Source organism: Malus domestica, chromosome 11, assembly GCF_042453785.1.
Source record: "Malus domestica chromosome 11, GDT2T_hap1".
NCBI classification, from domain to species: domain Eukaryota; kingdom Viridiplantae; phylum Streptophyta; class Magnoliopsida; order Rosales; family Rosaceae; genus Malus; species Malus domestica.
The window spans coordinates 17,180,254-17,252,342 of record NC_091671.1 but is presented as its reverse complement, the minus strand read 5'-3'; the positions used below and the strand labels follow the sequence as shown (position 1 = coordinate 17,252,342).

Genomic DNA, 72,089 nt, shown 5'->3' with positions numbered 1-72,089 from the left:
AAGTCAACCGTACGCTCAAGGCAACATTAACACATTTTACTCATCGGCCGAGCTCGACCAACTAGTTGGCACTCCCCGCATTAGCTGAAGTACGTAGTTAGCTCATTAGTTACTCGGCTTGGGCGCCGCGTAGGCTTAGTAGTTTTTAGGGTCAACATTTTGGCACGCCCAATGGGACCAAGTGCTAAAACTACGAATTTCATGACCATCGAGACACAATCGGTTAAAAAGAAAACAATCATGGGAAAGTCGATGACCAATCTGCCAGTTCAGAGTCCTGGACAAAAAGTGTCACACGTGTGAGATCCCCTCGTTGCTGTGACCTCTGAGGCTACAAGTGTGATACACTGAGAAAAGGAAGTTTGTCTCGGCACCTAGCCCTGAAACACAGAAGTACCCAACCGAACCACATGCGTTTTCATTGAAGGAATAGTAAAGGATTGCGACGAAGACGGTGGTGAAGGCTCTAACCTTCCAACTAGGTCGTTTCTTTGAAGATGACTTGACGAGAAATCTCAGCAGGTTGAACAGACAGTTATTCAAAAAACAAACAGTTTGCTTGAGGTAATACGAAGTAATGGTGAGACACACACCCAATTGCTCGAATTATTACTTAGCAGAGTCTTCGCAGGGGGACCTGCTGATCAATCTCTACAATTTCCACTCAAAAGTAATCCGCTACAGGCCATAGTAGGTCAGATGGATTCGACCAGAGAGTGGAAGTAGCATCCGTCAATATGATCGAGGTCCAAAGGATGATTGATTTGGCCATGAAAAAGGGACCGAAATTTTCGAAATTCATCCATCCATATCCAGCTTATATGGAAAAATTTGAATATCCTAAAGGCTTCAAGATCCCAGATTTTAGCCTTTTTGCTGGAGAATCGTCCTTGTCCTCGTTAGAACATGCGGCCCGGTTCACTGCACAATGCGGAGATGTAAATAGTGATTTCCATAAACTACGATTGTTCAACTTTTCATTGACAGGATCAGCTTTCGCATGGTATATCAACCTCCCACCTAATTCCATCTAAAGTTGGGAGGAGCTGGTCGAGAAATTTCACAAGTAATTCTATCAGCCGGGGATGGAAATGTTAGTTTTTTCATTGGCCAGGATGGCTCAAGCATCTAATGAGTCACCAATGGACTATCTTAGAAGGTTTAAATCAGCCAGGAATTGGTGCCGAGTACCTCTACCCGAAGTCGAATTTGTTCGACTTGCTCTGAATGGGCTAGACATGGAGTACAAAAAGAAATTCATGGGGCAAACTTCTGAGATATGTACGAATTAGCCCAACATGTCGAGCAATATGATTATTTGCTCCGAGAGGAAAAGATCTCGAAGTCCCCATCTCGAGGAACGATATACAAAAATCCCACGGTCAGCTACGCATCGGTATAAGGTGAAGATTCCCAATACGTCAGTGTGGACGCAACCGAGATAGTAATAGATAAACCATATATCTGTAAGGCATTGACTCAAATTAATTCCAAGGATGCGAAAACTAGCTCAACTACTGAAGAGACAGCGAAAACATCAAAAGTTGACACTTTTGATATCACCAAGGCTGATGCAATTTTTGACCAGTTGTTGTTAGCAAAGATTATCAAACTTCAGCCAGGACATAACATTCCCAAGGTCGACTAGGCGAAAACATCAAACGTATTGCATGTACCATAACTCGACTAGGCATACCACGAACAACTACGTCGTGTTCCGTGATGATATTCAAAGCTGGATTGATAAAGGCAAGCTAAAGTTTCCCGAAAAACAAATGGCGGTCGACGTTCATCCATTCCCTTCGACAACAGTTGGCATGGTAAATGCTCATTTGCCCAAGAGCAAAGGGAAAGGGAAAGTCGAGTTTGTCCCAGTACAACACGTCCCAAAGCAAAACTTTTAGCCACAACTCAAAATTGATCTATTTTCCAATACACCGCCCATCGAGTTTTCGGGACCGACAGTAGTCGAATCTATGTCAGACTCCAGTGCAGAAGAAACTGACGGGTCGATGGTTTTGTGCAGCAATTGTAAGGCATACGTCGTATTAACTAAACCGAATGAGAGACCAACATCACGGTAATCATCTAAGGCCGCAGCGACACCTCCAAAAGAACTTTGCGGAAGCCAGCGCCAAAAAGTGTTCGATAGGCTCGGCCTTCAGGAATGGACAGACGACCCTATCTCGGCCAAACGATGCCTTGATTTCGAATCACCATTTTTTAACGAGGATTATTACTCGCATAATTCCAGCAGTTCAGGTTCATCGATGAATAAAAAAACCTTCAAGCCGCCTGAGCCACGCGATCAATGTTGGTACAGTTACAACTCTCCCACTGGCATGTATACTGCATTATCCAAGTCTCAAAAATGTCGACGCCAGCGGATAGATTGCATGGCTCAACGACAGGCAGCCTAGACCGTTTTGATAGCTAAATGGCAACCGAAAGAAGCGATAAGAAGCGGAGATGATAAAAAAATACCAACAATCATGGCTGAATCGCAAGGGCGAATGGGAACCGGTCGACTTCGAAACCACCATTGAAGAGTGCGAAAACGCATCAAACTCCTCATTCACCCTGGGGAGATGAAAGTTTGTTTCGAGCAATTTAAGAAAGATGCCAAACATAAACTTCCCCCGTTACCCCCACAAGAGCCATTAATAAGAGTTCAACGGAATCTACACCCTCCATTCCTCGATGAATCTTTAGAGTACATGAGAGAGTTTCATAAGAAATATTCTGCCAATGATTTATACGGCCTACCCAAGGCGTGTCAAGAAGCTCTCGACCTGGCACTAACTAACTTGTCTTGATGTTGAATAGATTATCCAAAAAATTATTGATCTAGCAATGAAGGCCAGGTTCTAGCACATACGAGAAGCTAGGGTCCTCGGCTTCGAGGTCGATCCGTACACAGACATTGATATGGAGGAGCTTCCTTTTTCTCTTGACGACCTTTAATACTTACGATATCACTTCGAAGTCTTCTCGACCGTATCTCTCTTCGGTCTTACTATCGATAAAAGGATTGGGTGGCACGTCTGGATGCCTATCTAGACACAAGGGACGCCCAGATCACCTATGAATAACAAATTCGTAAAGCACTGTAGGGGAAAAGTCAAACACCAGAAATGAATGGGCTCGAAGACGACAGTTAGAAAGAATCAAGGTCGGGTTACATGTCATAAGAAAAAGTACCTGTTGAAGTACACGATGATCAAGCCAATAATGGTCGAACGCACGATGCTGCAGTCCTCAATAACCCTGAAGATGATGACCAAGATTCGATAAGCCCTTCAGTCCTTAAGAACATGGAAATCAGCATGGTTCATGTTCTACTTGCTGAATTCCAGTCAATTGCACACCAGCCAAATTTCTTAGATGGTGATGTGGTCGCCAAGGAAGCAACACAAGTCGATTTCATGTCCACCGCCAAAGATGGGCAAGCAAATAATGACGACAAACTTAAAGCAACTCTAGCCATATTGTTCCCCCGCTCATCCTCGATTAATCTTCAACATTTAAAATCGTTGTATGTTACGACTCACATTGAAGGTTATCCAATCTCTAAAATTTTCGTCGATTGTGGGGTGACGGTCAATATCATGCATGTATCCGTTATGAAAGCATTGCGACAGTCCAATGATGAGCTCATCCCATCAAGAATAACGAGCAACTTCATCGGTACAAATCCCAAACCAAAGGAGTGCTTCCTTTAGAGGTAAACATCGCAGGTTGCAATCACATGACCGTATTTTTTATCGTCGACTCCAAGACTGAGTATAATGCATTGCTTGGTCGGGATTGGATTCATCAAATGAATTGTATTCCCTCTTCTTTATATCAAGTTCTCTTCTTTTAGGACGAAAAATCAATTGTTGTTCATCCAACAGACAGTCAGTCGTTCGAAGCCAATATGATTCAAGTGCAGTATTATGATGGCCATGTCGGTTATATTACCCTACAGGGTTTGAATGAGCAAGGGCGACCGACTCAAATTTTGGTTCAAAAAGCGACCGAAGTAGGCACTGAGACTGTCCATTAGGATTCGGTGAAACTTGGGATGGCCGATTTGATCGCTGACATTGATGCCTGAAGAAAGACAGGACCAACGTCGAGCTGTAGTTTCATCTACCATGGAACGACTGCTGGCCCATTGGTACGCTATTTCCAAACACCCAAATTCGGGCGTCAACTTAGTCAAATTTTTGTCCGAATTAGACAACGGCCCCATGCTATCGCTAAACAAAGTTCAGGCTGCACCGGCCGAGCTCGAGGATAATCAACCTCAAGTTAAAGATCCTTTAGAGGAAATAAATGTTGGAATGGTCGAAGAACCACGACCTTTGTTCATTAATGCTTTGTTACCCCAACATGTAAAAATTGAGCTTTGTAATTTGCTTACCGAATTTAAGGATTATTTTGCTTGGAGTTACCATGAGATGCCTGGTCTAGATCGTACACTAGTTGAACAAGAATTGCGCATCAAACCTGGGTGTAAACCATTCCGCCAACCACCTCGACGATTCTCGACCGAAGTACAACTCGGCAAAAAAGACGAACTCGTTTGACTTTTAAAAGCTGGGTTCATTCGAACAACTCGATATGTCGAATGGTTGGTGAATATCATCCCTGTTTTAAAGAAAAATGGTGCCTTGTGCATCTGTATTGATTCTCAAATTTTGAACTTGGCAACGCCTAAAAACGAGTATCAAATGCCAATTTCAGATTTGTTAATTGACGCAGTAGCACACCATGAGATCTTATCCTTTATGGATGGACATGCTGGTTATAACCAAATTTTCATGACTAAAGCTGATGTCCATAAAACTGCTTTTCGTTGCCCCAGGGCACTCGGCATATACGAATGGGTCGTCATGCCATTTGGCCTCAAGAATGTCGGTGCTACATACCAACGAGCCATGAACACTATTTTCCATGATTTGATTGGTACCATTGTCTATATCGACGATGTTGTAATCAAATCAAAACATCGGCAGACACATTTGGATAACCTCTGTCAGGCGTTCCTGCGTATGTGCTGGCACAATCTTAAGATGAATCTAGCTAAATGTGTATTGGCGTATCAGCCGGTAATTTTCTAGGATTCCTCGTACATCATCGTGGTATTGAGGTGGACGACAACAAGGCTCGCGCAATCATCAATGCTCCATCCCCAATGACTAAGAAACAACTATAATCATTGCTCGACAAGATTAACTTTCTCCGTCGGTTTATTGCTAATTCAGTCGGGAAAATGAAAGCCTTCTCCACCCTCTTGAAACTTAAGGACTCCGACACCTTCAAATGGCATGCAGAACACCAAGAGGCATTTACGCAGATCAAGGTCTCCTTAACAACTCCACCCGTCTTCGTCCCACCACGACATAGCAGACCTCTTAAGCTATATATCTTGGTGGCCGAAGAATCCATCAGATGCTTTCTTGCACAAGACAATGACGCTGGGCGAGAACATGCCATTTTTTACCTTAGCTGAAATCTCAACCCACCAGAGATTAATTATTCCGCTATCGAGAAGCTTTGTCTCGCCCTATTTTTTGATGCGTCAAAACTCAAACATTACATGCTTCCATCAGTCACTCAGGTCATCGCCCATACCGATGTTATTTGTTACATGCTCACTCGACCGATCGTAAAGGGCCGAATCGGCAAGTGGACAATGGCCCTCTCTGAGTTTTGCTTGTAATATGTGCCCCATAAAGCTGTCTAAGGTCAAGCGTTGGCCGATTTCTTGGCCCAACACCCTTCCCCGTACAAGTTCGGGGGCAATGACGTTGAAATTAGCATGGTAGCAACATGTGATAATTACTGGACAATGTACCTTAATGGTTCTAGTACTTCAGTCTTGGCTGATGTTAGGATTGTTATTCAATCCCCCACTCATAACCACTGGCATTTTTCTCTCAAGCTCGATTTCGATTGTACGAACAATCAGGCCGAATACGAAACCCTTGTCAACGGCCTCGGCGTACTACAGGACTTGCGGGCGACTCGTATCCTTGTTTTTGGTGACTCCGAACTTGTCATTAATCAACTCAATGGGACTTTCCGTTGCATGAGTTGTACTTTGGCCCCCTACCACATGGTTGCCAGCTATTTGGCCAAGTCTTTTGACAGCGTTACTTTCAAATACATTTCACGAGTTCACAACACTGATGCCGATGAATTAGCTCAAATAGCTTCCGGAGCATAACTCCTGGGGGGCAAATTTGGCCGAGAAATACCTGTGTCACAACAAGCACACTCAGCCTTGATTAATCAACAAGTTCTTCGACGCAATAGCGTAATCCGTACAAGGGTCATGTCTTTACCTTTGTTATTAGAACAGAAGGATACCATTGAGGTTTGTGTTATCCGTACAAGGGTCAGTTCTTCGATATATTGATAACCCCAGTGAAAAACACGACTGACGGACAAGGGTCCATGCCACAAACTACGTATTATACCAAAACGAATTATACCGAAAGGGTGAGGACGGTTTATTACTGTTATGCCTTGGACCGCAAGAGGCTGCCCAAGTGATTGCAGAAGTTAATGAAGGGATTTACGGGGCTCATCAGTCCGGCCGAAAGATATGATGGTTGCTTCATCGACATGGCTATTTCTGGCCAAGTATACTGAAGGATTGCATTGAGTTCGCACGAGGATGTGTACAATGACAAATTCGTGGTCCTATATAGAGAGTCTCGGCCGAGTCATTACATTCGATCACTAAACCATGGCCGTTCAGAGGATGGGCCATGGATGTAATCGGTAAAATTACGCCGTCTTCCGGGTTCTCAAAACATGCATGGATACTTGTTGCGACAAACTACTTCACCAAATGGGTCGAAGTGAAGTCATATGCTGAATTAACGTCTAAAGAAGTTTGTAATTTTGTAGAAGAAAACATCATGACTAGATTGGGCGTACCGGAAACAATCATAACAGATAATGGTACGATATTCACGTCCAACAGGTTTAAAGAGTATACAGGGAATTTGAAAATTCGACTTGAGCAGTCTATGCCATATTACCCGCAGGCAAATGGGTAGGCCGAAGCAAGTAATAAAGTTTTGATTGGTATTCTTGAAAAATGGTGAGGGAAAGGCCTGGTATGTAGCATCTAAAGCTAAACGAAGCGTTATAGGCCTATCAAACTTATTTTCGATCAGCCACTGGAACGACTCCATACGAGTTGACTTATGGACACAACTCAATGTTGCCGGTCGAGCTAAGTATAAACTTGTTGCGAGTAATCGAACAAAGTAGTTTGTTCGGTGCCGAGTACAATCGGGCCATAAGACAAAAGTTAGAAGATTTAGAAGAAGCTCGGCTTGATGCTTATAACCTATTAGTGGCACTAAAGAAGATTGTTGAACGAGCTTATAATCAACGAGTCAGACAAAAAACGTTTGGCGAAGGGGAGTTGGTTTGGTAAATCGTACTACCCGTAAGAATTAAAGACCCCAAGTTCGACAAGTGGTCGCGAAATTGGGAAGGGCCATTCGTTATTCATAAAGTTCTCGACAAAGGGGCATACCGTCTTAGGGATCGAACTGGTGTAATCCACAAGTTGCCAATCAATGGGAAGTTTTTAAAGAAGTACTATCCAGTCATATAGGAAATGCGAGAATAAAAGTTCATTTCATTCAATTTGCAAAAAGATGTACAAATAAAGTGGGTCGATCAGTTTACAAATGAATAGTTCTAAGGTGATGAAGGAAGGAGAGATTTAAGAACGACCTTTAACTCCAACCACCTTACCTAGCCCATGGTGACCTCAGCTTGTCGATTCCTTTTATCTATCTTCAGTTGTTCAACTTGCTTTACACTAGCCGTGTATTCGATTAAGCAAGATTTGCCACTTAACTCAAAATCCTTTGCAAGCTCGGAAGCAACTGCTGACCTTCGATTTTGGAGTTCGGCAATTTGACGGTTAAGGTCGGCTAACATTTCTTTCTTCACCTTCAAACCTTCGATCTTTGGACGAAGAGCTTCTCAAATGGCCGTTGAGTCATCTTCGGCCCGAAGAGCTTTCTTGAAAATACCAAAGTATTCTCGAGTTCGTTCCAGGGTAAAAGACACTCGAGTAATAGCTTCGGTGCTCAATTGACCATCAGCTGCTAGATCGTTCAGACATGCACCCATAGAATCAAGTCCCTGGAGTTTGAGAGCCTATGAAGTCGATAAAGACAAGAGCTCATGCAGCCTAACAAGAGCATTTGAATCGACCGTCGGTACTGAGGACCAGGTTGTAGCTGCCGAAGGGCCTGCCATTCCCGAAGTATTAAAGAAAAAACATCGAACTCGACTTCCCATGAAGGCTGCACTTGAAAATAATTTAGGCAAAAGGAAAACGTAAAAGAATATTGCAGAGAGAATTTGTTTTTTAGACCTGCCTAGAGGAGACTTCGGCCATGTCTCCTCGTTCATTGCTCGAACCTAGAGAGCTTAATGGCCGAGCCCAGTGTTTTAGTCTGCTTCTCAATTCACATGATCAATTTATCTACATTCGATGGCCACTGAGGTGGCAGGAAATATAGATAACGCCTTTCGCCACATAAAATTTTTGGTGAAATAAATAATTGGGCACCTGACATGTAATATTTTTTTTGGTTCAGACTCGTTATAGAAAGGTTAACAAAAGAAAGTGATCAAGTCATACAAAAGCCGAGGTCCCTTCTTGAGAGGGAATGCTGAGGTCTTGATCCTGCGAGTGAATTGGAGTTTCTACCGTCGCTTCAAGCTCAACTTAAGGCCTTTTTCCACGATCGGCTACAGGAGGATCGACCTGGTCAGTCACCTCAACCATAAGGGAAAGCTCAATGGAAGGAGGTTTGGTTAGTCGAAGGCGACTCACTAACGGAATCTCGTCGTTCTCGTCATCCTGAAATAAAATGCTGTTAATATTTTTGAATTTAATGAGAAAAGGGAGTTACCAATAACATAATCATACCTCTTGCAAAATGATCGCTGATTGTTTTGGATTTTTGGGGAGACTTTTCCAGACCGAAGGGGTTACCTCCTCCAAGACGGGCGCAACAGTCGACCCTGAAGCTGCAGGCTTTTCAACCAGCGGTGCAGCAACTCGTTCGACCACGACCTCAGGGACATTAAGGATGGGTTGAATTTGAGGTGCTGGGCTAGCGGGAGTTGACCGCTCCGTCAAGGCCTGGACAATGGGAGCAGGAGGAGAGGCACTAGGAGTGGTCGCTCCCATAGTCTAGTTGGAGATAACATGAATTTCTCGTTCTCCTTTCTTTGCCAATTTTTTTATGCGTTTTGTGGGATGAGGAGCTTCACCTGCCGTCTAGTTTTCCTGGTGAGGTCGTTTGCTCGGCAGGGTTTGAGAGGTAGCTTTAGTTTTCTTAGAGGAAGGGGGCAATTTTCTCCTGGCCACAGTAGCAGTGATCACGTCTGCTTGTTTCAGTACTCGACCACCTGAGAAAGCAAAGTCAAGTTAGTAAAATAGAGTTAAGTGTTTGAAGAATAAAGGTAGAGATAACAATATACCTTGGGTCGTCTCTTTGGTTTGAAAGGTGAGGGTTTTTTGGGGTTAGTCGCCAAAAACATTTTTGATTATGTCTTCGACCAAAGCGTGAAAAAAGTCATGAGTGTACCCTTCCCACGAGTCGCATAAGGTGTTGGTGTCGAGAGATTAAGGAACAGTTGGTCGAAGATGAAATTTTTTGCATCGTTCCTGAAACTCTTTCTCAGTATCTCTGCACTCCCACTCTGAGGAACTAAAGAGGCGTTCTCAGTTCGCTCGGCGAGCGTCACAGCCAAGGGGAAGGTTGCGTGTTATCACGAACGATCCCCAGTTTTGATGAAAATCAGCATCCTCACATTCACTCCATGTTGATTATGGAAGCCTGATGGAAAAAAGTACTATTGACGATGACGTATCAAAAACTCGTCGTCTGAGAGGATATATTGGTTGAAGAAGTATTTGAAAACTTCTTCAGCCCAGTGATGAGGCGCCAACCAAGAGGCCAACTGAAGGCTGAGAGCTACAGTGGACTGAAAGTTAGGAATCTTTGGTCGAAGTGTGGACAAATAGACCTGCAGCCAGAGTTGGAACACCCAAAGAGGTCCGTTCTGGTGCGGGTCGATATTGTTGATGGTCGTTTCGGCCAGACAGCGCAGGAGGTTGGCGAGAATAGTTAGGCTGAGCGCCAGGGAATGACCACTAGCTAGGGCTTCAGCCACCAGCATATTTTCAACCAAGCATTTATTTGGCTTGGTACAACAGATAAACTTGTTGTACCAATAAAATAGGAAAGCTTCATGCTCTCCCTTCCGCAGACTCTCCTCCTCTCGGCCAGCAAAATGGAAGATAAGGGTGTTGTAGTTGAAGAAGTTCTTGTGTAACTTGTGAACTTCTTCTTTTAAAGACTCTTGACCTTCTTGGCTCAGCGTCCCATTTGTCGAATAGCGCTTTAAGGTCGAGATTCGATGGGCACCCAAAAAGGGCGGCATCTACTGGGAAGCCCGAGGGAAAAGTCCCAAAGATGGCTGAGATGTCGAGGATGATGGAGGTGATAGGGCCGAAGGGAAAGATCATGGTGTTGGTGGCCGAGCACCAGAAGCTTAGAGCTGCCATAAACAACTCTTTATCCATGGCAATCTCTATGGTCGAAAGTTTAATGGCGTCATGGATGCCGAGAGCTTCCCATTCTTTGTCGAAGAACTTTTCCATCCGTTCCTCCCAGGCTGCCCAGGTCGCGTTGGTCGAAGGCCAAGCTCCTTGGGGCTTCATCAGGCACCACTTCAACCAATCAAACCCTTGCAACAAGGGTGTCAAGCACTGGTCTTTGAAGAGGTTGATGATGGACGATGGCACTGCATCCTTGAAAAGTGGTCCCAGGATTTGATGAGTGGCACTTAAATCACTATCGAAGCGTAAAGTCTTGATGGAGCTCCGGTCAATGAAGTCCTTGCACTTGTTGCATTCGTTGGAGGGCTTGGAGATGAAAGAGGCCATTGATGAAAACTCAAGGATTTTTGGGTTGAGAGCTTGGGGTTTCTAGGTTTTTGAAAGCAAAATGGCAAGAAGGTTTCAAAGGTTTTGGAAAGCGTAAAGTACGAATGAGAAGGATTCAGGTATTTATAGGCATTTTGGAAGGAAGTTTAAACGTTTGATTTTCAAAATTGGGATGGAATCGAGTGGGAAAGTTGCTAATCCTTGTAGATATTAAGAGAATCCAGGTGAAAATACCAAAGTTTTCACAGTTTAAGGATGCACGATTGCGTGTTATGGCAGGTTTAGTGTAAAAGAGACGTTTCGGCGGTCGCATGTTTTCAAGAGTCATGATTAAGGGCTGCTAAGTTAACCAAGGGACTGCAACGTGGCAAGGCGGTTGGGAGAATGAGATCATGAGATCATGTCTCAAAAATACGCATGGTGGTATTTCTTGAGAAGGTTCAATGTTTGTTTTAGGTCAGTTTCGCTTCTTCAAGGCCGAGGCTCGAACCAAGGAGTGCAGGTCGACGACCTAAGAAGCGAGGGGGTAATGTTTGGGCCCAAAATATTGGTTTGGGCTAAGTTTAGAATCGTTCTCGGCCCGGAAACATTGCTCAGGGGCAGCCGTGTCCTATCAGGATAAGGTAGTTGAATCCTGATACAATAAGGAGTCTCGGCAAGATGAGGATGCTAAAACTTAGGAATGAATACGACCTGATAAAGGGTTGAGTTCAAAGTCCTAATAGGAGTAGGACTGGCCGAGCTAAGATTGGATCGGGGTAAGGAGTCCTAATCCGAGTATAGGTTTGATTCGATCAGAAAAAGGTTTACTACTATAAATAGAGGGAGGGGTACATCATTCAAGCCCCCTCCAATTCAACACACAAATTGCCCTACGCAACTTCGCTCAACCACCTTGGGATTTTTATTTTCTTTTTCTGCCAACATATCTTTAGTTTGGATAAACAACACTATCACCATAGAACCAGCCGAACACGGACCACCTTCAGTTTGGATAAACAGCACTGCGTCGAGGCCGACTAGTTATTTATCCAAGTCTCTGTCGAGAAAGACTTTCGGGTCTTTATTGGCAGAGGTCATCTCATTAGCCTTTTCGGCGAGGTGAGGTGTTACAGTTTACTAGGGCTCGGCACATTGAACACCGAGTTGTTTTATGATTGGATACTCACAAGTAAACTTTAGAGTTCGGCATTCTGATAGCCGAACCACATTTACCATCAAGACATATATCTGTTTTAAGTATCTGTGCCTATATACTTTGGTGTCGATTTGGCGTGCTTATACCCTTACAAATATAATCACTGTGACTGAATCTGGCGCTGACAATTTATGAACTTCGTAAAATTAGTAGCCTTGTCTTCAGACTCTAGAACCTGAAGGCCGAGACATGTTCCTTCCTCAGCCGTAGTCGCAGGATCGAGAACTCAGTCGCGCGCTCAACGCAACATTAACACATTTTACTCCTCAGCCAAGTTGATGTTCCAGAAGTGATCACCAAAATGCTCAAGGACTATTACCTAAAACCCTTATTCCAAGAGTATGATTGGGCGAAATCGGAACCGGCCACTATGGCCTGGGCTATCTGGGTTACTCGGCCAAAGCCATATTTCGACGACGAATGGAAAACTCTCGGCATTTTTTATGCTATTAAACTCTCAACCATCAAGATGTGCTTGGATCAAGAGCTCGTGATGGCTGCTCTCAGCTTCTGGTGCCCAACAGTGATGAACATTACAACCATACTTGGCAACTCTCCTACCGGCCTCCCAGTCAACAATTCTCTCTCCAGGTATCAATTTGACCTGGACCTGAAGACCATTTTTTAGGAATGTGCCGTCGAAGCTCTGACAAAGGAAAATCAAAAGCCGTCGAATGAAGATGTGCAGAAACTACATAAGAACTTCTTCAACTACAATACCCTAGTCACTCACTTCGCCGGTGATAGGAGCATATTTATGCAACTTAGTTAGCTTGTTTCTTGGCATTTACTTAGTTTAATTCTAGTTATTTTAGTACTTTAAGCTATTTTCGTGTGTTTGTAGGTTCAAATAACAAAGTTGGCAACAAAGTGCTATTTGGAGCATTTTAGAGCATTTTTGGGCCAAGATTGGATAGTGCAAGCATGGAGACATGAGGATGGACGTTTTTGAAGATTAGAAGGCTAGAAATCAGCATGTGTGTGTGCAAGTGTGTTGACCTACAACTACAAACATCCATCCACTACACTCACTACCAAACATCCATCCACTACACCCATTACATCCACTCATTACCAAACAACCATCCACTACACACATTACATCCACTCATTACCAAACATCCATCCACTACACCCATTACATCCACTCATTACCACAACACTCACCCACTACACCCATTACATCCACTCATTACCACAACATACACCACTACCACCTTAATTAGATGGTGGTCCTCTCCCTAGCCTATAAATACATCCACCCTTCACCATAACAAAGATCAGAAAAAATCCATCCAAAGACACTACATTCACATCTCACAACTCCATACACTTACACTTTCATTCCTTGGTCGTAAGCACCATCCATTCATTTCCCATATACCTCAAAACACAACCCCATACACTCCCTTCCCTTGGCCGAGACATTCACCAATCCTAAATACATTCATAACCTTTCCATATATCCATACACATCCTTAGACACTTGTGCTGCAACAAGGTGGTGAAAATAAAGGTCCTTGGCGTTTCAAGCTTGAAACTTTGGAGCATTTTAGGTGTACTTCGTTCTCGCTTTCAATGTCTACTTTGTTATTTTCTGATTTTGTTGCAATTATGAGTAACTAAAGCCCCCTTAGCTAAGGGGGGAATTCGAAACCATGTTCATGCTTGCAATATGATTTGATTACTTTCAGTTGTGAATTCAATTTACTTATCCATTTGAATACACGCTTAATTTTCATGCATAAATCTGATGCTAGGATATAAGGGAGTTTCACCTAATCGTTATGAACTTATATTCACAAGTAGTGAAGGTTGCTCGTCACAACCGTGTTAAGTAAATTCTTGGCATAAGTTTCATGCAATTCATAGTTACAAGTGTTTCGTCAATGCTTATGATTTTCATAGAACTTAATGATTCTTGCTTGTATCTCTATTATGCAATTCATGTAGGGAACTTATGGGGAATGCTTTGGGTTGTTGTATGCAATCATCCAATTCAATGAAATTAGGAAAATCTGAGGGTTAATTAGTGCAATTCATAGTTAATCTGGGGCGTTGAGAATTCGTAGTTTATTGAAAAGCAACTGGAAATTGTTTTGTTTGCAAGTGTGTCGCAAGTGTGTCATGTGTGGAGAAGAACCTCCTCGCTAGCCTTCCATCCATTCAATTTACTCAAATTCGTGCAGATTTCATTAGTTCTTTAATTTACTTGTTTTGTTTTCAAATTTGTCAAAACCAAAACCCCCTTTACCTTGTTGAATCATATTAGTTAGAAACTAATTTAGTTTGTGTTTTTAAGTATTTCGAACCAAGTTAAAACCAAAATTCGTCCAAAAGTGTGTTAGAGTCCAAATCTGCCCAGTTTGTGTTTTTAGGCAGATTTGAGCGTTTTTAGCTTGTTTTGAGTTCTTTGAATTTGTTCTGAGTTCTTTGAATCTAGTTTGGTGTTTTTAACTTTGTTTTTATGTTTTTAAGTCAGTTTAGAGGTTATTAGCAAGCCCTCCTAATCCCCGGTCTAGAACGATTCCTACTTACATTTTTCACTACAATTGATACAAGAGAGTTTAATTTGTGTTTAAAGTAAATTCGCATCTGCCGGCTCTAGAGGGGAAGATCTTAAGAAAAGTGAACACGGGGCCTTCTTATTCTACTAGTACAACAAATATATATATTTTGTGCCAACTCGAATAAATACCTGGCTGAGAATATGCTTGTCGCTGAGGCCCTGGCCAACGATCATGTCCTGGCCCTTAGTCCGGCTGTTCTTGCCAACCTCACTAGGTGTTTGGCCGACACTACAGTGGGGAAAATCGACCCCGAAAAAATGGTCTGCTTTGGTTGCAGGTCTATTTCTCGACAGCTCTTCTGAAGCCATAGGCCTTAAGCTGGCCCCATGACCCATTCCTACCCATTCGGCCAAAGAGATCTTCAAATATTTTTTCCACCTTATAGACTTTTCGCACAACGAATTCCAAATTTGCCGTCGCCAAACATACCCCTCTTCCATCATCCTTCCAACATCAGCATGGGAAGATGCCGAAGAAGTTGATCTCTGAAATTCCTAGGGGTCATTAATCATCACTCGCGACCTGCCCTATGATTGTAAGGCTCGACGAGGAAGCTGGGAAGTTTATCACTCCAACTTCTTGGCTCGTTAAGGCCATCTCCAACCGAAGGGTCCAGAGGGCCAGAGGGCCGAAAATAGCCCTAAAACCGTCTCCAACCGAGGGCTAGGCCAGAGGGCTCTGGAATCTGGGAGGGCCCCACGGGATCGGAGAGGGCTGGAGGGCTGGAGGGCTGGCTGCTTTCGGCCAGCCAGCCAGCCCCGGGGCTGGCTATTTTTTTTTTAATGTTTCCTATTGCTGTCGGTTAAAACCGACAGCATTAAAGAGATTTTTTTTTTAAATAGTTCTACTATTAGTGTCGGTTATAACCGACACTAATAGTTTGAAATGTTTTTGAATGTAACGGCTAGTAGCCGTTGGATTATTAGGCCTCTTTTTTTTTTTTTTTTTTTTTTAATGAATTTAAACTTCTTTTTTTTTAATGAATTTAAACTTCTTTTTTGCCCTTTTTTTTTTCCTTTTCATATGAATCAAATTTTTTTTCATATTTTTTTTCCTATAACTTCTATTTCACAAAATTTGTTTCATATTTTTTTTCAATTCTATTTTTTTCGTATAACTTCCTAGGCCATTTATACAACATTAAATTGTAGTTTTTAAATAATAAATTATGTTTGGCCCTATGGCCCTTTGGCCCTCGGTTGGAGACGGTTTTTTGTGACAGGGCTAAAACGAGCCCTTTGGCCCTCTGGCCCTTGGTTGGAGACGGAGGCAAATATGGCCCTGTACTGTTCATTAAAATATTAATATCTTGGGGAATCTTGGAGGGCCAGAGGGTTCAAACGAGCCCTCTGGCCAGCCCTCGGTTGGAGATGGCCTAACTAGGTTATCTTCAAGGATCCCTTATGCCATTCCTTTCTTTTTTCTCCCTCTTGAGCTGAGAACGCTTCTCCAGTTCTTCGGAGAGGAGTGTGAGGTAGCTAAGAAAGAATTCAAGGAGCAGTGCGCCAAATTCCGTCTTCGGTCGAAAACTCTAAAATCCCGATTGGTGCTGTGCCTATACTAAGGATTTCTTCAAAACTTCGGCCAAGGAAATCTCACAAAAGCTTTTTGGTGACGGCCCCAAAATGTGTCTTGCCCCAAAATCCAAAGAAACGGCCCAAGGTATACAGCTTTCCTTTTTACTTTTCTTGCTTATTTATTTTGAACTTCTTTTTTATTCAACCTCAGTGCTTTTAGGTGGCCAAACCATAAAAAGAGCCAAGGTGATTGCGATGGTTGCGGCTAAGAAAAAACTTGCCCCTCTTCTAAGGAAGACTATAGCTACTGCGCCAACCCCGTCAAGAAAACAGTCTCGCCCGGATGCCGAGACAACTGGTGAAGCACCCAGGCCGAAAAAACGTGTCAAGAAATTGGCAAAAAAAGAGGAACGGGAGATCCATGTTATCTCCAGCTAAACCACAGAAGCAACTACTCCCAGTGCCTCTCAACCTTCCTCTGCTATCAAGGTCTCGACCGTGGTGCAAGGAGACTTGGTGATTGAGTCGGTCGCCCATTCGACTGTTAAAGAGCCTGCAACTTTAACACCGGCCGCTGCTCATGTCGAAGCTGGCCTGGCGGTTGCTACCCCAGAGAGGGCAACTTCTGTAGCCAACAAAAAACTCCCCCCGAATCCAAAAAAAGCTTGAACAATCATCCCAGAATAAGAGGTATAAAATTTTATAATGTTCCTTCTATCTTGAACCTCTTGCCTAACGACTAATCCATTGTCTAGGAGGATGAAAGCAAAGGGCCCATGTGAAAGAAATATTTGTGAAAGAAAGTTCATTTGAGCAACATCTATGCATGCAATTAACAATTAAAAGGCGGAATCATGCTTGTATGCACTAAAAAACAAAACTTTACTCATGAAATTCAAGGCCTAGTGAGTGTGGTGAACCAAGACTCCACTCAAGAACAAAGTGAGTTGAGAAATATTATACCTTTGTTGATTCCTCTTTGCATAAGCAAAGGCTAATCACCCAAGAGATAGGGCTTTCATTCCTTACTTCTTAACTCCATGGATTTCTTGGATGAGGATGGTAGAATGGATTCTCCAAGTTCCCTAAATAGAGAACCTCTAAGCATTGATGAAGAGATGAGTGACCTAGAGGAAGCAAGATTGCTAGCTAATTTCCTCTAGGGTGGGCTGCCTCTTAAAGAGAAAAGAAAGCTTTGTGTTCTCATCTTTTCTCCAAAAGAAACCCTAATGATGAAAATGTTATAAAGTCCTTTATATAGTCCCTTCAATTAAGAGACAAAAGAACCAAAAACCTTCATCCTCTAATGTGACCAGCCTTAAGGGTTAATTGGGCTTTAAAGCACTTTGTGTATTCAAGTTGTCATACAACTTGAGTTAATGGGCTTGCCATTCAAATCCCATTGGACCTTGCGGCCCAAAACTAACCCGAGGTCTTTAACGAGCTTATTCGTTTGATTACTTAACATATTAATTAATCCTTGCCATAAATAATTAAACCATTTAATTATCCTTACTCATCTCCATTATTTCTTCAATCTCTACCTTACACGGTGTAGGATCCATTAAGTTTCTTTTAGCAAGGCAGTGGGCGATTAGAATTCTTCAAATCGATTGTGAATTGAAACTTACTTTCAATTCTCCGTTTAGTGATTATACACCTTTAAGGCTTCCATAAACCATGAGTGACACATAGCAGTATATCATGGCTACCCAAGCTAATCAAAAGAGGTGGATAACCTATTCAATTTAGGATTACAATGCAATACGGTCTTTCTTTAATACAATACTCTTGGCCACATTGTTTGGTTTGATAGTTTATTCATGTCTACTTCCAATGTGATTCATTTACTTATATGATTACCTTGAATGTGATTTGGAATGACTTCCAAAATCTCATTCATTCTCTGGCCAGATATTCATCATATCATAGAGTATTCTCCCTCAAACGATTTGAAGGTTAAAGATCCCTTGTTGCACATTCACTTGCCTCCATGGCTAAGTGGCTTAACCCCAACTATGTTGTGGACACCCTCTGATGGAGTGACTTTGATATGGTCAAAGATCAAGGACCTAACCACAAGACAATTATGATACCTCAGGTCAAAGGACTACTTTGCATTATCCCAACCATGAGTTCTCATGTGATATGAGTATGAGAACTCTTTGTTGATCGTGTTCAATTGACTCATTCTCTATATAGCATCTACATACTTGTCTTGGTGTCGGTCACACCAATGACTCGAGACCGATCACTCTCTCTAAGAGAAGACATAGCACGTACTGATCTTAACGAACTGTCAATGCCCAATTGGCAATCCTATGAATAGGAACGTTTAGGATATGTATACAAAAGAGAATGGTCTCATGAATCTAACTTCTTTAGATCACATTCTTCCAATTGCATATTCCTTGGACTTATCGTTTAAGCATATAACATTTATATGAGACGGCTTAAAACAATAATCTTTGCCCTTTATATTAAACTAGATTAGTTTAACATGTGAAATGTCCATAAAGTATCATCATATGATTGGTTTTAGGGCACATTTCCAACACCCTACTAGTGAAACATCCTCAACCAGCTGAACTGCCAATTATCATTCCTTAATCGGCAGTCGAGGTGATGGATCAAGCCGACACTCCTAGAGCTGAAGCAAGTTCAGGACATGAAGCAGCACTCCGTATTGAGCCAAAGCCGACAGTCGAGACGCTGATTCATCCCCCGGATCAGAATCTCAATATCCCTATTCAGGATGTTACTTCATCCTTTGTAAGAAACATTAAAATGCCAGGTGCCTGATCATTCATTTCACCGGAAACTTTACACGCCAAAAGGTGTTATTTATATTTCTTGGCCGCTTCAATGGCCATCGAATGTAGATAGCCTCCATTGGCCACGTGAATTAAGAGGCTCTCTTAAACACTTAGCTCTACTACTAAGTTCTTTGGGTTTGAGGAATGAACAAGGAGACATGGTCGAGGTTTCCTCTCGGTGGGTCTATCACGACTTCCTTATCTGCGATTCTTTTGGATTCTTCTTTACTAACTTCTTCTTTGTACAACCTTCTTGGGAAGTCGAGCTCAATGGTCTCCTCTCGAGTACTTTTGGAGTAGTTGAGCCTTCCGCGACTGCAGCCGAAACCAATGCCTTCACCAAGTTGTAGGATCTCTTATCCATTTCGACCTCACAAGTCTTTCAATGTAAAGGCCTCGACTCTGTAGGAGAATGCCTAAACGATTTTGCAACCAGTGGCTTGCTAAGCACCGAAAGTGTCATCCACTTATCCAATATCCTGGAGTGGACCCAGCAATACTTTACTACTTTTCAAAAGGCTCTCCGAGCCGAAGACAACCTAAAGGCTGCAAAGATCGCTCATGAAGCCAGTCGGCCAGAGGTTGAGGCCATAAAAGCAAAGAAAACATGGCTGGTCGACCTTAATCATCAAATTGCCGAACTTCAACATCAAATTGCCAAACGTCAACGGCAAAGGTCGGTTGTTACTTCAAAACTCGAAAAGGATTTTGAAGCAAATAAGGCTCGACTGAAAGACTTCGCGGCTGGTGCAAAGTAGATACAGTAACTTCAACTTAATAAAAGAATCAGACAAGCTGAAGTCATAATGGGTGAAGTAAGGTGGTTGGAACTGAACGCCGCTCTTGAAGCCTTCTTTCCTTCGACCCCTTAGGATTTTGGTTTTAGTAATCAACTGTTGGAATCTTTTGTAACTTCACTTGTACGCCCTTTTGCAAAATTAATGAAATGAACTTTTATTCTCGCATCTCCCAAGTGACTGGATAGTATTTCTTTAAAAATTTCCCATTGATTGGTAGTTTATGAATTAGACCGGTTCGATCTTTAAGATGGTATACCCTTTTGCCAAGAACTTTGTGGACGATGAACGGTCCTTCCTAATTCGGTGACCATTTTCCAAATCTAGGATCTTTAATTCCTGCTGATAATACGGTTTGCCAAACAAGCTCACCTTCGCCAAACGTCTTTTGTCAGACCCGTCGATTATAAGCTCGTTCGGTAATCTTTTTTTGTGCTATTAATAAATTGTAAGCATCAAGTCGAGCTTCCTCTAAATCCTATAACTCATGCCTCATGGCCTGATTATATTCGGCACTACTCACACTGCTTTGCATGACTACTCGCAACGAGTTTATCCTTAGCTCGACTGGTAGCATCGCGTCATGCCCATAGGTCAACACATATGGGGTCGTCCCCGTTGCTGATCGGAGTGAAGTCTGATATGCCCATAAAGCCTCATTTAACTTCAAATACCACATACCAAGCTTTTCTTTTATCATTTTTTCAAGAATGCCGATCAAAACTTTATTACTTGCTTCAACCTGTCCATTTTCTTGTGGGTAATATGGTATAGATTGTTCGAGTCAAATTTTCAAGTTCATCATATATTCTTTGAACCTATCGGCGGTGAAGATTGTGTTGTTGTCAGTTATGATCGATTCTGGTACACCGAATCTTGTCACAATATTTTCTTTCACAAAACTACAAACCTTTCTCAAGGTTAACTTGACATATGACTTTGCCTTGACCTATTTGGTGAAATAATAGGTTGCTACGAGTATCCATGCATGCTTTGTTGATCTGGAAGATGGTGTAATTTTGTCAATTACGTCAATGGCCCATCTTCTGAACGACCAAGGTTTGGCGATCGAGTGAAGTAATTCGACCAGGACTCTTTGTATAGGCCCATGAATTTGACATTCTAAACATCCTTGTGCATACTTGATACAATCCTTCAATGTACTTGGCCAAAAAAATCTGTGCGACGAAGCAGCCAACGCATCTTGTATCTAGATTGATGAGCCTTGCAAATTCCTTAGTGAACTTTTGCAATTGATTGGGCAGCCTCCTGCGGGCTGATGTGAAATATTCTAACACTTAAATTAAAACCCTATGATTGTAGTATATGAAAGTAGGGATCGTTTTAGGCCGGGGATTAGAAGGGCTACTAATCTACACAAATTAATCTCTAAAACACTAAACTAGACTCTTATGACTCAAAACTAAACAAACTGACTTAAAACAGCACAACTAAGTGAAATTGACTCAAAACAGACTCTAGGGAGTTATTTGGACGAAGTTAAAACCAGTAAGACTCAAAACACTAAATTGGACAGATTTGAACACGTTTTTAACTAATCTAACACACTTAATTAAAAGGGGGATTGATTTGGACGAAATGAGTTAAACTAAACAAATTGCAAAACAAAGTAAATCCGGTACGAAATTAGGTGACTTGAATGGTGAAAAACTAGCCAAAGGGTCCTTCTCCACACATGAAACATATGCATACAAATTGATTTCCAGTATTGTTTCTTTAAACCATGAATGACAATGCCCCAAATTAATTATGAATTCACTAATTAACTTTCAAATTTTCCTAAGTTCATTGAATTGGATAGACAACGCATCGCAACCAAATTATTCTTCTCAAGTTCCCTATATGAACAGCATGATAAATATACATATCAAAGATCATTAAGTTCTATGAAAATCATAACCATTGACAAGGCATTCGTAACTATGAACTGCATGATACTCCTGCCAAGAATTTACTTAACACGATTGTGACTAGCAATCTCCACTACTTATAATTATAAGTTCATAACGATTAGGTGAATATTCCTTATATTTTAGCATCAAATCCCTACATGCAAACTAAGTATACATCCTTAATAAACATACAAGAATAAGTTCTCAATAACGCAGATAAGTAAATCACATTCATGTTTTACGAAACAATAACTGGATGTAATCAAATCATATAAAACATATGTCCATGGCTTCGAATTCACCTCTAACTAAAAGGGAATTAGTTCCTCATGTTCATAATAATTGAAAAGCAAAGTAAAATAAACATGGAAACAAAACGAGGGAAGAAAGAACTCTGAAAGTCTCCAAAACTCCAAAGCAATCTGCGGCACTCCCTTGGATGACGGCACGGCACAAAGCTCATCTTCTCTTTCCCTTCCTTGCTGCAGTACTTGATGAGTTTATGTGTATATGGTGCGAATTGTGGTGAAGAAATATATGGGGGGGGTGGTCCTTGAATTATGCGGCAGAAATATATATTTATAGGGCTAGGGTTTTATGGCACAATTCCTTGGAGAACAAGGCCAAGGCACGGCCCAATCTAAAAGGGAAAAGGATTAGGGTTTTGGCAAATTTTAAGACTTCTAGAAGAAGAAGGGTTCGGCACTCTTTTAGGGATTCTTTGGCAGGTTCCTAAGCTTCTAGAAGGGAAGAATGCGCCACATTTCTAGGGGTTCTAGAAGGGTATTTGTGCAAGTTTCTAGAAGGGACAAGGATAAAACATGCAATACCTTTTTAGGAACATGTTGTGGCTTCTAGAACCAGGTATTTTGGGGCCCTAAACTAAAAATAATCCCCCCTTGAAGTTGGATTCAAGGTAAGATAAGATTAGGATAAGGTTGGTTAAGATAAGGTTCCTTCCTTTTTGCACTCATTGACTTTAGCTGATTCCTTATCTTCCAAATCTTGAATTGATTTCTCCATCTATTGAACATATTCCTAGCCTTATTTGATCTTAAAAAACGTCCATTCCTTGTGCTCCACATGCATGCAATCCAATCCAGCCCAAAATTGCTCTAAAATGCTTCAAAATGCACTTTCTTGCCAACTTTTCCAATTAGACCTACAAACACCCGAAAATAGCTTAAATCACTATAATAAATAGAAACTAACTATGAAAATGCAAGAAAACAAGCTAACTAAGTTGCATAAATATGGTCCTATCACGGGCTGAGGCACAATAACAATAAACCATCCTCACCTTTCCATTACAACTCATTATGGTACAACACGTAATTTGTGGCATAGACCATTGTCTTGTGGTCGTGTTTGTCATTAGGGTCATCGAGATATCGCATGATTAACCTTCTCCAGTTGTCCGGTAATATCTCAACTGCACACACATCCACAAGATCTCCTTGCTCTAACAATGAAGGTAAGGACATCACTCGTGTACAAATCACATGGTCATGTTGGACAACTTATGGATAAACTAAGGCCAGGTGTGATCATCGTACTACAAGAATCGCCCGACCTAGCTAGCCCCCCAAGAGTTGTGCTCCGGAGGCTATTGAGCCAGTTCGTTGGCGTCGATATTTTGAACGTCGGGAAGTTTGAATGTGATACCGTCAAACGACTCGGCCAGATAATTGGCGACCATATGATAGGGTACCAAAGTACAACTCATGCAACGAAAAGTTCTATTGAATTGGTTAATCACAAGTTCTGAATCATCGAGGATGAGTACACGGGCTGCCTTCAAGTCGTGAACGACGCTGAGGTCGATGATAAGGGCTTCGTATTCGGCGTGATTATTTGTACAATCAAAATCAAGCTTGAGAGAAAAATACCAGCAGTGTTGATCTGGGGATTGAATAACGATCCTAACACCAGCCAAGGCTGAAGTACTGAAGCCATCAAAATACATCGTCCAATAATTATCACACGTTTCCACCATGCCAATTTTGACGTCATTGCCCCCGAAACCATATAGAGAATGATGTTGGGCTAAGAAATTGGCTAGTTCTTGCCCTTTGACGGCTTTCTGTGGCACATATTGCAAACTAAATTCAGACAGTGCCATTGTCCATTTCCCAATTTGGCCTTTGACTATTGCTCGAGTGAGCATATACCGAATAACATCAGTCTGGGCGATGACCTGAGTCACAGAATGGAGCATGTAATGCTGAAGTTTAGATACGGCAAAAAAGAAAGCCAGGCAGAGTTTTTCTACAGCTAAATAATTGATTTCATGTGAGTTAAGATTTCAATTGAGATAAAAGATGGCATGTTCACGTCTGACATCGTTCTCTTATGCAATTAGGCAACCGATGGACTCTTCAAGTGCCGAAATATATAGCTTAAGAGGTTTACCACTTCTAGGCGGTACGAGGATGGGTGGGGTTGTAAGGGAAACCTTAATTTGTGTGAAGGTTGCTTTATGTTCTTCACGCCACTTAAACCTGTCCAAATCCTTGAGTTTCAAAAGTGTAGAGAACACCTTTATTTTTCCCACCAAATTAGCTATGAAACGGTGAAGAAAATTTATCTTGCCAAGTAAAGACTGAAGTTGCTTTTTAGTCGTCAGGGATGGAGCATCGATGATTGCGTGAGACTTATTTGTGTCCACTTCGATACCATGATGGTGTACAAGAAAACCCAAGAAGTTACCGGCCGATACATCGAAGGCACACTTGGCCAGGTTCATTTTGACATTATGTTGGCGCATACGAAGGAAAGCTTGTCGAAGATCATCTAGATGCGTTTGGAGGCCCTTTGAATTAACTACCATATCGTCGATATATACTTCTATGAAAGTACCAATCAAGTCATGAAAGATGGTGTTCATAGCACGTTGGTATGTGGCACCAGCATTTTTAAGGCCAAGTGGCATGACTACCCACTCGTAGGTCCCAAGTACCCATGGGCAACAAAAGGCAGTTTTGTGAACATTGGCTTCGGCAATAAAGATCTGGTTGTAGCAGCATGGTTGTCCATGAAGGACAACATTTCTTAATTAGCTGTGGCGTCAATTGACAAATTTCAGATTGGCATCGGATATTCATCTTTGGGGGTTGTCAAATTTAAATTACGAAAATCGATGCAAATGCGTAAAGCGCCACTTTTCTTTAACACTCGTACGATATTCGCCAACCATTCGACGTATCGAGCTATCCGAATAAACCCAGCTTTTAAAAGTTGAACTAGTTTGTCTTTTATGCAAAGTTATACTTCAGTCGAGAGCGCTGAGAGGGTTGGTGAAAAGGCTTACATCCAGCTTTGATGCGTAATTCATGCTCAACGAAGGTTCGATCTAGACCAGGCATCTCATGGTAACTCCAAGAAAAACAATCTTTAAACTCGTTGAGTAATTTACAAAGTTCAGTTTTCATGGATTGGGGTAGCAACGCACTAATAAAAAATGGTCGAGGGTCATGGTCATTCCAACATCTATTTCCTCTAGTGGGTCTTTGACTTGGGGTTGACTGTTTTCAAGCTCGATCGAGGCAGCTTGGACTTTGTCAGAGGAAAAGACGGGACCATTATCTCCTTCAGCGAGAAGCTCTATGAGGTTTACACCTAAATTCGGTTGTTTGGAAATAGTATACCAGCGAGCCAGCAGTTGTTCCTTGGTAAATGAAACCGCGATCCAACAATCGGCCTGTTTGGTGTTAGACATTGGGGTCAGTAATGAGGTCAGCCGACGCAAGTCTCGCCAAATCTTGGTAAACAGTCTTGACGCCAACCTCAATGGCTTTCTGAACTGAAATCCAAGTCGGCCATCCTTTATCGTTAAAACTGTGCAAGGTGATGTAGCCGACGTTGTCGTCATACCAATGTGCCTGGATCATGTTAGCTTCGAATGGCTAACTCTCAGCCAAATGAACCACGACCGATTTGCCATCCTAGAAAATGAGGACTTGATATAAAGATGAAGGGATACAGCCTGTTTGATGGATCTAGTCCCGACCGAGCAATACGTTATACTCGATCTTTGAGTCGACTATGAATAACACAATCATGTGATTGCGACTTGCAATATTTACTTCTAACGGAAGTACCCCCTTGGTCTGGGACTTGTCACCGATGACGCTACTTATGGTGAACCCTGATGGAATAAGTTTATCGTTAGAGCGACGTAGTGCTTTCATGATGGAGACGGGCATGATATTGACCGTTACTCCGCAGTCATCGAAGATTTTGGAAATTAGATATCCTTCGATGTAAGCTGTAACATACAACGGCTTCAAATGATGAAGGTTGGCCGAGGAAGAACGGTGAAATAGCTTGGCAATAACTGCTTTGAGTTTGTCTTCCTTTGTGGTCAGCTCAATCTCTTCAGTGTCCACAAAATCGATCTATGTGGTTTCTTCAGCAACCACGTCGCCGTCCAAGAAATTTGGTTGGGACGCGGTTGGCTGGAACTCGATAGGTAAGACATGAACCATGCTGATTTTCATGTTGTCGATGATTAAATGGCCCATCGGGTCGTGATCTACTTTCAGACTTTCTGGCGACGTGTTCTTCATGTGGATAATGTTGGCTTAGTTTTCCTCTGCTGTCGCTGGAGTATGTTTTTGCGATATGTCTACATAAGCCTTCTCGGTTTGTTCATTGGACTGGGTTCACCGGAAGGTGGAATTGGGTCCAGGACTTGTGTTGTGGCACGAGCTTGCTCATAATATGTGATACAGGCATCTTTGGTGTCAAGGTAAGCATTTAATCGTGCGTTGCATTCTGTTTCATCGGTCGTAAGGTCGAAGAGGGAGACGGTTGAAAAGACTTCGAAATGGTACCGTAAATATTGGAGGTCCTCGAGGGAGAAGGGAAGTTCGGCCGCGTCAATATCAGTGTATTGATATACATCAAAGCCAAGGACTCGAGCCTCGCGTATATGTTGGAACCTCGTTTTCAACCCCTAGTTTGAAGTTCTTTGGATTATTTGTTTAGCATCTGGGCATGTTAGAACGAGATCAATAGTATCTTGGCATGCTTTTGGCAAACCGTATAAGTCATTAGTCGAATTCTTTTTATGAAACTCCCACATGTATTCTAAAGCCTCCCCGAGGAACGGTGGGTGTAGATTTCGTCTGACTCTGATCAACAGTTCATGTGCGGGTAGCAGACCAAGTTTGCTCTTGGCTTCCTCCCATAAGTACTCAAGGCAAGCTTTCATTTCTCAGGGCCGAATAAGGAGTTTGATCCGCTTTCATTTCATTGCTAGCCATTTCCTTCAGCTGCCATTTGGGGGTCGAGGTACCTTGGGCTGCTTGTCAGCTGGCCATATAGTCTATTCTTTGGCGCCGACATTTCTATGATTTGGATATCGTGGTATATACACCGTTAGGGGAATTATAGGTATACCAACGCTGATCGCGTGGCTTAGAAAGTCTGAAGGTGCACTGGTTCACGGGTGAACTTGAACTACTAAAGTTGCGCGCATAATAATCTTCGTTATAAAATGGCACGTTGAAATCAAGGCACCCTCTTGCAGAAGATGGCTTAGTATCTTGGACATGAGGACCAAGCTTATCAAAGACCTTATGGGGTTGGCCTATTCCAAGCATTTTTTGAGGCGTCGTTGCAGCTGTGGACACTTGTTGTGGTATTCCTATCCGACACGGCTTTTCTTTCGACTCGACATTCGCTTTACACCGACTACATAGGATCATCGGCTCTTCACTTTCCTCAGCGCTAGAACTTGAGATTGATTTGATAACAGCTAGTCCAGTTAAATCTTGGGGTGGCTCATTTGAGAATAAATCAATTTTCACTTGTGGCTGGGAGTTCTGTTTTGGGACGAACTCGACCAAACAAGCATCTACCATGTTTATTGTCGTCGTAGGAAATGGGTCAGTGTCGACGCCCATTTTCTTTTATAGAAACTTAAGTTTACCGTTATCGATCCAACTTTGGATGGCATCTTGAAACATGACGTAGTTGTTCATTGTATGCTTGTCTGAGTTATGGTATTTGCAATAAATTTTCCCTTTTAAGTCGTCAGCCTTGGGAATATTATGTCCCAGCTGAACTTAACAATTTTCACGATCAATAACTAGTCGAAAATGGCGTCGTCCTTAGTTATTACTAAAGTGTAGACCTTTGATGTTTTAGCAGCTGCTTCCACACTGGCTGAGCGGGTTTTGACATCTTTGGAGTTGGCGTGTGCCAAATGCCTTACATACATAAGGTTTATCAATCATTATATCGGCTGCATCTATGTTGACACTTTGAGGTTCTTCGACCTCGACCTATGCATAACTGACTGCAGGGTTCTTATAAATCGTCCCTTGAGATAAGGATTTTGAGATCTTTTCTTCTCGAAACAGACAATCATATTGTTTGAAGTGTTGAGCCAGCTCATACATATCTTAAAAATTTGCCCCCAGGAATTTCTTTTTGTATTCCACGTCTATCCCATTCAAAGCAAGCCTGACAAATTCGACTTTAAGGAGAGGTACTCGGCACCAGTTTCTAGCCAATTTAAACCTTGTAAGATAGTCCATTGGTGAATTGTCGGATGCTTGAGCCATCATGGTCAATGAAGAAACTGACATTTCCATTCCTAGTCGATAGAATTGCTCATGGAATTTTTCGACCAGTTCCTTCCAACTCCGGATAGAGTTAGGTGGGAGGCTGATGTACCACATGAATGTTATGCCCATCAACGAAAAGTTGAATAGTCGTAGTTTATGGAAGTCGCCATTAACATCTCTGCATTACATAATGAACTGAGCTACATGTTCAAACGAGGACAGGGACGATTCTCCAACAAAAAGGCTAAAGTCTGGGATTTTAAAGCCTTTAGGATATTCAAACTTTTCTACATAAGCTGGGTATGGATGAATGAATTTTGGGAACTTCGGCCCCTTTTTCAAGGCCGAATCAATCATTCTTTGGACCTCAACCATATCGACGGATGTCGTTTCTGCTCCTCGATCGAATTCATCCACCTTGCTGCTTGATCCACTCTTTTTTTCCAGATCAATCATTTTGAGCCGAGCAGATCCTGTCTCGACCGGTAATGCAGGTATTTGATTGTTCTTTGGAATAGGTTGTCTAGATCGATAGGTTTGTCCAATATGCATGGTGTTATAACCATGTACTTCTTTGAGTATCCCTTTTATTTCTTGGCTAAACGTTTGCTCAAACTGCCGAGATTGCTCTTCAAGTCGTCTTCGGAAAAATGACCTAGTTGGTGGATTATATGCTTCACCACCATCCTCATCACAATCCTCTACTATTCCTTCTACAAAAATTCCTTTTGTCGCTTTGGTGGTTGTCTCTGCATCACGAGCCTGTCTGTTGAGATTGACTTCTTTTCTCGGCGTGTCCCACTTCTGGCTTCGGGTGTGATGGTAGCAGGAGGATTTTGTGTCTGTCACCATCATGATCTGGGTTTTAGACCATGGGTGGAAGGTTAGTCACCGATTTACCCATTCCTATTTTCTTTTTTACTGACCGTGTCTCAATGGTCATGAAACTTCGTAGCTTAAGCACTAGGTCCCACCGGGCGTGCCAAAATGTTGACCCTAAAGACTACCAAACCTACGTGGCACGCAGGCCGAGTAATTAATAAGTTAACTCCATCCTTCGATTATCTGCGGGGCATGCCAACTCTTCAGCCAAGCTCGGCGAGGAAGTAAAATATCTTGATGTGGCGTTGGGCGTGTTGCTGACTTCTTGATCTTGTAACTGCGACCGAGGAAGGAACATGTCTCGACCTTCGAGTTCTAAAGCCTGAAGAGAAGGCTGATAGTCTTGCAAAGTTCATGGATCGTTGGCACCGAGTTCGATCACGGTGATTATATTCATAAGAGTATAAGAACGCCCAACTGGCACCAAACTATACAGACACAACTTGTATGTCTTGATGATGAATGTGGTTCGGTAGTTAGAATACCGAACTCTAAAACTTACTTATGAATATCCAATCATAAAACAACTCAGCATTCAATGCACCGAGCCCAGTAATCTGTAACACCTCACTTCACCAGAAGGCTGATGAGATGACCTCCACCAACAAGGACTCAAAAATACTTACCGACAGAGACTTGGATAGGTAATCAATTGGCAGAGAAGCAATGTTGTTTATCCAAACTGAAGGTGCTTCTTGATCGGCTAATTATACGGCTCCGGTGCTGTTTATCCAAACTGAAGATGTCATCGGTTGCCTGCACACTGCTGTTTATCCAAACTGAAGATGTGTCGACAGGAAAATAAAAATAAAAATCTCAAGGCTGTTGAGAGGTTTCGCATAGAGCGAGAGTTTGCGCAGGGCAATTTGTGTGTTGAATTGAAGGGAGTTTCAAATGTTGCACGGTGTCTTGTATTTATAGCAACGAACCTGCTTTTAGCCAAACTAGACATATACTCGGATTAGGACTCCTTAACCCAATCCGATTAAACTCTGACCAATCCTAATCTCCATAGGATTCTGAACCAAACCTTCAAACAAACCAGGTTCATCTCCTAATCCCAAGTACTTTAGCTTTGAGACTCCTTATTATACCAGGATTCGGCTACTTCACCTTTATCCGAAATAATCTTCTTTGTAGCAGGATTCGGCCAACCTCGACACGATCGGCCCATGACAAGACTTTAAATAAACACCATTGGGCCGAGAATATTTCTGAGCTCGGCCCAAAATAACATTTTGGGTCCAAACAATAGGACCTGAACATAATGCATTGCTTGACCGAAGTTGAGCTTCCAGCTTCATAGAGGACAAATTCCAGAAAATTTATCAGGTAGTCTAAAGCTTTTGAACATCTCACCGAAAATGCAAATAACACTTGCTCACCGAGTGCAAACACAACTCAGCGAAAACAAACCGCCAGCCAGCTACTCCAGAATTTTCCATAGCTCACTAGTTCGCGGTGTATACCATCGACAATAGCACACTCAATTTGAGCCTTGCTCTGCACATCGGCAATATAAAATCAACTTATCCCTGAATAACATCGTCAAAAAGCAAAACCTTTCCAAAAATTTTCGGTTCACAAACTGGGCAAAGACTTGACCGCTGAGCTCAATGTGAAAATACCATAAATATCTCGACTCTGAAAAAACCTCTCCACTTCATTCGGTGGTCTCAAATGGAATCACAGCAAGCACCACATTTTACTGATAGCAAGTACGGTCTTCGTGGTGAAGTTATCAATTTCTTCTAAGAAAAATTTGATGCAAGGTAAATATATATACATATATATATCTCAATCAGCTGTCAGCCTTATGCATCGGCCCGAAAAGCCAAATGATTAAGATGGCTAGCCATCACAGTTCCATGGAAGACCCCTTCGCAAAAAGAAAAGGTAACTTTGTGTCGCGGCAAAAAATAATTTCGCCCAGTGAACAAGCTATATGCCACACGAAGACCTACCACCTAGCATGGGTGGCCCTTTGTCTTATTAAGCACACTACAAACCTTCTTTCACGGCGAGACTAAAATTGAATTTAACCGCCGATTATACCACATGTGCCCCCTTATTTTCTTAAGCGTCAGCCTGAGTAGCCGCATGGTTAATAAATTAAGCGTTCTTATTCAATTTTCTTTTTTAAATAAAAGAAAACGAAAGTAGCCGAATGCTTTAGTCCAAGTCGAGATCTTGTAATAACAAAATTTTCAAATTGATTTTGCTATAGGCCAAATAAAGAATTTTCTCCAAATATTTTTGACTTGGCGAAATATTTTTCATTTTCGGTTGTCGAATGCATTGAAAAATTAAGCTCCCCGAGCATAATTATTTTACCAATTTTGATTTTTAACTCGAGCAACTTAGCCGAACGGGATTTCCCCATATCGGCCTTATTGCCAATAATCATATCGATTGGGCTAGGCCTATGTCTCAGCCTTGTTCGTCATTGGAGTATTCCTTTGACGAATCATTTTTTGAGTCAATTTTTGTATTTGGCTCAGAAACTTGAACTTTTTCTTCTAGGCCTACCAAACTTTCAGTCTCACCTGAACAATTAGGTGACCCAACTTTTTCTTATCAGCCGACCATATTTTCTGTCTCGACTAAAAAAATAGGTGGCCTATCTTTTTCTTCGGCCAAATTAACAATTTTCTTAGGCCGACATCTGATTGCACTACAAAAAAAAAGGTCATTTGCGAGGGTCAAATGCCATCGGAAAAGGCATTTTGCCATTGTAAATACTTATTTATGACAAGAAAAAGCCCTCATTGGGCGTCGAAAATTGATCCATTGGAAATACTTTTTTTTTCGACCAGCCGTCGAAAATGCTTCATTTGCGATGCTTGTGGCTTGTCGTTACTAGTTATTTTTTTGTTGGAATTGATTTCTCAAAATGACAAAATTATTTTATTTTCAACATGTTTGTGTGGTCACAAATACTTGTATGGTCGTCGAACATACTTTTCAAACAACGACATCTATTTTTTGCGATGATTTTCTTATGACCAAAACATTATGTCAAAAAATGATTTTCCAACAATAAAATGTTATTTTCCAACATTATGTCGCAATTACGATTACTGTCAATTAAGAATTGTCGAAAATACGCCCAAAAACATATTTGTGAGGGTCAAGAGTCATTGGAATTATACATTTCCGTTGATCCTACTTCGTTGGCAAAAATAAAAGGATACAAATACAATTTTTTTTTTTAAATTTAATAATATTTTCAATGCCAATTTTTCTTGAAAGAATTGTTTTATATTCATAATCATATATTCAACTACATACACAAAAAAAAAATCAATGTAAAAATTTTACAAGTACTTGTTCCAATCCTATGATGTCTTACTTGTTACAATCCTATGATGTCTTATAACACTAGTTTTTCATGTCCACTTTAACCAACTGTCAAGGAATTCAAATGTAGTGCTACGAACATTGATCCACAATTATTATCTTTATTCTACAAAAATAATATAAAATAAAACTTATATCAAGCACAATATAATTGTCAATTGGTAATAAACCCAAACAATCAAAATCAGAAAATAAACATAAGTTGTAATGAAGAGCCTTGCATAATGGTAGCTCAAGGTTTGAGCATAGCAACCACCAATCTATACCATAAATAACGCAAGTGAGTAGTTGAAGTGAAAATTAAACACACCTTCTTTAATTTTTCTCGTACCACCCTAAGATCAGAGGATGCTCATAAATCCAAAGAATCTAAAAAATATAAGGAAAGTAAAACTATATGCACAGTTTAACAATTCTGATGTTTCACAGTTTCAGGATTATGAGGACAACTATATACATAAACTGAACCATAATCACAAGTTCACAAAGAAATTAAAGTATATGCCAAATCACAAGTTCAAAAAAAAATTAAACTGAACCACTCACATGCTGAGATCCAAAACCAGCCACAAAGCTAGCATAGTACATACTTTAAATATTCTAATACTATAACCCACACACTGCATTACATATTCCAACATCCACGCAATCCAATTCAAACCCAATTCATAAATCCACCAAAACATGCTCATGCGCATGTGAGACATAGAAAGACCTTCGTACAAAATGTTCTTTATTACATTGGAGCTTTTCCCTTAACATCTCAATCAGAACAAGACATGCTCATGCGCATAGCTAAGAAGCAAAGTGGATCATCCCACTGATTTTTTATCACAATGGACATATTCCAAATATATGGGTTATCAAGATTTATTCAAGCTCAAGTTATTTACTAACCATATGATGGCCCCTAAACTAGTAATGTAGAGAAAATCACTACAACAAAATTGGTCATTTGTGGCGCACAAAGAGCGTCGTAAACGGTTATTCACAGCGGGAGCCCCCAAGCAGTAACAGCCCCTGTCGTAAAAGATGTTTTGTCAAAAACGACGGTCTCTAGTAGCTGTGAATCATTTTTATCCAATAGTACAAACTAAACAAAGTACTACACCACTCCTATAACAGACTCACAGAGTACTAGGCTAAACAACAAAGTCAATAATTTAAGTACTAGGCTAAGCCCCAGTGTTATTCTACTACTACAACATACTCACAAATTATTTGGATTGCAATATCACTGTAAGTCTGTAACATCTTCATCTCCTTCGCAAATGGAATTGATTTGAACCTAAGACCAAAAAGCGTTTTCTTATCGAGCCACTCATAAAATCGAGCTTTATTTTCATTTAACCATTGATCATGTAGGCTGTGATGAACTTTCACCTTTATCCTTTGAGAGAAAGATTTTTGCCTTTCTTCACATGCTTTAAAGATCTGTTCCACATCAAGTTGAACTAGGAATGCATCCAATCAGCTAAACGAAGCTGGATTGACATCCTGATATATCATATGAACTTCGTAGTTTTAGCCCTGGGTCCCACACAACGTGCCAAAATGTTGACACTAAAAACTACCAAGCCTACATGGCACGCAGGCCAAGTAATTAATAAGCTAACTACATCTTTCGGTTGTGTGCGGGGCGTGCCAACTCATTAGCCAAATTCGGTTGGGGAGTAAAATATGTTGATGTGGCATTAGGCGTGTTACTGACTTCTTGATCTTGCGAGTGCGGCCGAGGAAGAAATATGTCTCATCCTTTAGGTTCTAGAGCCTGAAGACAAGATTGCTAGTTCTGTGAAGTTCAATTTCAAATTTGGCTTTCAATGTGCCAAATGTAGTAACCTGGTAACACCTCATTTCACCGAGAAGGTTGATGAGATGACATCTACCAACAAGCACTCAAAAATCCTTGTTGATGAGACTTGGATAAATAACCAATCGGTCTTGAAGCAGTGTTATTTATCCAAACTAAACGTGCTCCTGGATCGGCTGATTCTATGGCTCCAGTGCTGTCTATCCAAACCGAAGATGTCACTGGTTGCCTTCACAGTGTTGTCTATCCAAATTAAAGATGTGTTGGTGAGAACAAAGGGGGAGAGGAAAAAATCTCAGGGTTGTTAAGAAGCTTTGCGCAGGGCAATTTGTGTGTTGATTTGAAGGGGTTAGCACATTGCTCAACGCCTCATATTTATAATATCGAACCGCATGATGGCCGCCTTGTAGAGCCTTTGTCGTGAACAATAGATCACGTCTTAATACTAAAGAATAATTAACCACTGTTTGATAATCATATTGAACATTCCTTATCAACACAATTCGCAGCATGCATGGTTGAACAAGCTCCCAATATTCATGCTAAGTGAATCTGGCTTCATAAAAGTTGTCATGCTATGTGAATCTGGCTTCGTAACAACCTGATACAGTCCCATTTCAACTCCAGGTCTTGCATGCAATCAACATTGTTTCGTAGATGTGATAATCCCATTTAATTAAAATACTTGCATCTTACCATGGATACTTGGTGATGATAATTACCCGATCTTGCATGCATCATCATTTGATGCCGTGCCATCTAAATTGCAGCCTTATCATTCCACACAGCATTGCCAGATCCTATCAAATCAATCTCCTAATTATGCATTACTCCACGTGGCCAAATCAATACATGAATAAGACAAAGGCATATGCCCATTATTCCATTTCACTCAAACCGACTGGGATCTTAGATAATAGTAAACTTAAAATAATTTAATATACTATTAAGAGAGAATAATTATGATTAAAACCACAATATTATCTCTCAATAATGATAAGAAATTACCTTAACAACTCTATCAAAGGTCTAGAACTCTACTCATTCAATGGCCTCGATTGATCGGACCAATGGTGTAAAATCGAATACAAGAAATAACGCATTGTATTCACCATTTTCTAAGAATTTCTTGGATTAGTCTGCCACTGCATGCACCACCTCTTTCTTTTTTTTTTTTTTTTTTTTTTTACCTTTATACTGAATTGTAAAATAAAATTAAAAAAAAAATTGAATACAGAACCAAAGTATTAATCCACCACAATGAATCAAGGAATATGTTATGATATAGTCGAGAATAAATTAATTGTGGCAAAAAAAATGTAGTATAGGCTGATGGCACACCCTTTGAACACATTATTGGTTATTATTCGACAAATAATTAATGTAATTAATACTGGCCACCAATTTTATGATTATGTGATTCTTTCTTTATGGCTTGGGAGCAAGACCAACCTTGAGCTTTTGAATCGTGCTCATATCGGTCTTGAAGGGAACATCCAAGACATTGTCGTCAATGCCGGTGGCGAACAAGGTGGAGGGGAATGATACAGTTCTTGCATTTGCACTTCCAAATGTAGAAATTGCTAGGGCCGGGTTTTCGGCATCAACATTGTACTGGAAGTGTGCAAGTCCCTTGGGAAACATAAACAGATCACCTGTCTGAAGTGTTTGCGTAAAGAGGTTGTTTTTGGTGTCAACGAAACCGACTTCAAGGGTACCATCAATGAGGAAAAGTAGCTCGGCAAAGCGAGGATGAGTGTGTGTTGGGTTAGTAGCAGGGGCGAAGCTACATAGGAGCGAAGGGGGGCGGCCGCCCCTCTGCTCGCCAGAAAACAAAGGCAGGAGTAACGCCCGGAAACTGGCACAGCAGTGGTTTTGAAACCAGAAACCTGCACAGTTCCCTGCACGCAGGGTTTTTTTTTTATTTTAAAGTCCAGGCCAAAACGGCGTCGTGATGCATTTAGAGAGAAACAACAAGAACAAATTCAGAAAGCTCTTGATCTTGGTAATCTTGAAACGGGTAAAGGGTTAAATCAAGAAAGTAGTCTCATGTGCCCATGTGATACATGGTGGAACTCGCATTATGGTACTATAATTAGTATTATTGTTATGTTTGAAGCCGTGGTGGAGGTGGTTGAATGGATTAAAAGTGATCGCAACCAAGATAATCTCGGTGAAGCAACTAGGTTATTCAAAGACATACAAATTTTTTATTTTACATTTCACCTTTTCTTGATGAGACTTATATTGGGAATTACAAATGAGTTATCACAAGCATTGCAAAAGAAAGATCAAGATATTGTGAATGCGATGGCGTTAGTGGAAGTATGCAAGCAAATACTACAATCCTTGAGAGATGATGACTTTGGGGACTTGTTTCATGATGTAGAAAGGTTTTGTGAGGAGCATGATATTATCGTTCCTAACATGGAGGATTTGCATTTCGTACCTGGAAAATCAAGGCGTAAAGCTCCAAAAATCACAAACTTCCATTACTATCGTGTGGACCTCTATTTTTATGTCCTTGATATGCAACTAAAGGAATTGAATGATCACTTCAATGAGGTTAACACCGAGTTGCTTCTTTGTACGACATGTTTGAGTTTTAATGAATAATTTTGCATCTTTTGACGAAGCAAAAATTGTTCGTTTAGCCCAACTTTATCCTCAAGATTTTGATCGTATGGACCTCATGAATCTTCCAATTCAACTTAACAATTACATTCATGATATGAAGATGCATAGTGAGTTTTCATCATTGAGAGGAATTAGTGATCTTGCAAAAGAGTTAGTGAAGACCGGAAGATGTGAAAGCTATATGTTAGTGTATAAGCTTCTTACATTGGCTTTGGTGTTACCGGTTGCAACCGCTTCAGTGGAGAGAGCTTTTTTTGCTATGAAGATTGTGAAAACACCATTACATAACAAAATGGGAGATCAATGGTTGAGTGATAGCATGGTTGTTTACATTGAGAGAGATGTATTTGCTTTTATTAATAATGAGCCTATTATAAGATGTTTTCATGACATGAAACCTCGACGACAACAATTGTAATTTGTTTGTATTGATTAATTATGGAAGACATTACTTTATAAAAAGACTTAGTTGTTGATTTTTCTTTAACTTTGCACTCTTTTAAGTTCAACACCCCCCCTCCGCGAGAAATCCTGGCTTCGCCACTAGTGCCATTTGGGAATTGAAGTACAGCGTACGAAACACTCTGCCCGTTAAGAGTGGGGAACTCAGCCAAAGATGCCTTCATAGCCTTGAAGGCTGTGGGAGGAGCTCCTCCTACAAGAACCCTAAACCCGGTGTATGTGAAGAAGTTTCCATCTACTGTTCCATTTGCTTTTGCAGGCACTATGAAGTCAGTGTAATGTCGGGTCTCCAGCACTTGCCATTTGAACAATGGCAAATGAAAAAATTAATAGTGAGAGGAATTTGATCATGCGAGTTCTTGATGCCATGGCTGGAAAACACTTGATTAGTATTTAGAAATGTGATACGCTATTGCTATGATTGGGGCTCTATAAAAGGGCACTATTTATAGGGTTTACGATTTGACTGCGTAACTGCTGCAGGCCGCGCTGATGGTAACTGGAGAAGAAGATTACAATGTAATCGTTGTCGTAGGTGCGGTTCCACAGTTGTTAATTTGTATTATTTTTCTTTTTTTTTCTTGGAATAGAACCAAGAACGTTACAACTCTTGCTTAACTTCTCCAACACTTATATTAAAATGGAAATAAATATAATATATATCCTTAGACGTCCCTTTTTGTTGTTTATTTTGTTGGTTAGAACCCCTTTTGGTTCAAGGTATGGGCTGGATCCACAACATCCATTGCTCTCTGTTAATTAATGTTAGTTGTTGGAGCAATATTAGAGAATATGAAAAAATAACAATATTATTCTAATGATAATAAACAAATTCACAACATCAATTATATATAAGATTAACATAAACAACTAAAGAGAAAGTTAGAAAAACTGACAAACTTAGAGATTGAGGCTTGCATAAATACAATGTCCTAAAGACAGAATTTCGTCCATACTCTTGTGCTTGTAGTTCAGCAGGCGTTCATCTCCCAGGATTCAACAATCTATAATCCGAAGTCAAAACACTTCAATCTTCGGACTCTGGTGAACTTCATACATTCCGTACTCTCAAGACACAACTCGGAATTTGACTAACAAAGAATAAAAGACCTTGAAGAAAACTCTTCTCTTCATTCTATATCTTAAAAGACAATAGTTTTTGAGTTTTTTCATAAAACTCAAGTATATTGTTTGCCGAAGAGATGTATCGTTTAGGGTTTAGGTAGTTAAGTAATACCCTCTAATAGACACATCACTAAGTACTGGTTTGGTACTGAGATGCTTTTATAAAAAGTGAGTATAAAAAAAACTGAGTTAAAAAAGGTGTTTGGTAAATACTTAAAAATAGTTTATTTTCACAGTTTTTGGTGAAAAAAAAAAGCTGAAAACGTGAAGTAGAAAAAATGAGCTTATTCTCATAGCATAGCAGAAGCAATATTTTTTCAAAGCACAGCAATACCAAACCAGCCCTAAAGGGGACGACTCGCCTTGTGGCACCCTTTGATACATAACTTTTAACACTTGACTGACTCTTATTTTTCATTCATATTTTATAATTAAATATTATAATACAATAAAGGAATTGTTATTAGCACTCAAAAAATCTCATTCAAAACTCCAAATTTGAATTAAGGACACATAAAGTGACTATATCCAATATGGAATATGACGCTAGGTTTTTATTAATTTTTATCTTTTTCAAGGATTAAGGTTAAAAAAGCCTTTTTCTTAACCTTTATACTGAATTGTAAAATCAAAATATTATTTAATACAAAACCAAATTAATCCACCACAAATAATCAAGGAAATGTTCTCATATAGTCCAGAATAAATTAGTTGCGGCAAACAATGTAATACAGGTTGATGGCACACCCTTTGAACACATTATTGGTAATTATTCAACAAACAATGTAATACTGGTGATCAATTCTCTGATTATGTGACTATCTTTACGGCTTGGGAGCAAGACCAGCCTTGAGCTTTTGAATGGTGCCAACATCAGTCTTGAAGGAGATAGCCAACACATTGTCGTCGATGCCGGTGGCGAACAAGGTGGAGGGGATTGATACAGTTCCTGCATTTGCACTTCCAAATGCAGAAATTGCTATGGCTGGGTTTTCTGCATCAGCATTGTACTGGAAGTGCGCAAGTCCCTTGGGAAACACAAACAGATCACCTGTCTGAAGCGTCTGCGTAAAGAGGTTGTTTTTGGTGTCAACGAAACCAACTTCAAGGGTACCACCAACAAGGAAAAGTAGCTCAGCAGAGCGAGGATGAGTGTGTGGTGGGTTGGTAGTGCCATTTGGGAACTGAAGGACGGCATACGAAACACTCTGCCCATTAAGAGCAGGGAATTCAGCCAAGGATGCCTTCATGGCCTTGAAGGCTGTGGGAGGGTCTCCTTCAACAAGGGCACGAAAACCGGTGTATGTAAAGAAGTTTCCATCTGCAGTTCCATTTGCATTTGGAGGCACTATGAAGTCAGTAAGAATGTCCGGGTCTCACGCTATTGCTATTTGGACAATGGCAAATGAGAAAATTATTAGTGAGAAGAATTTGAGGCTGGAAGTTCTGGAGGCCATTGTTGAAACCTGATTAACTAAATTTGAGTTGGATGAGATATTTGTGCTTCTAGGGACTATATATAGGGTGATGGTTGTGTCAATTCTAAAGAGAAGGCAACAACAGCATTCGAATTTATTAATTTGTTGCTGCAAGCCTTGCTGTAGTTGCAGTTTACAATATTAATTTATTTCATGTTAACTTAGTCGAACATTACGATGCTTCCTTGTAGTTACAGTAGGAAACAATGAAAGTTAGGGCTCTAGCTTATCTTGAGCAGCATTGAATATATAGATGGAGTAGAACAGAAGTATATGCTTATGAGCATTTTCCTTTGTTCACAAAATGTTCCTTGTTGAGTAATAATATTACAACACAATAGGGTATATGTTCATTCAGTTCTGATTGTTGACACCCGCAAGACGTTAATTCCAGCTTAACCTTTGCTTTATAGAAAAAGTATAACGAGAACAGCTTTGTACAGAAAGACTTGCCAAACTGGAGATGAAGATTACAATGTAATCGTTGTCGTAGCTGCGGTTCCACAGTTGTTAATTTGTATTTTTTTTTCTTGGAATAGAAACAAGAATATAACAACTCTTGCTTAACTTCTCCAATACTAATATTACGTAGAAATAAATATTAATAGCAGTATATGTATGTTTTGACGTCCCTTTTTGTTTTCTGTTTTGTTGGTTAGACCCTTTTTGGTTCAAGGTATGGGCTGAATTAACAACATCCATTGCTACCTGTTAATCAATGTTAATTACCTGCAGTCTGCAGCTTATAACATCAAAGTGGTTGTATGGCCAAACTCCATTCCTCCATTGCCCAGTTTTATATTATCTTGTTGCAAAATTTTGGAACAACCAACAACATGAGTAATTACTTGAGCAATCATGGCATTTTGCATCAAACTATCTGTGTTGGTACACCACAACAAAATGGTGTGGCAGAGAGAAAGAATCAAGACTTATTGGAGGAGACTCGATCACTTATGATCCAAATGAATGTTCCTAAGAAATTTTGATCTCAAGCCCTACTCACTGCCACGTACATCATTAATAGACTGCCAACTCGGGTGTTGAATACTAAATCTCCTTTTGAAGTCATGAAGGGCAGGCCTATAAACTTGTCTCACCTCAGGACCTTTGGTTGTACTTGTTATGTGCACATTCAAGCTCTCCATCGTGACAAACTCGATCCTCGAGCTGCCAAATGTGTGTTTATGGGATACGCCAGTTCTCAAAAGGGTTAAAAAGTGTACAACCCTAACACGGGGAAGCTGGCAGTCTCTAGAGATGTGCGATTTGATGAATATTCACCTTATTTCCACAAAGGGTTGGAGACTAATGCTAATATGGAAGATCTTATGGACCTATTTCCACTACCTATTCCAGCAGAAATTCATGAAGTCACTACTACTCATATCAGCACTGATAATTCTCAACTCACCGAGAGTGTAATTGATGCAGTGCCAAGCTCCTCTGGACCATCAGAAGCTCAACCAAATCAGCAAGCTATAAGTGCACCACGAAGAAATCCTACACGAGATAGACATCCACCAGTGAGGTTACAAGAGTATGTTACTTACATTGTAAGGCATCCTATCTCTGCAGCCATTTCTTATCAAAAATTCTCATCTTCTCATACTTCTTTCCTTAACAAATTGTCCCACACTTTCGAACCAAGGAATTTTCATGAAGTGATGCGAAAATTAACTTAACACACAAATTAAACCCTCTTGTTGTCAAATTGTAGTATAAATGCAAGTAGGGATCGTTCTAGGCCGGGGATTAGGAGGGATTGCTAAAACACTTGAAACTGACTTAAATATGTGAAAACAAACTTAAAAGCATGAAATTAAACTTACAAGACTCAAAACAAAGCCACAAGACTCAAAATAGATTATAGAGACTCAAAACTGCCTAAAAACAACTCTAAGGCAGTTTATGCCACCAACACAAAGTTTGGACGAAAATTGATTTTATCTTGACTTAAAATACTTAAAAACACAATCTAAAACAAGTACTAACTAATATGACTTTAATAAAATAAAGGGGATTTTGGTTTTGGACGAAAATAAGGAAAACAAAGCAAGAATAATTTAAACAGTTTTTAGACAAATTTAGGTGAATTGATGGGTGATGGGTTAAACTATGGATGATGGGCTAGCTAGAGGGTCTTTCTCCACACATGACACACTTGCATATAAAACGATTTCCAGTTGCTTTTCAATAAACCATGAACCTCAACACCCCAGATTAATCAGGTACGCTTAAATTAATCCTTAGATTTTCCTAATTTCATTGAATTGGATGATTGCATACAACAACCCAAAGCATTCCCCACAAGTTCCCTACATGAATTGCATAATATAGATACAAGCAAGAATCATTAAGTTCTATGAAAATCATAAGCATTGACGAAACACTTGTAACTATGAATTGCATGAAACTTATGCCAAGAATTTACTTAACACGGTTGTGACGAACAACCTTTACTACTTGTGAATATAAGTTCATAACGATTAGGTGAAACTCCCTTATATCCTAGCATCATATTTATGCATGGAAATTAAGCGTGCACTCTCAACCAACATACACAAATCAGTTTTTAATTCAAATGGATAAGTAAATTGAATTCACAACTTATGAATCACAACTGAAAGTAATCAAATCATATTGCAAGCATGAACATGGTTTCGAATTCCCCCCTAGCTAAGGGGGGTTTAGTTTCTCATACTTACAAAGCAAAGATAAACAAATTTAGACATTGAAAACAAAAGAAAGAAAGCACCTAAACGCTCCAACGATCCAAGTTAGACAGCAAGCACATCCAAGCACTTTCCTTCCCTTCCTTTGCTACGGCACAAGGTGTTGGTGAGTGTTTGAAGGTTTGTTTGTATGGAGGAATGGATGTGAGGATGAATGGAAGTGTTTGGATGAAGGTTGTAAGATGTGAATGTAGTGTCTTTGGATAGATCTCCTCCCAATTATGGTGAAGGGTGGATGTATTTATAGGCTAGGGAAAGGAGTGTATGGAGTTGTAATGAGTGGATGTAATGGGTGTAGTGGGTGAGTGTTGTGGTAATGAGTGGATGTAATGGGTGTAGTGGGTGGATGTTTGGTAATGAGTGGATGTAATGGGTGTAGTGGATGAGTGTTTGGTAATGAGTGGATGTAATAGGTGTAGTGGATGAGTGTTTGGTAATAAATGGATGTAATGGGTGTAGTGGGTGAGTGTTGTGGTAATGAGTGGATGTAATGGGTGTAGTGGGTGGATGTTTGGTAATGAGTGGATGTAATGGGTGTAGTGGATGAGTGTTTGGTAATGAGTGGATGTAATAGGTGTAGTGGGTGAATGTTTTGAGTTGTAGGTCAGCACACTTGCACACACACATGCTGATTTTTAGCCTTCAAATCTTCAAAAATGTCCATCCTCATGTCTCCATGCTTGCACTATCCAATATTGGCCCAAAAATGCTCCAAAATGCTCCAAATAGCACTTTGTTGCTAACTTTGTTATTTGAACCTACAAACACATGAAAATATCTTAAAGTACTAAAATAACTAGAATTAAAGTAAGTAAATGCCAAGAAACAAGCTAACTAAGTTGCATAAATATGCTCCTATCATGAAGCCACATGCATGCTTGAGTGGCAAGATGCTATGACTAAAGAGCTTCAAGCTCTGAATGACAATCAGACATGGAGTGTGGTGGATCTTCCAAATGGCAAAAAGGTCGTGGGAAGTAGGTGGATATATAAGAACAAATTCAACTCCAATGGAAGCATTGAAAGACACAAACCACGGTTTGTAGCTCAAGGCTTTACTCAAACCTATGGCATTGACTATAAGGAGACCTTTGCTCCTGTTGCCAAAATGAACTCAGTGAGGGTATTGTTGCATGTGGCAGTCAATAATGCATGGCCCTTATTCCAAATGAACCCAACAAGGTCTGCAGACTTCACAAAGCCATATATGGTCTCAAACAGTCCCCTCAAGCTTGGTATTCAAAGCTTAGTTCAGTCTTTGAAGCTGCAGGGTTCAAAAGAAGTCATGCTGACTCTTCTTTGTTTGTTCGAAGTAGTATTGCTGGCAAATTGGTTGTGCTTATATATGTTGACAACCTGATTATTATAGGTGACAATATAAGTGAAATCAAGACACTTAAGCAGTCACTTCACCAAAAATTTGCCATTAAAGACTTGGGGCCCTTGAAATACTTTCTTGGAATTGAGGTGGCTACCTCTTCAAAGGGATTGTTCTTGAATCAAAGAAAGTATGTTCTCGATCTTCTAAATGAAGCTAACATGATGGAATGTAAACCAGCTCGGACACCCCTAGCTAGCAAACTTCAGTGGCATGAAAAAGGTGAACCTCTCTCGGACCCTAGTGTTTATCAATGAATGGTTGGGAAACTTATTTATCTCACCATTATTAGGCCTGATATCTCATATTTAGTTAGCCTAGCCAGTCAGTTCATGCACTCTCCTACTCTAGTTCACTGGGAAATCATCAAAAGAATACTTCGATATCTCAAGGGCTCAGTAGGAAGGGGATAATTATGAAGAGCAATGGATCAAATCACATCTTGGCCTACATAGATGCTGACTGGGCTGGAAATGCCCTTGATCGAAAATCCACAATAGGTTTTTGCACATTTGTTGGAGGGAACCTTGTCACTTGGAAGAGCAAGAAAAAAACTGTTATTGCTCGATCTAGTGCCGAAGCCGAGTATAGGGCAATGGCAGCAACAACCTGTGAACTTATATGGTTGAAAGGTCTTCTTTCCGAGCTCGGATTCACAAGCATAGCACCTATGTCCTTGTATTGTGATAACACAGCTGCCATACACATTGCCTCCAATCCAGTATTCCATGAAAGGACCAAACATATTGAAGTTGACTGCCATTATATTCATGCTCAAGTTCAATCCAAGGTGATAGACATCATGTTCACATGCAGCCACGATCAACTTGCTGATTTATTCACAAAAGCACTAGACTCTACTCAGTTTCAGCATTTGTTGTGCAAGCTTGGATCAATCAATCCCCTTGATCCAGCTTGAGGGGGTGTATTGAAACCGGTTTGTATGGATGGGCTGTATGTATGAGTTGTCATCCTCACCATATCTTGTCATTCACCTTACATCAACCTTTCTTAGTTGCTTGTAAAAGCTTCTTTACTTGTAATTTGGTTTTTTCTTTTCCACCTGTTAGGGTAGATTTTAGGGATTGTGTTTGTGTAGTTATTCTACAATCGATTGTAGCTTTCTTTTGGCTCTCTATAAGAGTTACCTTCACTCTCTTGTAATCTTCGTAATGAAATATACAACAAATATTGAAACAAAAAATCAATAGAAATTGCTATGGTTAGGTTTTCTGCATCAGCATTGTACTGGAAGTGCGCAAGTCCCTTGGGAAACACAAACAGATCACGTGTCTGAAGCGTCTGCGTAAAGAGGTTGTTTTTGGTGTCAACGAAACCAACTTCAAGGGTACCACCATCGAGGAAAAGTAGCTCGGCAGAGCAAAGATGAGTGTGTGGTGGGTTGGTAATGCCATTTGGAAACTGAAGGGCGGCATACGAACACTTTGCCCATTAAGAGTAGGGAATTTAGCCAAGGATGCCTTCATAGCCTTGAAGGCTGTGGAAGGGTCTCCTTCAACAAGGGCATGAAAGCCGGTGTATGTAAAGAAGTTTCCATCTACAATTCCATTTGCATTTGAAGGCACTATGAAGTCAGTAATAATGTTCGGATCTCCAGCTATTGCCATTTGGATAATGGCAAATGAAAAAATTATTAGTGAGAAGAATCTGAAACTTGAAGTTTTGGATGCCATTGTTGAAACCTGATTAACTAAATTTGAGTTGGATGAGATTGTTGTGCTTTTAGGGACTATAAATAGGGTGATGGTTGTGTCGATTCTAAAGATAAGGTAACAGCATTCGAATTTATTAATTTGTTACCGCAGGCCTTGTTGTAGTTGGAGTTTACAATATTAATTTTTCTCTTGTTAACTTAGTCTAACATTACAATGTTTCCTTGTAGTTACAGTAGGAAACGATGAAAGTTAGAGCTCTAGCTTATCTTGACCAGCATTAAATATATAGATGGAGTAGAACAGAAGTATATGCTTATGAGCATTTGGCTTTGCTCACAAATGTTCCTTGTTGGGTAATAATGTTACAACACAATAGGGTATATGTTCATTCAGTTCTGATTCTTGACACCCACAAGACGTTAATACTAGCTTAACCTTTGTTTATAGAGAGAACAACTTTGTACAGAGACTTGCCAAACTTTCTTATTGTTTATTTGTGGGGACTCTCTTTGGTGCTCCAATGTACTGGATACTCTGGGCGTTTACCAGTTTGATCTTGATTTTTTGTGTGAAGCCTTTAAGCTTACATTAGAAGAACAAAAGGCCCGAGGCTAGGGTTAGTTGACAGGGGATAGCATAAGTTAGTGAATATGTGTAAGCCCAGTGAAACATGACTGTTTTAGGCAGGGCAGGCCTGTTAAATTGTAATCTTGTCTTGGCCTAAGACAATGGATTCGGCCCATGTTGAAAAAGGCAACACAAGCACAATGGATGATTGTTGAGTTTTGGTTTCAATATTTGTTGTATATTTCGTTACGAAGATTACAAGAGAGTAAAGGTAACTCTTATAGAGAGCCAAAAGAAAGCTACAATAGATTGTATGATAACTACAAAAACACAATCCCTAAAATCTGCCCTAACAAGTGGAAAAGTAAAAACCAAATTACAAGTAAAGAAGCTTTTACAAGCAACTAAGAAAGGTTGATGTAAGGTGAATGACAAGATATGGTGAGGATGACAACTCATACATACAACCCATCCATACAAACCGGTTTCAATACACCCTCTCAAGCTAGATCAAGGGGATTGATTGATCCAAGCTTGCACAACAAACGCTGAAACTGAGTAGAGTCTAGTGCTTTTGTGAATAAATCAGCAAGTTGATCGTGGCTGCGTGTGAACACGGTGTCTATCACCTTGGATTGAACTTGAGCATGAATATAATGGCAGTCAACTTCAATATGTTTGGTCCTTTCATGGAATACTGGATTGGAGGCAATGTGCATGGCAGCTATGTTATCACAATACAAGGACATAGATGTCATGCTTGTGAATCCGAGCTCGGAAAGAAGACCTTTCAACCATATGAGTTCACAGGTTGTTGCTGCCATTGCCCTATACTCAGCTTCGGCACTAGATCAAGCAATAACAATTTGTTTCTTGCTCTTCCAAGTGACAAGTTTCCCTCCAAAAAATGTGCAAAAACCTATTGTGGATTTTCGATCAAGGACATTTCCAGCCCAGTCAACATCTTTGTAGGCCAATATGTGATTTAATCTATTGTTCTTCATAATTATCCCTTTTCCTACTGAGCCCTTGAGATATCGAAGTATTCTCTTGACGATTTCCCAGTGAATTAGAATAGGAGAGTGCATGAACTGACTGGCTAGGCTAACTGAATATGAGATATCAGGCCTAGTAATTGTGAGATAAATAAGTTTCCCAACCATTCGCTGATAAACACTAGGGTCCGAGAGAGGTTCACCTTTTTAATGCCACTGAAGTTTGCTAGCTAGGGGTGTCTGAGCTGGTTTACATTCCATCATGTTAGCTTCATCTAGAAGATCAAGAATATACTTTCTTTGATTCAAGAACAATCCCTTTGAAGAGGTAGCCACCTCAATTCCAAGAAAGTATTTCAAGGGCCCCAAGTCTTTAATGGCTAACTGAAGATGAGATATCAAGCCTAGTAATGGTGAGATAATTAAGTTTCCTAACCATTCGCTGATAAACACTAGGGTCCGAGAGAGGTTCACCTTTTTCATGCCACTGAAGTTTGCTAGCTAGGGGTTTCCGAGCTGGTTTACATTCCATCAGTTAGCTTCATCTAGAAGATCGAGAACATACTTTCTTTGATTCAAGAACAATCCCTTTGAAGAGGTAGCCACCTCAATTCCAAGAAAGTATTTCAATGGCTCCAAGTCTTTAATGGCAAATTTTTAGTGAAGTGACTGCTTAAGCATCTTGATTTCACTTATAATGTCACCTGTAATAATTAGGTCGTCAACATATATAAGCACAACCAATTTGCCAGAAATACTACTTCGAACAAACAAAGAAGAGTCAGCATGACTCCTTTTGAACCCTGCAGCTTCAAGGACTGAACTAAGCTTCGAATAGCAAGCTCGAGGCGACTGTTTGAGACCATATATGGCTTTGTGAAGTCTGCAGACCTTGTTAGGTTCATTTTCTCTTGGATGACTAGAAGGCAACTTCATGTACACTTCATCTTCAAGATCCCCATGAAGAAATGCATTATTCACATCCATTTGGAATAAAGGCCATGCATTATTGACTGCCACAGACAACAATACCCTCACTGTGTTCATTTTGGCAACAGGAACAAAGGTCTCCTTATAGTCAATGCCATAGGTTTGAGTAAAGCCTTGAGCTACTAACCGTGCTTTGTGTCTTTTAATGCTTCCATTAAAGTTGAATTTGGTCTTATATATCCACCTACTTTCGACGACCTTCTTGTCATTTGGAAGATCCAACACACTTCATGTCTGTTTGTCATTCAGAGCTTGAAGCTCTTTAGTCATAGCATCTTGCCACTTAGGCATGCATGTGGCTTCATGAAAATTCCTTGGTTCGAAAATGTAGGACAATTTGTTAAGGAAAGAAGTATGAGAAAATGAGAATATGTGATAAGAAATGGATGCAGAGATAGGATGTCTTGCAGTGTAAGTAACATACTCTTATAACCTCACTGGTGGATGTCTATCTCGTGTAGGATTTCTTCTTGGTGCACTTATAGTTTGCTGATTTGGTTGAGCTTCTAATGGTCCAGAGGAGCTTGGCACTGCATCAATTACACTCTCTGTAAGTTGAGAATTATCAGTGTTGATATGAGCAGGAGTGACTTCATGAATTTCTGCTGGAATAGGTAGTGGAAATAGGTCCATAAGATCTTCCATATTAGCATTAGTCTCCAATCCGTTGTGGAAATAAGGTGAATATTCATCAAATTGCACATCTCTTGAGACTGCCAGCTTCCCTGTGTTAGGGTTGTACACTTTGTAACCCTTTTGAGAACTGGCGTATCCCATAAACACACATTTGGCAGCTCAAGGGTCGAGTTTGTCACGATGGAGAGCTTGAATGTGCACATAACAGGTACAACCAAAGGTCCTGAGGTGAGATAAGTTTATAGGCCTGCCCTTCATGACTTCAAAGGGAGATTTAGTATTCAACACCCGAGTTGGCAGTCTATTACGGCTTGAGACCAAAATTTCTTAGGAACATTCATTTGGATCATAAGTGATCGAGTATTCTCCAATAAGTCTCGATTCTTTCTCTTTGCCACACCATTTTGTTGTGGTGTACCAACACAGCTAGTTTGATGCAAAATGCCATGATTACTCAAGTAATTACTCATGTTATTAGAAGTGTACTCGGTACCATTATCTGATCTTAACATATATAATTTAGATGAAAATTGATTGGTGATTAGGTTGTGAAAGTCCTTAAAAGCATCAAACAAATCACTTTTAAGTTTTAAAAGATACAACCAGGTTACTCTAGAATAGTCATCAATAAATGTAACATAATATCTATACCCATCAAAGGATTCTACACGAGAAGGACCCCAAATATCAGAGTGAACAAGCTCAAAAAGTTTACTAGTTCTAGAATTAGAGGAAACAAAAGGAAGTCTAGTGGCTTTTGACATTTGACAAGTTTCACACTCCTGTGTGTTTTTACAAAAAAAGGGAAACAACTTGGTCATCACATGTTCTGAGGGATGGGCAAGGCGTTGATGCCAGAGTTGGTGTTCCTAAACTTAACTTAAGTTGACACTGAGCTTTTTGACAAAATTGGACTCCTTTGAGAGATAGTAGAGTCCATTCAAGAAGAACCCTTCACCAATCTTCTTCTGAGTAACTCGGTCCTGACACACAACATTGTGAGGGGAAAATATGGCAAGACAGTCTAAGGTTTTTGTGATTTTTCCTATTGACAAGAGCTGAAAAGGAAAAGAATGTACATAGAGAGCAGTGGAATCAGTATGCTCACTTAGCAATCTAATCTTTCCTTTCCCTAGAATAGGTTCCCTTTTCCCATTTGCAACAGATACATGAATTGGATCAATAGTTCTTTGAAAATCATGGAGACTAAATGGTTTATTAGTTATATGATCAGTGGCACCAAAGTCAATAATCCAAAAATCATGTGTAACATTTGCATTAAGAGCAGTGGAAATAGCACTGATAATACCTGGAATATTGCCTTTTGATGTGTTCTCCGTGTCAGCCAAGAATCCAGCAAATTTCCCTAGCATTGCAGTAGGCCTTTAAGGTGTCATTTCATCAGGTTTGGTGTTTCTTTACTTCTTTTGAAGAAAAACAGCAAACTCGTTGATCAAGGACACATGATTTGTTGAGAAATTGGCCATCCCATCAGTTGAGGAACAAGCTGAATGAAATGCTACCCTTCCCATCTTTGATCATCCTGCTTTCCCTATCAAACTTAGGCTTTAACTCCGGATGAAGAATCCAACATTTTTCTTCAAATGTCTCTTCATGTTGCAATAAGAACATTTCCAGTCTGCTTTCTTGCCAAGCACCCTATCACCAGTTGCTTTGTGATTTGTCGTGAAAACCCTAGCTTCAAAGTTGGATTTGGGCTCAACGTTCATCACTCTTCGTCGAGTTTCCTCTCTCTGGACTACATGACACACACTAGTAAAAGAGGGCAGCTCTTGAGTCATTAACAAGTGACTACGTAGGTCTTCATACTTTGCTCCCAAGCTTGCTAAGAGTTGAACACCTTGTCTTCATCAGCCCTCTTCAGTAGCACAGTGGAATCAATCGTGTGTGAACGATACATATCGAGTTCATTCCATATAGATTCCATACTTCCAAGGTGTTGAACAAAGAAGTGATCACCTTACTTTAAACTAGCCACACTCTTCTTCAGTTAAAAGATGCGAACTGAGTTGTTTTGGCTGCCATACATAACCAGGACATAACCAGCTGATCAGTAGCATGCCATGCATCGTAAGTTGGTGAAGTGGATTTTGGGGGCTCAGAGCTTCCATTGATAAACCCTAGCTTCGATCTTCCTCCTAAAGCAAATGACACAGCTCTTGACCAAGGAAGGTAGTTGAACTCGTTCAGTAACACCGAGCAGAGTCGTTGATTTAGATTGTTCTCAACCCCTTGGGTTAAGTTTGGGGAAGAGGATGAGGCATTGTAGGCACTAGACACATTTTCTTCTGCCATCTCTATCGATGATGAGTAAATGAAGAAGTAAAAAAAAAATAAACAGAGTCAGGACCCTATGGTTCCTGCTCTGATACCATGTTGAGCTTTGGTTTCAATATTTGTTGTATATTTCATTATGAAGATTACAGGAGAGTGAAGCAACTCTTATAGAGAGCCAAAAGAAAGCTACAATAGATTGTAGGATAACTACACAAACACAATCCCTAAAATCTGCCCTAACAAGTGGAAAAGCAAAAACTAAATTACAAGTAAAGAAGCTTTTACAAGCAACTAAGAAAGGTTGATGTAAGGTGAATGACAAGCTATGGATAAAGGTTGATGTAAGGTGAATGACAAGCTATGGTGAGGATGACAACTCATACATACAACCCATCCATACAAACCGGTTTCAATAATGATTCATGCAAATGCTAGAGAATTCTAGAAAAAGCATGTATGTTGAATGTATGCATAAAATATCTACGGTCTTTTGTAGAAAGACCTAGAATCTTGTAAAATTGTGTGGACATTAGGAAAAGCTAGAAAGATCTAGAAATAAGGAAACTTAGCAAACCTTGCCTATAAATAGGTGAGGTGCTAAGCTATGTAACAACCAAGAGAGCAAGTAGTGAGAAGTGAGAGTGCCAAGTGAGAAGCGAGAAAAAGCAACAAAGCTTCTAAGAGTGTTTGAGTGTTTCTTCTTGTACTAAGTTTGTGAGTGAATAAAAATCTTGTGTAATACTTTGAGTATTCTTTCTTTTTCTTGCCTATCAATTCCGCTGCATTACATTCTTCTTTGTGAGATAAACATCTCCAAAGTAGTGAAGTCTTTTTAAGCCCCAACAAGGCCACCACCTTCGAACGGTGTTGGTCCTATGAATCGTGATGGTTAACACCCGGAGTAGCGGGCTCTCCAGAGTATCCAAGAAGTTTTTCTAATTGTTTTGTTGGTCATTGTTCATAAAGATTGCATGGCAGAAATTGCTAGACTGCTAGTGCTAGAGAAAAGATAAGTGAAAATTGCAGGGCAAGAAAAACAGAAAAACAACATGGTGGAATCAAGGCAAACTAGATGAAACTAAAATTGAGTAAAACAAATCTATCTTTTCAACTAATATGAGTTATTATTCACTGCCCAGAATGATGTTGACTGTCTAACAAGTGTATAAAACTAACTTCAATTAGGATCATTCACTTGGTCGTCGTTAATTCATAATCTAACATTATTAAATGTGAAGGTATGGATTGCACAAGTGAATTATGAAAAGGATGGTGTTATCCATACATCCACTTTTACCTCTCTCACTCATGTCTCAATTTTCTGCCGTCAGATCGAATGAATTGAAGAAGATCAATGAATAAAAATTAACAAGGGTATGTGGGAAGTAAAAAAGGTGTATGAATAGAACTCTTATGAAAATGGATAATTTCAAAACATTCACTTAATAACTTACGTCTATACTCTACAAGAAGTTCATGATGTAACAATTAACATTGGTTGAGGGGGAGGTGGTGGGAGGGTTTAAAAATTGATTATCAAGCAGGCGCAATTTTAATTCATAATTTAAACAGTTTATTGCTTTCTTGTTTTGGCTATTTTATTGATACTTCACATATTGTTGAATACACCTCACACACTAAATTCACCCCATATCTACTTTTTCAGTTAAAGCTTATCTTAAGACACCTGATATATTTTCCTTTACTACTCTCACACTCCACACTATACATACACCTCACACCCTCCACATACACACCACATCAAACAACCCTTCTTGTTTACTCAATTTCTCCATAAATGTTCTAACTACAACTCTAATGGGGCGTTTACGTAATCGTAATCAAAATTGAAGGAATTGGATTGAGGGGGAATTGAATTGAGAGGGAATTGGATTGAGGAGAATCAAAATCCAGATTTCTATAAAAGCTGTTTACTAAAATGTTCCGGAATTGGAATAAAAATGGTAGTGAATCTATAAAACTGTTTACTAATTCAACAGAATCGGAGTATAAAACATTACAATTACTAAAATGCCCATGTCACAAATCAAATATTTTATGCTTATTTCTTTTAATACAATTTTATATAATATAATAGTAAATAAAAAAGTGATTTATCTATGGCTGTAGAACACTACAACCGCATTTCCTTCTTTGATTCTTTTTCCCTTGTTCATCTCCTTCCTCTCTCTCTGACGTCCTTCCTTTGATTTATTTTTCCCTTTTTTTCATCTCCTCATTCCATTGATTTTGTTTCCCTTTTTTCATCTCCTCTTTCCTCTCTCTGTTTCCTGCTCCTTCGTCCTTCCTCTCTCTGACGTCCTTCCTTTGATTTTTTTTTCCTTTTTTTTCATCTCCTCCTTCCTTTGATTCTTTTTCCCTTTTTTCATCTCCTCTTTCCTCTCTTTGTTCCTGCTCCTTCGTCGATGTAGGTTAGATTTTAGGAAAATCTCGGTGTGGGTTAGAACGTCAGATTCGGAAATAGTTTGTCAGAACCTTGGATTCCTATAACGGTGCAAGCGCGGACGAGCTACTGATGGCGGCTTCAAAGTTTAATCTAGTACAGTGCATGTGCAGATGGAAGGGTCTAAGTGCTGAAGTTGTAAGGGAGTTGGCGAGAAACAGAAACAGATGGAGGGCTAGGTGTTGAAGTATTATAAGGGTATTTTGCTTAGGAAAGTATGATTGCGGAATAAGGCTTTTATCCAGAGTGGGATTACCACCTCCATCTCAGTAATCCAAATCCTCCACATTCTAGAATTGAATTCCTATTTTCTGGTGGACCCCACCATGTTTTCATTCCCAAAATGTGAGTAAACACTGGAATCCTTTCAATCGGGAATGATTCCCTTTCATTTCATTCCAACCCTGGTTGGTAAACACGCCATAATTTTATGAATCAGACGTGCGCGTATTTTTTTTTAACTTTTATATTGAATTGTAAAATCAAAATATTAATTTAATACAAAACCAAAATATTAATCCACCACAAATAATCAAGGAAATGTTATCATATAGTCCAGAATAAATTAATCACGGCAAACAATGTAATACAGGTTGATGGCACACCCTTTGAACACATTATTGGTAATTATTCAACAAACAATGTTATACTGGCCATCAATTCTATGATTATGGAACTATCTTTATGGCTTGGGAGCAAGACCAGCCTTGAGTTTTGAATGGTGCCAACATCAGTCTTGAAGGAGATAGCCAACACATTGTCGTCGATGCCCGTGTTGAACAAGGTGGAGGGGATTGATACAGTTCCTGCATTTGCACTTCCAAATAAAAATTGATGTGGCTGGGTTTTCTGCATCAGCATTGTACAAGAAGTGCGCAAGTCCCTTGGGAAACACAAAAAGTTCACCTACCTAAAGCGTTTGCGTAAAGAGGTTGTTTTTGGTGTCAACGAAACCAACTTCAAGGGTACCACCACGAGGAAAAGTAGCTCAGCAGAGCGAGGATGAGTGTGTGGTGGGTTGGTATATATCGTTTGGTATACAGACGGGAGGGGACGGAACGGGATGGGACGAGACGGGACGAGACAAGACGGGACGGAACGGAAAGGGAGCAAAGATGTCCTCGGATGGAAACAAGGAGGAAGAAGAAGGAGACGGAGAGGTTATAATTTTGTGTTCCACGGATGTGGAACGAGTCGTTCTAGGGGGTGAGGCGGAACTAAAATTCATCTAAAATTTATCCTGTGGAACAACGCGTCCACCCGTTTTAGATGCACCAAACGTGGGACGGAACGCCTTGTCCCACTCCATTCCGTCCCGTCCCACGTACCAAACGGTATATGAAACACTCTGCTCATTAAGAGTGGGGAATTCAGCCAAGGATGCCCTCATAGCCTTGAAGGCTGTGGGAGGGTCTGTGAGGGTCTCCTCCAAAAAGGGCACGAAAGCTAGTGTACGTAAAGAAGTTTCCATTTACTGTTCCATTTGTTCGAATGTGTACATATATACTTTAGACTAACCGGAAATCCTAGAACACCAGTTCGATAATTATATCTCAGTTTCTAACTTGCAGTAGACATGGTAGTGATTCAAGATGATTCTCCTACTCATTGGGAGACCTGTATACTCTTATGGTGATAGTCCGAAAGTGACGAGTGTTTTTCTCTGTGAGTAGGGAATCCAATTTATAAAGTAAGGTATACACAACTTCCATCCACCATGGGAGTTGGTTACAACTAGTTGAGTCTAATAAGGATTCTTACACCGTTTGCATTTGGAGGCACTATAAGGTCAGTAAAAATGTCCGGGTCTCCAGCCATTGCCATTTGAACAATGGCAAATAAAAAACTTAATAGTGAGAGGAATTTGAGGCTGGAAGTTCTAGACGCCATTGTTGAAACCTGATTAACTAAATTTGAGTTGGATGAGATATTTGTGCTTCTAGGAACTATATATAGGGTGATGGTTTTGTCGATTCTAAAGAGAAGACAACAGCATTCAAATTTATTAATTTGTTGCTGCAGGCCTTGCTGTAGTTGCAGTTTACAATATTAATTTATCTCATGTTAACTTTGTCGAGCATTACGATGTTTCCTTGTAGTTACAGTAGGAAACGATGAAAGTTAGAGCTCTAGCTTATCTTGATCAGGATTGCATATATAGATGGAGTAGAACACAAGTATATGCTTATCAGCATTTGGCTTTTTCATTCAACACAATATTGAAGGAACAAGGAACGTTTTTTGAACAAAGCCAAACGCTCATAAGCATATACTTGTGTTCTACTCCATCTATATATTTAATGCTGATCAAGATAAACTAGAGCTCCAACTTTCATCGTTTCCTATTGTAACTACAAGGAACCATCGTAATGTTCGACTAAGTTAACACGAGATAAATTAATATTGTAAACTGCAACTACAGCAAGGTCTGCAGTAACAAATTAATAAATTCGAATGTTGTTGCCTTTAGAATCGACATAACCATCACCCTCTATATAGTCCCTAGAAGCACAAATATCTCATCCAACTCAAATTTAGTTAATGAGGTTTTAACAATGGCGTCCAGAACTTCCAGCCTCAGATTCCTCTCACTATTAATTTTTTCATTTGCCATTGTTTCGTATGCCGTCCATCAGTTCCTAAATGGCACTACCAAGCCACCACACACTCATCCTCGCTCGCTCTGCTGAGCTACTTTTCCTCGTTGGTGGTACCCTTGAAGTATATTCCTAGACGTCCTACTGTTAGATGTTCATCCGTTCGGTTGAGCATATGATCAGGCTCTACACCTTTCTTTGCTAGCTTTTCAAGAACATAGGCCGGGATCATCTTCGAGCACATTTCATTGCTTTCTACGTTGAAACTAAAAAGACGTGCTTTGTCTTGATACACAAGGCTAGCTAGTTCAAATTCATTGTCCTTAAAAATGAAATAGATGGTTCCTCAACTGTGTCTTATGTATTATATGTTTCATTGTCCATAAAAACTATAATTGAAAACTTGCAAGTTAACAATTCGAAAAACAAAACATGAACACAAAAGGAATTCAAAGTAAAATAGTACAAAAGAACCCCCTTCAGTTAATCTGCCTCATCAATTCAAAGTTAACAAACCACTAGGGCTGTTTGGTGGCCTGGAATTTGGCCTTGACGATATGATTGGATTGGGAGGGATGAGTTACATAACCCCTACATAACCCATCATATTTTCCCTTATTTCGGAGTTGTAGCCAATCCATTTCATATTACAATTTTTCTCACTAAACATTGGCTGGGCTATAAGTCCAATTTAATTAGAAATAACTCATCTCATCCTGCCCACCAAACAGAGCACAGGGCATGCTGGATTTTTAAATTGAACTTCTAAACCTGATTAAAGAAGAATAACTAAGAGCGAATATTTCCTAGCTAGAAAGAATGAATAAATAAATAATACGGTCGCTAGGAGTAATGAAGAATTTGAACTCCTTCCATTGTCCACACTCTAAGTGACACACCCCGACCTAAATCAGGGCATGCTGATCGTCACATGAGGGTGACGTAGTCCTGTGCACCGTGCAGAAGCAATAGAGATATAAGGAATTACGAATAAACCAAAAACCAAATCAACTAGAGTACTAGATAAGATAAGGTGCAAGTGTGAGATTAAGTGTGAAATACACAATCAAAGCATAAATAGCCTAAGTACAATCAGGCAGGACAAGTACTAATTATACAACACCTAAAGGTGATCCTACATTTATGATGTTCTGTCAGAACCACCGTCGAAATCCCCGTGAGCCACCAAAGCACTCCTACCTAAAACCTGGAGGGGCGCAAAACAGAAAGTGTGAGTGGGCAAAAAGAAAGCTTTTCAAAATCATTTCATTTCTCAAAAGTTCTAACCCCTCGACGTAAAACCTATATAATTTCCCAGAAAATAATAATAATAATAATAATAATAATAATAATAAGCTGTATCCGAAATCATACTCAAGATGAAAATCCATAGAAGTATACCATGCCAAAGTATCTCAATGTAATGCCATGAGTAATCCAAACAAAGTATATCAATGTCAGATATCACATCAGCCAAATCCCTCTAACTCAATCTGTACGGCTGAGTATATAACTCATAACCAATCTCAATCATATCAAATCAAATCTTGCACAAGAGTCAGAACCACCTAAAGTGGTCTGTACGACAAGACTAGGTGTAAAATAAATATGCTCTAGTGCTACGATCACGTGAAGGCTGTGCAAATAATCGCGGGTCACCTACGAGTCGGAACCACCTATAATGGTCTGTACGACAAGAACCTGTGTACCTAACTTGGATCCAAGGTGAGCATATGGTGCATGAGGTGAACATCACGTGAAGGACTATGCCCTAACTCTGTGCGGGAGCACTAACACCGGGGTGGAGGTTCATGAGCTCTCAATACATCACATCATATCTCGCATAACTGAAGCAATCTCATATCTTTAATTTATGAACTTACTTGTTACTTACCTGTGCATCCGCAGCACCAATCTTAAATATATGCAACTACTGATGCATAAATAAAATAGGCAGATACTTTGCATGGCATTTCAAAACGTATGATCATTCAAATTCATTTTCTGGGAAAAATCTCAAGTATATCGATATATACGGAAAACCAAAAGCCCACTCATTGGTATGTCGAAGGGTCATAGCCCTCGAGCCTCGATTGATGGCGCTCGTCCTCAGGATAGGTCTCATCTACATGTGAAATAACTGAATAAACGTTATTTAAAGCACATACACAAAACTAGGAAATAACTTCTCATATCTTGCTCAAATGGGGTATTTGAATATACCACCATGACCTACTCAACCTCAGGAACATCCCCATATTTTTAGAAAAAAAATTTCATGACCCCACGCGCCCTCACGCACTGGCCAAGGCACGGCCAGATGCACGGCTCACATGCAGGCACATGCCTGGCACACCAAACGGATTCCCTAACGGCGTTATGGAATATTCCATTAAAAACTAGAATATACCGTTATGTTTACCTGACGGCGTCAAGATATTCCGTCAACTTTGACGGAATATTCTTCTCCTTCTTCCTTGGTTCGCCAGTGCCGCTGCTATCGCCGGAAACTGGAAAAATAATCAAATCTTCATATCTTCTTCGATTCTCAACCAAAATTCACGAAATTTGTACCAAATTGAAGCTTACAATGAGAAGAACAAAATCTTACCAATTTTAAGCCCTGAAATACACAGGATTTCGCCAAAGAAACCTTGATAATTCGACCAAAATTTGAAACTTGCCAAACTCAACTTCCCACATCCAAAACACTTCATTTTTATTCTCCAAGCTTCGTGAAGGTGTTTTAAGCTTCCTATAACCTTAAAACTCCTTGAAAACTTCAAAATCACGAGTGCATGAACAATGCTCCAAATTGAGGTTCTTGGGTTCTTGGGTTTTCGAGGGTTTGACATACCAAAGATGGTATAGAACAACTCATGAGCTTACTAGGAGTTCAAAGGTGCCAACTACAACCTCGATCCGTGACTGGAAGTGAAGGTTTGAAGGTTGTCAATGCATTGTACGAAAAATGGATAAAATTCGAGAGAGGGAGGAGAGAGAAATAAAGAGTCAACAAGATGGGTTGGTGTGTGTGTGGTCCAGTTTGCAGCCAATCACAACAAACAACAACCACAAATTTTAAGTTGGGAACTTTAACGAAAAGCACCCGGTACTGTTCACTTTAACGAAAAACCACATTTTTACACTAAAAAGTCAATCCTGGTACTATTCACTTTACCCTTTATTTTGTCCTTATCATTAAAACTCAAAGTTTTCAAGCCCTTTTCATTAGTTTTCCTTTTTAAGTTCCAAAAATTTAGGAACTAATTAGATTAGTCTAACACCCAAACTCAAACCACAACATCACACAACGTACTTAACATCCAAGGGTATTCTAGACAATCCACACCATCGAAAAATTTATTTCGGGATTGGCTGTGACAACCTACCCCCTTTAAGAAAATTTCGTCCTCAAAATTCACACAATAAATACAACCCACTAATAATCATAAAACAATCTTGAATACATTTCTCTCATTCGGTCCTCTGTCTCCCAAATGGCTTCCTCCACTGAGTGATTCCTCTACAAAACTTTCACTAAGCGCACGGTCTTATTTCTCAGAACCTTATCCTTCCAATCCAAAATAGTCACTGGCTCCTTATCATAAGTCAAATCCGAATTAATTTCTAAAGGTTGAGAAGGTATCACATGAAAAGGATCTGAGATGTAATGACGAAGCATAGAGACATGAAAAACATCATGCACTTTTGATAACTCTAGAGGCAACTCAAGCCTGTAAGCAACCTCACCGACTCGCTCGGTGATCATATACGGTCCAATGTACCTAGGACTCAGCTTGCCTTTCTTTCCAAACCGTACTACACATCTTCATTATGATAGCTTCAAAAATACCCAATCACCTACATTATACATCCGGTCAGTGGCAAGTCTGTCTGCTAGACTCTTCTTTCGATCCTGAGCCTATTTCAGGTTAAACTTAATCACCTGAACATTTTGCACAGTCTCATCCATAATCTTAGGGCCCACCAAAACTCTTTCACCAACCTCCGACCAACATAAAGGTGTACGACAAGATTTACCATAGAGTGCCTCAAATGGCGACATACCAATACTTGAATGAAAGCTGTTGTTGTAGGAAAATTCCATCAAATCCAACTGCTTATGCCAAGCGTCACAAAACTGCAACACTGAAGATCTCAGCATATCTTCCAACGTCTGAATAGTCCTTTCTGACTGTCCGTCTGCCTGAGGATGATATGTTGTACTATAAAGTAATCTCGATACAAAAAATTCAGCTAATCAGCTTAAAGAATACTTCTCCCTCACTGGAATAAAATGTGTTGACTTAGTAAGCCAATCAACTATCACCCAAATGCCATCATAACCATTCTGTGTACGAGAAAGCTTGTTCACAAAATCCATAGTAATATTTTCTCATTTCCAATGTGGAACGGGAAGTGGCTGCATCAATCCAAAAGGTTTCTTTCTTTCTGCTTTGACTTGCTGACAAATGACACACCTATTCACATATTCAGCAATTTCTCTTTTCATACCCAGCCAATAATAAAATGGTCGAATGGTATGATACATTTTTGTACCTCCTGGATGCATTGCATAAGCTGAAATATGTGCTTCATCAAGAATCACCTTCTTTAATTCCATATTATTTGGCATATACATCTTATTCTCTTGCATAGGCATGCCATCAGTTTCTCGAATTCTAAAGTCTTTCTTCTTCCCCCGATTCCTCACTTGAATTATTTCCTGAGTCTCTTCATCATCCATCTGAGCTTTAAGTAACGATCAATTAAAATTGGCCTGACTTGAAAATTTGCAAGTAAGGCTTCCTCTCGATCTTCCACTCCTAACTTCATTCCAGTAGATCTCAAATCCGCAAGAAGAGGAACATGACAATCATAAATGGCATAAAATCTAACTAGAGTTTTCCTATTAAGGGCATCAGCCACTACATTCGCACGACCAGGATGATACTCAATCGTGCAATCATAATCACTAAACAACTTAATCCATCTCCGCTGCCGAAGATTAAGATCCCTCTGAGTAAAAAGATACTGAAGACTCTTATGATCTGTGAAGATCTTACATTTCTCACCATAAAGATAATGTCTCCAAATCTTTAAAGCAAAGATGATAGTTGCTAACTCCAGATCATAAGTAGGGTAATTCATCTCATAAGGCTTCAATTGTCGTGAAGCATAAGCAATCACCCTACCATGTCGCATCAACACATAACCTAGGCCATTTAAGGAAGCATCACTATAGATCTCAAAATTACCATTATCATCTGGGAGTGCTAAAACAGGTGCATGAGTGAGATAATACTTCAACTACTGAAAACTTTGCTCACAATTATTATCCCACTCAAACTGAGCGTCTTTTCTAGTCAACCTCGTTAATGGCAAAGTAATGACTGAAAAATCCTTAACAAACCGTCTATAATAGCCTGTTAAGCCCAGAAAACTCCTTACATCAGTGATGGTTCGAGGTTGTTGCCAATTCTCCATCGCTGCTACCTTTCGAGAATCCACTTGAATACCTTGAGCAGAAATGACATGTCCCAAAAATGCCACTTGATTCAACCAAAATTGGCATTTTCTAAACTTAGCATACAACTGATGTTCCCTTAATTTCTTCAATACCAAAGTAAGATGCCGAACATGTTCTGCTTTAGACTTAGAGTATACCAAAATGTCATCAATAAAAACAATGACAAACATGTCTATATATGGCTGGAATACTCGATTCATCAAATCCATGAAAGATGCTGATGCATTTGTTAATCCAAACAGCATCACAAGAAACTCATAATGACCATAACGAGTTCTGAAAGCAGTCTTAGGGACATCCTCACTGCTGATCTTCAACTAGTAATAACCAGACCTCAAATCAATCTTAGAAAACACACAGGCACCTCGAAGCTGATCAAACAAATCATCAACGCGGCAACGGGTAATGGTTTTTAATTGTTACCCGATTTAATTGCCTATAATCAATACATAGCCTCGAAGTCCCGTCTTTCTTTCTTACAAACAAAACTGCAGCTCCCCAGGGTGAAGTACTAGGCTGAATAAAACCTTTATCGATTAATTCTTGCAACTGGACTTGCAATTCCCTCAATTCAGCAGGAGCCATTCTATATGGAGTCAAAGATATAGGATCCGTACCTGGAAACAAATCAATAATGAACTCCACATCTTGATCTGGCAACAATCCAGGTAAATCATCAAGGAATACATCAGGAAAATGCCTGACTACTCGAATATCCTCCACACTACTAGAAGCAACATCATTCAGCACTAAATGAGCTAAATATCCCTGGCAACCTTTCGATAATAACCTTTTTGCTCTTACAGCATAAATAATATCGTGCCTCACCCCACTACGTTCACCCACAAAAGTAACTTCAGGTAATCCAGGATGATGGAAAGCAATTGTTTTCCCGTAGCAATATATCTTGGCATGATTATAATGCAACAAATCTGTGCCTAAGATTACATCAAAATCAACAATATCTAAAGGGATAAGATTCGCAGGCATAATCACATCCTCTACCATCACTGGACATCTTGGATATACACAATCCACATAACATTTCTCCCCTCTAGGTATAGCAAACTCTAAATCATACCCTAGAAGCGTAGGATGAGGTTATGTCACTTGAGCAAATGTATGAGAAATGACAGAATGCGTAGCACACCACAATCAATTAAAACTTTAGCAAAGTGACCAATAATGTTTAACGTACCCATGACCAAGTCCGGATGATTCTGAGCATCCTGCAAAGAGATATTGTTAATACGTCTCTGGGCTTGTTGTCGTCCCCCACGACCTCTATTAACTTGATTACCTCGCCCTTGCACACCTCGCCCCTGACTTGGCTGACCAGATTGCCTTGAAGATTCTGCACTACTAGAAGCAATCTCTACCTGCTGGGGTTATCCTCCTTAATATTACTGAGATCCACCAGTTGGAATGGGAGGATACGGTGTATACCCTCCAGGATACTAAGAATACCCATTCTCATAATAAGGATCCTGCGAATACTGATACTGCCCTGAAGCATAAGGAGCGGCATCGCCTTGATAATGATAAGCACCACCTCGACCCATCTGACCATAACTACCAGACCCTGGAATTTGCTAGATCGACGCTGGTGGTGGCATAGAAGGTTGTTGGGGCCTCTGCTAACTCTGGGGACAATTTATAGCTCTATGTCCCATCTGCCCACAAGTAAAACATCCACTGCTGCCTTTCCTACACTCCCCAAAATGCCTATTATTACATATACGGCATAAAGGAACACTTCCTCTTCCAGCATCTCCCTGCCTCTAGAATCTAGGACCTCCTGAAAATCTACCACATCTCCTCTAACTAGTGGCACTAAAACCTTCGCTAAGAATTGGAACTAGTTCCACTCCTCTTAAAGCTCTGAGTCTTGCGATGTCTTTGAGAAGACTGACCTTTATCTTTATCATCTCGCCTCTAATTCCATTCTTTTCTTCTTCATCTTCACTCTTACTGGGCATATTCTCTGAGTCTTCAATCCTTAAAAAAATCTCATAAAACTCCTGGTAAGTAACACAGGGAGTCGAGGTTGCTATAGAACACCATTTCTTTTTAGTACCCAACCTGAAACGACAGAGCATCTCAACCGGATTAGCAGCAACCTCCGGATGATAGCGAGACAAGTCAATGAATCTCCTATAATACTCATTAGCCGTCATCTTCCCCTACTTTAATTGAGTAAACTCTTGCTTTTTGTGATCAATAAACTTAGGGGGAATAAACCTTTTCTGAAACAACTGTTTAAACATTTCCCAGTCAACTGCTTCCTCTGGTGGCAACTGATAAGACTCTTGTCTCCACCAGGATGTAGGCTCTAGACCTAGAAACCAGGTAGTCGTCTCAACCCACCTATCAGGAGGAAGATTCCCTTGACTCTGCATTACACGGAAATCTTCTCAACATGATTGATCCATTTCTCCACTCCTTCATGTCCTTCATTCCCCATAAAATGATTCAGCTTCAGATTATACTATAAACATGAAAATTCCTAAAACAAACTAGACAAGAACACGTGTACAAAATAATATTTTGTATCAATGATTTTGGGGTTACAATCTCTCTCAAATTTGATCCTCTGATTTGATCTCCGTAAGGTGTTAATTTGTAGATGTGTGATTGATCCAAGGGCCGTCGAGGCTTGATCTTGGATAAACAGTCGGAAGTTTCTTCAAAGGCTGTTGGGGCTTGATCTTAAAGGTCGATGGAAGTTTCTTCAAGGGCCTTTGGGCTTGATCTTGAAGGTTGATGGATGAACGGATCTTCAAGGCTTTTGGGCTTAATCTTAAAGGTTGATGGATGAACGGATCTTCAAGGCTTTTGGACTTGATCTTGAAGAACTATTGATGAATGGATCTTCAAAGGCCTTTGGGGTTTGATCTTGATGAACAATTGATGAATGGATCTTCAAGGGCTTTTGGGCTTTATCTTGAAGAACGGTTGGATGTGTGGATTTGTTGATGTTGTTGATCCAGAGGGCCGTTGAGGCTTAATCTTAGGATGAACGGATGATGAATGATGTGTTGGAAATGTGCCCTAAAACCAATCATATGATGATACTTTACGGACATTTCACATGTTAAACTAATCTAGTTTAATATCAAGGGCAAAGATTATTGTTTGAACCGTCTCATATAAATGTTATATGCTTAAACGATAAGTCCAAGGAATATATGATTGGGAGAATGCGATCTAAAGAAGTTAGATTCATGAGACCATTCTTTCGTAGACACATCCTAAACGTTCCTGATCATAGGATTGCCAATTGGGCATTGACAGTCCGTTAAGATCAGTACGTGTTGTGTCTTCTCTCAGGGAGAGTGACTAGTCTCGAGTCATTGGTGTGTGTGACATCAAGAAAAGTACGTAGGTGCTCAATAGAGAATGAGTTCACTGAACACGATCAACGAAGAGTTCTCATATTCATGTCACATGAGAACTCATGGTTGGGATAATGCAAAGTAGTCCTTTGACCTAAGGCATCATAGTTGTCTTGTGGTTAAGTCCTTGATCTTTGATTATGTCAAAAGTCACTCCAAAAGGAGGGTGTCCACGGCATAATTGGGGTTAAGCCACTTAGCCATGGAGGCAAGTGAATGCGCAACAAGGGATCTCTAACCTTCAAACTGTTTGAGGGAGAATACTCTATGATATGATTAAGAATCTCTGGCCAGAGTATGAATGAGATTTAGGAAAGTCGTTCCAAATCACATTCAAGGTAATCATATAAGCACACGAATTACATTGGATAGTAGACATGAATAAACTATCAAACCAAACAATGTGGTCAAGAGTATTGTATTAGAGAAAGACCGTATTGCATTTGTAATCCTAAACTGAATAGGTTCTCTACCTCTTCTGATTAGCTTGGGTAACCATGATATGCTGCTAGGTGTCACTCATGGTTTGTGGAAGCCCTAAACGTGTATAATCACTAAAGGGAGAATTGAAAGTAAGTTTCAATTCACAATCGATTTGAAAGAGTTCTAATCGCCCACTGCCTCGCTAAAAGGAACCTAATGGATCGTACACCGTGTAAGGTGGAGATTGAAGAAACAATGGAGATGAGTAAGAATAATTAAATGGTTTAATTGTTTATGGCAAGGATTAATTAATATGTTAATTAATCAAACGAATAAGTTCGTTAAAAGACCACGGGTTAGTTTTGGGCCTCAAGGCCCAATGGGCTTCGAACGTCAAGCCCATTGACTTAAGTTGTATGACAACTTAATGACTAATAATTCACAAAGGCCTTAAAAGCCCAATGAAACCCTTAAGGCCGGCCATTTAGAGATGGAGTGGGTTTTGGACTTATTTACAAGTTTGCCACTCCAATGAATTAAGGTATAAATATGACTTTATAGCCAAAATTCATTTAGGGTTCTTTTGGAGAAAATTGGAGAGAACATGTCTCTCCTTTTCTCTCTAGGAGGCCGGCCCCCTTGGAGGGATTAGCTAGCAATCCCACTCCTCCAAGGTCACTCATTTCTTCTCCAATCTAACCTTGGTGTAGACACTTAGAGGTTCTCAATTTTGGGAACTTAGAGAACCATATTCTTCCATCCAAATCCATGGATCTAAGAAGCAAGGAATGAAGGCCCTCTCCTTGGGTGATTAGCCTTTGCTTATGCAAAGAGGAATCTACAAAGGTATAAATTTCTCAACTCACTTTGATTTGAGTTGAGTCTTGGTTCACCAATCTACTAGGCTTTGAATTTCATGGTTAATGTTTTGTTTTTAAGTGCATGCAAGCATGATTCCGCCTTTAATTGTTAATTGCATGCTTATTGATGTTGCTTAAATGAACATGTTTTTCACAAATCTTCCTTCACGATGAACACTTTCTTCAAGGGCCCTAGGGGCTTGATCTTGAATTGGGGAAAGTTCTTCAAGGGTCGTCGGGGCTTGATCTTGAAGGAGGATTTGAAGAAGAACGAAGAGAGTTTTCTTGATCCTTCTGGATTTGCTTGGGAGCTTTAGAGTTTCAAAGTTTCAAGGTTTTGGTGTGATATGAATTGGTTATAAATTGCCCTCGCAAAATGAATGAAATGGCCTTGTATTTATAGAATTTTTCAAGGCCTAATTTTGAATATAATATTCAGATGAAATAAATCATTTCTGCCAGATGTTGACATGTGTCCTTATTTGATGATTTTTCCGATTTATTTTGATTTTTCCTTTAATCACATGCTACGTGTAAAATTTATGTGACACGTGAGCGTTGACATTGTAATTATCGGTCAACATTTATTTCACCGAAATTTCGATGTCTACATATACATAGTCTCAAGAGGTGTCCTTTGGAGAGGACGAAGCAAAGACTGAATGGCATTAGCTATAGCGTCCCCTAACTGAGCTATATCGGGGAAACTAGGCTTAAGCGAAGGACGTGGATCTCTACGAGGCGGCATAGTTCTAACAGAAGACATCAAATTAATTAGAAATTCTCAAGATATGCAGGACTGCAAACCTAGGGCTGTGATACCAAACAGACAATTGTCACATCCCGGCCCGGGCCCCCACCACATCCCGGGATCGACTCTGTCGTAGCACGATATTTTCCGCTTTGGGCCCCGACCACGCCCTCATGGTTTTTTTTCTAGGAACTCACACGAGAACTTACCAGTAGGTCACCCATCATGGAATTGCTCTCGCGCGAACTCGCTTAACTTCGAAGTTCCGATGGAACCTGAAACTAGTGAGCTCCCAAAAGACCTCGTGCTAGGTAGAGATGGGAGTATACATATAAGGCTTACAGGATCCTCACCCCTGGGTGATGTGGGATCTTACAATCCACCCCCTTAAGGGCCCAACGTTCTCGTCGACACACTTCTGGCCAAGGATTGGCTCTGAAATCAAACTGACACACCCCGACCTAAATCAGGGCATGTTGGCCGTCATGTGAGGGTGACGTAGTCATGTGCACCGTGCGGAAGCAATAGAGATATAAGGAATTACGAATAAACCAAAAACCAAATCAACTAGAGTACTAGATAAGATAAAGTGCAAGTGCGAGATTAAGTGTAAAATACACAATCAGAGGATAAATAGCCTGGGTGCAGTCAGGCAGGACAAGTACAAATTATACAACACCTAAAGGTGATCCTACATTTATGATGTTCAGTCAAAACCATCGTCGAAATCCCCATGAGCCACCAAAGCATTTCTACCTAAACCCTGGAGGGGTGCAAAACAAAAAGTGTGAGTGGGCAAAAACAAAGCTTTTCAAAATCATTTCATTTCTCAAAAGTTATAACCCCTCGCCGTAAAACCTGTATAATTTCCCAGAAAATAATAATAATAATAATAATAAGTTGTATCAGAAATCAAACTAAAGATGAAAATCCATAGAAGTATACCATGCCAAAGTATCTCAATGCATTGCCATGAGTAATCCAGACAAAGTATATTAATGTTAGATATCACGTCAGCCAAATCCCTTTAACTCAATATGTATGGCTGAGTCTATAGCTCATAACCAATCTCAATCATATCAAATCAAATCCTACACACGAGTCAGAACCACCTAAAGTGGTCTGTACAACAAGACTAGGTGTAAAATAAATATGCTATAGTGCCACGATCACATGAAGGCTGTGCGAATAATTGTGGGTCACCTACGAGTCGGAACCACCTATAGTGGTCTGCATGACAAGCCAGTGCACCTAACTTGGATCCAAGGTGAGCATATAGTGCGGGAGGTGAACATCACGTGAAGGACTGTGCCCTAACTCTAGGCGGGAGCACTAACACTGGGGTGCAGGTTTATGAGCTCTCAATACATCACATCATATCTCGCATAACTGAAGCAATCTTATATCTTTAATTTATGAACTTACCTGTGCGTCCGCAGCACCAATCTTAAATATATGCAACTACTGATGCATAAATAAATAAGCAGATACTTTGAATGGCATTTCAAAATGTATGATCATTCAAATTCATTTTCTGGGAAAAATCTCAAGTATATCGGTATATATGGAAAACCAAAAGTCCACTCACTGGTATGTCGAAAGGTCGTAGCCCCCGAGCCTCGATTGATGGCGCTCGTCCTCAGGATAGGTCTCACCTATATGGGAAATAACTGAATAAACGTTATTTAAAGCACATACACAAAACTAGGAAATAACTTCTCATATCTTGCTCAAATGGGGTATTTGAATATACCACCATGACCTACTCAACCTCAGGAACATCCCCATATTTTTAGAAAAAAAATTATGACCCCACGCGCCCTCACTCACCGGCCAAGGCATGGCCAGACGCGCGGCTCACGTGCAGGCACTTGCCTGGCACACCAAATGGATTCCCTAACGGCGTTAGAGAATATGCCGTTATGTTTATCTGATGGTGTCAGAATATGCCGTCAACTTTGACAAAATATTCTTCTCCTTCTTCCTTGGTTCGTCAGAGTCCAGCACCGGTGTCGCTGCTATCGCCGGAAACTAGAACAATAATCAAACCTTCATATCTTCTTCGATTCTCAACCAAAATTCACGAAATTTGTACCAAATTGAAGCTTACAACGAGAAGAACAAAACCTTACCAATTTTAAGCCCTAAAATCCACAGGATTTCGCCAGAGAAACCTCAATAATCCGACCAAAATTTGAAACTTGCCAAACTCAACTTCCCGACATCCAAAACACTTCATTTTTCTTCGCCGAGCTTCGTGAAGGTGTTTTAAGGGTTCCTATAACCTTAAAACTCCTTAAAAATTTCATAATCACGAGTGCATGGACAGTGCTCCAAATCGAGGTTCTTGGGTTCTCGGGTTTTCGAGGGTTTCACGTACCAAAGATGGTATAGAACAACTCCTGAGCTTACTAGGAGTTCAAAGGTGCCAACTACAACCTTAATCTGTGACTGGAAGTGAAGATTTGAAGGTTGTCCGTACGTTGTACGGAAAATGGATAAAATCCGAGAGAGAGAGAGTCAACGGGATGGGTTGGTGTGTGTGTGTGGTCCAGTTTGCAGCCAATCACAACAAACAACAACCACAAATTTTAAGTTCCAAAAATTTAGGAACTAATTAGATTAGTCTAAAACCCAAACTCAAACCACAACATCACACAACGTACTCAACATCCAAGGGTATTCTAGACAATTCACACCATCAAAAAATTTATTTCAAGACAGGCTGTGACACTAAGGTTTTAGGAATGCTTGATTGAATAAAATTCTTTCAAACAAAGTAATAAATTACGGGTCTGACTTTAATGCTATATAATATTCAATGTTATCGAGTGTTTGAGTCGTTAGACTAATCTGACTTTAGTACTATGTAATATTCAATATTATCGATTGTTTTAGCTGTTAGATTATATAGTATATACATGCGATATTATTTACACTAATAGGTGAGAGAGTAGCTAAGTCTCATTGAATTTAGCTCAAAGTCGTATTTGGAGATAATTAAACCTAAAACTACTCTCTCACTAAAAACTACTATTAGATGTAATACTAAATGACTTAGATCTTTTACTTTTACTCTTAGTAATTAATTTTTCATATCAATAAATACTACTAGAAGAATTTTCCAAAATAAACAAATAGAAAAGTTGAAAGTTCTGTGCGACACACAGACACTTGGCACAAGGTACTACCTTGGACATCCATTCACCACCAAGAGTAATGTTAAGTAGACCAAAATTTTTGACTAAATTTACTAACCATATGATGTGTTACCAATATGAAATAAGCACGTTAATAAACATTTAAGTAATCATTCAAGAAAAGTGTTATTGGCACTCCAAAAATTTCATTCTACACTTCTTATAAGTGTATTTTTGTTTGCTAATATAGAAAATTTGGATTATAAAATAAGATTTTTGAAGTGATAATAATAATTCCTTAATTCAATTATCAGCAACTGGGCAAAACTTTTAATTTAAAATTTTGGTCTCATTATCCTCCCCAAAACCGTGCACTTTGTCTGAAGCGTCTTTTCCCAAAATGAACTCCAAGACGACGTTATTTAAAGACCACACACTTGAGTTCATAACTCAAAACCCAATCCTAACTCATCTCAACTCCGACGCCCGCCGCCACTCTGTCTGTCTGAACTCCGAGCAAACCGAGTAGCAAATGGACTTGAAGGTGGAATGGAGCTGGAACAAGGCTCTCATCGGGGCGGCGACCGCCGTAGCCGCAACAGCAGTAATATCTTCCAAGCCAAAGGACCCCACCTTCGACGTCATGTCCATCAAGTTGACCTCCTTCAAGCTCAACTTCCCACTCCTCGACGCCGAGCTCATCCTCACCGTCCAAGTCACCAACCCCAACATCGCCCCCATCCACTACTCCTCCACCACCATGTCCATCTTCTACAAGGGCTCCCTCCTCGGTACCGCCCAAGTCGAGGCAGGCTCTCAGCCCGCCAAGTCCTCCCAGAAGATCCTCCTTCCAGCTCGCCTCTACGGCCTCCAGATGGCCCACCACGCCGCTAGCTTTATTGCCGACGCGGCGAGGCGGGAGATGGTGCTGGACGCCGCTGTGGATATTGTCGGTGCGGCAAGGGTTTTGTGGTGGGACCACCAGTTTAAGATCCACGTGGATAGTCACTTGACCGTTGATCCGGTTTTTCTTGATGTTATTGATCAGGAAAATAAGTCTGAGATGGAGATTAGTCTTCTTCATACTTGAGCCGATACTTTCTCCCGGCACTAATATTATATTTTAATTGTTTAACGGTTTTGTTTTCTGTATTTTTGGGTTACATTTTACGTTCTGTTTTCATGCTACCCTTAATTTGTTAAATCGGTGTTTTGACATTATGTTCTAAATAATATGAAATGAATATGCGAGAAGACGTGACTTTCTTTTTAATGTCACGCTTATATCTTGAAATGCTTTTAAAACTTATAGGGTGTGTTTATTGTAACAGATTATTTTGGAATAGATTAGATTCAGAGACTAAGCTGGTTTGACTTAAAATAGAGTAAGTTGGATTAATTTAGTGAAGCGTTTAGTATCGACTAAGAAGCATGATTGTAATATTATATTATTTAATCTATTAATATTAATATTTTATTGTTCATTTAATATATCAATTAATATTTTATTATTACTTT

General features: G+C 40.1%; 2 protein-coding genes and 4 pseudogenes across 2 annotated transcripts; 2 read left to right on the top strand and 4 right to left on the bottom strand.

Moving 5' to 3' along the window:
* The first annotated feature begins 5,839 nt into the window (after positions 1-5,839).
* On the top strand, positions 5,840-6,217 carry LOC139189459 (uncharacterized). Its single transcript, XM_070808415.1, has one exon. It carries the CDS (start codon positions 5,840-5,842, stop codon positions 6,215-6,217), a length of 378 nt encoding a protein of 125 aa, XP_070664516.1.
* A 29,642-nt stretch (positions 6,218-35,859) lies between these two features.
* LOC114819398 (germin-like protein 9-3) lies at positions 35,860-37,899 on the bottom strand (annotated as a pseudogene).
* A 1,457-nt stretch (positions 37,900-39,356) lies between these two features.
* Positions 39,357-40,112, bottom strand: LOC103453371 (germin-like protein 9-3; annotated as a pseudogene).
* Positions 40,113-44,693: 4,581 nt separating this feature from the next.
* Positions 44,694-45,940, bottom strand: LOC103424103 (putative germin-like protein 9-2; annotated as a pseudogene).
* An 8,614-nt stretch (positions 45,941-54,554) lies between these two features.
* On the bottom strand, positions 54,555-55,762 carry LOC114819400 (germin-like protein 9-3; annotated as a pseudogene).
* A 15,163-nt stretch (positions 55,763-70,925) lies between these two features.
* Positions 70,926-71,865, top strand: LOC103453369 (uncharacterized). The gene has a single exon (XM_008392913.4). The coding sequence runs from the start codon at positions 71,104-71,106 to the stop codon at positions 71,659-71,661; it is 558 nt and encodes a 185-aa protein (XP_008391135.1). The 5' UTR covers positions 70,926-71,103; the 3' UTR covers positions 71,662-71,865.
* The last annotated feature ends 224 nt before the right edge of the window (positions 71,866-72,089 follow it).

Bases quoted from the DNA above. Each gene is read 5' to 3' on its own strand.
- LOC139189459 (XM_070808415.1), top strand. From the start codon at position 5,840: ATGTACCTTAATGGTTCTAGTACTTCAGTCTTGGCTGATGTTAGGATT.
- LOC103453369 (XM_008392913.4), top strand. From the start codon at position 71,104: ATGGACTTGAAGGTGGAATGGAGCTGGAACAAGGCTCTCATCGGGGCG.